A 72,089-nucleotide genomic window follows, 5' to 3' on the forward strand; every position below is an offset into this window, starting at 1 on the left:
TTAGGGATGAAGATCATCAGAAAAGAAAATGAAATAATATTGTCTCAGTCTCATTATGTAGAGAGCATTCTATGGAAATTTGGACAATATGATAGTTCACCTGCAAAGACACCTTTAGATTGTCAGGTACACCTAAAGAAAAACAAAGGTGAGATGGTATCCCAAAAGGAATACTCAAGTATTATAGGTTCAGTGTTATATTTGATGAACTGTACTAGACCTGACATTGCTCTAGCAGTTGGAAAACTTAGTCAACACACTCATAGACCAGGACATGAACACTGGCAGGCTTTGACTAGGTTGTTAAGGTACCTAAAGGGTACAATAAACTTTGGACTGCATTTTAAGGGGTATCCTGCTGTCTTAGAAGGCTATAGTGATGCGAATTGGATCTCTGATTCAAGAGATTCAGTGTCTACCAGTGGATATGTATTCACCCTTGGTGGTGGTGCGATTTCTTGGAAATCGGTTAAACAAACTTGTAGTACAAGTTCCACTATGGAAGCGGAATTTATAGCCTTAGCCCTAGCAGGAGCTGAAGCCGAATGGCTCAGGAATTTTATGGCAGATGTGCCTTTATGGCCAAGGCCGGTTCCCTCAGTGTCTTTACACTGTGATAGTCAAGCTGCTTTAGCCAAGGCCAAAAGTAAGACCTATAATGGCAAAAGAAGGCATATACGCCTGAGGCATAATTTGGTAAAGTAATACTTGAGTGAGGGAACAATAGCACTCGACTTTGTAAGGTCGGAGAGGAATCTGGCAGATCCTCTGACAAAGCCACAAATAAACAAGGTGGTTTATGAGACATCGCAAGGAATGGGGTTAAAGCTCGTGGCATGAACCATTAGTGATGGACACCCAACCAATGTGAAAGGAGATCCCTGGAATTTGGTTCAATGGGTACTAACAAGTCACCGGATGGTTTGTTAACACTATCACCCCTTACTCCTAGATGCAAAATGATGAAAGATAGTGTTCACTGCAAATGAGAGAGGATGAGTTATAGACTCTTAATCAGATCATAACCCGTATTTGGTGGTATGTTACTTGCAGTGCATACTTGATGACTGACCTAAGTGAATGTGGAGGTAAGGCTGCTTCCTATGAGAATTTAACGAGTAATTCTCTAGAACATTCATGAGAACCAAGAGGGGAACAAGGCCAAAATGTTCCAAAACTGTGAATGAATCACCAAGGAATCGAATGTAGAGTGTGGATAACAGGTTAGTCAGTTACACCCACGAGGAAAGGTTGAAGGAGTCTAACTCTACCCGTACTCGGTAACGTAATCTGTTTATCCTAAATATCGGTTGAAGTCCAAAAGACACCGGTATGAATCCACTCTATTTTCTAATGTGCTCAGATACTTCCGTTTTCAATTTTCAACTGTATTTTGAATCTTGTGGGAGATTGTTAGAATTTTTAAACAAAATAATAAAAAGATTTGAAAAGTCAAAGATGTTTTTTCCTTTTGTTTAAAAAATTTGGAGGGAAGATTCAAATTATGTTTCGCTCTCTTGTTTTAAAGCAAAAGACTTTTGCATATGTGGGGACTTGAACCCAAGACCTTGGTGAGTGTGCTTGTGGTGTGTTTTCAAAACCAAAACCGTTTTTGTCTTTTAATGGTAATTAAGAGAGAAACGTTTATGTCTTTTAATGGTAATTAAGAGAGAAACGTTTTTGTCTTTTAATGGTGATTAAAAGAGACATTTTTGTCTTTTAATGGTAATTAAGAGAGAAACGTTTTTGTCTTTTAATGGTGATTAAAAGAGAAACGTTTTTTGTCTTTTAATGGTGATTAAGAGAGAAACGTTTTTTGTCTTTTAATGGTGATTAAAAGAGAAACGTTTTGGTCTTTTAATGGTGATTAATTATCCTCCAACAATCATATTCTCATCTATAAAAAGAAGAGAACAGCACCATTGGAGATATAGTTTTTTACAGAAAAAACATCAAAGTTTCTGCTTGTCTTCTTCCTTTCCTCCGTTCTGATCTCAGCACAGTTCTACGGTGATTCTGGGTGGACCAGTCAGCGAGTGCACGTGGACTGGAGCCAACTTTGGCTGTTTTATCTTGGAGCATCGGTTCGCGGATCCCGGTTTGCACCGGTAGGGGGCGGATACGATTCATAAGGAGAGTGACCAGTGGCACGACTCAGCCTTCTTCTTCTCGATCTGTTTTACAGAAACGTTTTCTACAAAAGCTAAGTACTGATTTATTTACATTTCTAATTTCTGGATTCAATCAAGCCATATATCAGACCCTACTGGACAACATCTAATTTGTCCAACAAGGGCTTCTATTCTTCTACCTGTCAAAAACCATCACACAATTCAATCTCCAAAATGAAACCAAAGAAACTCTGGAAGAGAGTCCACCCAAAATCTCCAATTTTCACTTCACCCGGTCGAGAAAAATCCAATTATAAAAGTATGTGAAATCATTTAACTGAAAGAGAAAAAAGGCACATGAGCAAATCAGACATACCTACATCCTGATCATGTTGAAATTAATGTGGGCATCATCGACTACCTTGAAATTGACCAGAGATTGAACCTAAACCATGCATCAAAAGTGAAATAAATTTTAAAAATCACTCCATCAATTTTAAGAATCGCTCCATCATTAGAAAATTTAATTGAACACCAAAACAAAAGTTGGGTCTGCTGTAAAAAAGAATCATACCTAGATGCAGAATGAGCAGTATCAAATCACCCTAACATGAGTAGTATCAAAACACCTTTTACTGGAGGATAGATTTATGAAAGAAGCCAGGAAGCCTCTAATAAAAACATGTAAAGATAGCACCATAAATAAACAAAGGACACATATTTTCGAACCACCAGAATATAGATTATGAAAGTTTCTATGATGAAACAGGAACCATAAACAAAACTAAACCTTATGCCAAAGCCAAAAATAAAGAAGTTAGTATCAGACAAAGACCTAGATTGTTAATATGTGTTTTATCTGCGAATGTGTAAAAAAATAAGATGGAAGAAGGATAACTCTCACCTTGAAAAAGAGAAAAGAGAATGTGTTTCTTGAAGAAGAGAGAATGGAAGATAAATAGGAAGAGATGAGGAAATAAATAGAAATAAATAATAGTGTTTTTAAGATACATGTAAAAGACGAGAAGAGAGAATCTGTGACGTTTGGCATTTCCAAGATTTATCTGCTTATTTTAATTTGGAATTAAAATGGAAAGAGATATATGCTGGACAGAGAGTTTTAGTAGGAGTTTTTTTTTTTTGTTCAGGAAATTGCGGTAGAAGAAATCCGTTTTAATATTCTGAAAAAGAGTTAAAGAAGCACCCTGACATATCGAGAGAGAGGATTTTATGGGATTTAAAGCCTAAATTAAAGGAATATAGAGAGTTTTTTTAGATTTAACTACAGTCATTATGTTATTTACACGTTTTTTTTAAACCGGGTAGAGAGAGGAACTAATATACGATATCATATGGGAAAGAAAGTTTGAAACGATTTAGACTATTGGAATTCTGACCTTCCTAATTCAGAAAATTTGCCAAAACGTGATAAATAGGGCTTTTTAAAACAGCGGGATAGAGGAGGGGCTAACACGTGGCACCAGCACAGCTTAGAGGAAAGCAAAGTATTAATCACAGCAAACGACGGTGGAGATATTTTAGTTTTAGTAGATAGAAAGAGATGCTAGGATGATTTGTAGGTATTTTGAAAACGAGTGAGTGATTTTTATTATTAGGAAACGTGTTAAAATTGGAAACGATTCGTGAGGAGGCGTCGTGAATAGGAAACGGCAGATATAAAGGCAGGTTTGTCAACGACTCTTTATTATATAAATTTTAGAACATTTAAATAGGAAACGTGGATTTTCTATATAAAGACTCTTAATTTACATTCTAGTCGTTGGAATAAAACGTTTGTGACGTTTTGGAATAAAACGTTTTGGATTTGTGATATGTTTGTGCTGTTTGAAATCGGTAACCGAATAAAATGGTTATTAGAAACTTGGTTGAATGGGTAAAAAAAAAAGGGCTGAATGTGGTTGCAAATGAATAGATGCGTCAAAAACAAAAAAGGCTATATGCGGTTTGCAGAGGTGGTGCCATGTGGCAGACCCTCAGTGTACCACATCCAGCGTTATATAGATAGTATAGATTTGTGATATGTTTGTGCCGTTTGAAATCGGTAACCGAATAAAACGGTTATTAGAAACTAGGTTGAATGCGTCAAAAAAAGAAAGAAAGGCTGAATGCGATTGCAAATGAATAGATGCGTCAAAAACAAAAAAGGCTGAATGCGGTTTGTAGAGGGGGTGCCACGTGGCATACCCTCAGTGTAACACATCCAGCTTTATATAGATAGTATAGATAACCAGAGGGAAAACCGGAATTTTTTCTTTTTTCCTCAGAATTGCACATAGGCGTTACCCTTTTACCGTCAACCCCTTTGCTGCTATTCTAACATCTATATCTATGAGAAATTATACGAGGGTAAAATCATCAATTTAATGACCTTATCTCTATTAGACGTCCCCTCAAGGCTCTCTGTTTTACGCATCTCACCCTCTCTCTCTCTCTCTTCCATGTGCCCTTTCTCGAGATTAGTTGACCCTCCCCTTCCAAACCCCCCATGTGTTGGTCTTGACTTTTTCCCTTCCGCATCCCTCTTCCACATGTCCCGTTTCCTCTCCCTCTTCTCCACAAGTCCTCTCTCTATCTCTCTCTCTTGGCTGTTCTAACCGGAAAAACCATCGCTGCAATCCGAGATCTTCCTCTTCTGAAGTCTAATCACAAGGTGAGAGGACATTTCTTTTCCCGTTAATGTAAGAGGAGAGTGAAGATGAAGTTTATCCAGCTAGGGATATTTTGATCTGTGTTTTTCTCTTCTTCTTTTTTCCTCATTTGTTTCTTTTCCTTTTTTAATCTTTTAAAATGATGGATTTTCATTTTTATATCTGGATAGGGTTATTTTGATCTTTGTTTTTTTCTTCTTTTTTTCCTCTTTTGTTTGTTTTCCATTTTTATTCTTTTAAAGTGATGGGTTTTCATTTTTATATCTTGATAGGGTTATTTTGATCTTTCGTTTTCTTCTTCTTTTCCCTTAAAGTGATGGGTTTTCATATTTATTGGGTATTCTTCAAAAAATGGATTTATGCTGATGGATTCTCATGGGGTATTCTTCAAAAAGGGATCCTGGGTTTTTTTAGGGGATTTCTTTATTATTATTATCATTATTTTTGAATTTTGGTTGCATGTTTTATTCTTCAAAGAGTGGATCTTGATTTTTCATTTATTTCTCGCTTTCTCCTTCGAGAGATTTTGTCTCTGCATGTTCTTTCTTTTCATTTTTTTAAATGGTGATGGATTTTCATGGATATTCTTCAATTGGGTTTTCCTTTGTTCCTTTGTCTTTTTTAGACTCTCCAATTTTTCATTGTTTACTTACCATCTTCCTTAGGCATGCATGTATTATTATGAGACATAGATACCTATAAACATCTGGATTTATGTGCTTTGTTCAATTTCAGTTTGGAAAATGGGTAAATTGTCTTCTTCCATGTAATTTGTTTCTTTATATTATCTGTATTTTTTTTTGGTTTCTGATGCCTTGGTTTTGCACATTTTTTCATAATGGTTTTATATTATCTGTAATTTGTTTTGCACATTTATTCCAATCAGATGAATCTTTGTGGTGATAAACATGTTTTTAGCAGGTATAAAACTGTATGTTTTTTACAAATCTAAGTGTATTTCTAAAAGTTTGTTCTTTTTTTTTAGAGTGGGGTGTTCTGTTTTTGGGAATTCCATGGTGTTTAAATCGAACTTTGCTTATGTTAGATTTTTATCTAAAAGTTTGTTCTTTTTTTAAGAGTGGGGTGTTCTGTTTTTGGGAATTCCATGGTGTTTAAATCGAACTTTGCTTATGTTAGATTTTTAGGTCATATGGGTTTTCATTTGTATGTTTTGTATTAATTAATTTTATCTTCATGATTGGTTTTTAGGTCACTGGTGGTGCTTCCGCTTGGAAAACATTCTGGGGCTTCATAAGTTACTGACATAATCTCCTCAATTAATTTTATATATACATATCTCCATTGCATTCCCAATGATATTAGCTTGAAAACAATTCCAAGGGCATTTCTATTGCATCTTTATATTAGATTATGTATTATGCTATTAATTATTTTGATCTTCATGATTGGTTCTTAGGTTGGTTCTTCATTACTGAGGTTTTCTTAATAAGCCACATAAAGTCATCGGTGATAGGGTACAATTCATCTCTCCTTTATGTTTGCACTTCGTGATTGAAGATGATTGCATTGGTATGACGTTGGAGTCTCAGGCTTCAAACCATATGCGATTAGAATGCGATGTTTTGGAAAGCTTCCGCCAAGGACACTAAATGCCAGCTATTATTTATTCCCTGTTTATACGACTTTAAATTTTTACAAAGATACAAATTTTAGGCCACTTTGGAAACATTTAAAATTATTGGCATATAATCTTAAATGCAAATGCTTCCATGAAAAATATTACTATTTGTATGTAATAAACATAGAAATTTTATAGATGCTATAAGTAATGGCTTCCAAGGACGCCTTAATGTCACCTACAAAAAGAAATGAGCTCTTAATGTCCCATTTGCTATTTAAAGCAACTTCCTCTTTCAAGATGATCACCGGGCTCTTGGCATTATAGGGGCCTTTTCAGCTTGGTGTGGATTCATATTTCTGAAACCTTCTTGGATGGACAAAGGCTGAAACTAAGGGTATAATTCATATTTCGTACAAAAACTACTTTGATTTTTATTAAATTGAATAACCTGCAGTATGGATCTTCCTTCATACATCTTATTTATGACGATTGTGAAAATTAGAAATTACCCATATCCAAAGATCCATTATTATAATTCTCCAAATCCGGATCAAACCGGGGCCTAATGACTATATTTAGTCCTTGAGCATTTTGGAATTCGGGAATTGATTTTAATTGCAAAACTGATTATTGTATTCGAATAGGCTGATGTTATTTTTACTTAAACAGGAAAAGATTGTTGCGTGTAACTAATTAAAACTTCTTCAGACAGAATCAGAAAATGGATTTATCAATAGTAGTCCAAGGAAAAATGTTCTGAAAGCTGGCATTTAAGCTAGCATCGAAAATGCAGCAGGTTGTGTGTACACCACTTGTTTTCTGTGGACCACATGCGCAATGGGTTTGATTTAGACTACCTCTGCAGTCTGGCTCACATGGAGGCGCTCAAGTACAGGCCTTCCTTATCTAGCGTACATACTGTGACAATCTCAAATCATTTTTTTCAGCCATTATTTTCTTAGCTTGGTGGTAGATATCTGTTCACAAGCTCATCCCTATCGCTTGAATCTGATAGAGCTTAGCAACTCTTTCCTTATTCAATTTATACTTCTTCGTTTTTTTCCATTATAACATAACCTCGCCAACTTCTCATTTCTTTAAATAAATGTATAGTCACCTAAACAGATCTTATCCATGACAAAGACCAAGGTTAGGTAAGTAGCCAGGAATGATTTTGTGATTGTCCTTAACTTTGCCATTTATAATTCTTATCAGCAAACATTTATAATTCTTATCACCAAAACATATAATCACCTAAACATATCTTATCCATGACCAAGACCAAGGTTAGGTAAGTAGCCATGAATGATTTTGTGATTGTCCTTATCTCTGTCATTTATAATTCATTTCAGCGATTCAATTTTGCTTAATTGTTTATATTTTATAGGTTATAGCCTCATGGACTTTTCTGTTGCTTTACCAACATGATCCACTTTCTACATCCATGGTTTATACATGAGCACATGAGCTCTTATGGTCCACTTTCTACATCTTGTTTTTCTATTTATTGTTGAATCATGTTTTTGGATTTTATACTATCTTTTACCCTTATTGATTGTTAAATTTACAAACATTTATTATCCTTTGTGAAAAGCAATTTGTGTATTTCTGGTGCTTTTGTTTCAAATCAATTTAATTTTTAATCTGGTGAGGATGATTTGTTTAGACGTTTCAGACCTTATCCCAAAAATGATGTCTTGAATCTTGATAATATTAGGATTTCATCACTTTGTGGCTGCTTTTTGAAGGTTATTGTATCTTCCATTATCATCTTTCTCCAACAAGTTCTGATTTTTCCTTTATGTGTACACATTATAGCCCTCTTCACTATATCACCCACTTTCACATTAATGATAAAGATGAAGTACATCCTTTTATACTGCATAGCCAATAAACTTATATCCAATAAACTTAAAATAGATTTTCAATTATATGAGCTCTTTGCAATACTTTATCATGCAGAAGTTCTGTGCCAAATTTGTCAAATGTTTGTTGTGTGATCTTAGTCATTTTCAATATTCACTCTTCTACATATGTGCGTATGGAAAGTTATTTTCGTATACTGATTAACATCACTGATGTGAATAGACCAATATTTCATCAGCTCGACTGAATTAGGAATGCGAGGTCAGAGCATTAATTGAAAGTGTTGTGCCCACTTTTGTATGCGAAGTTCCTGCTAGTGATCATGACCTGAAGACATTATCACTTCTGATCTCAAAGTTGTGTTGTTGTGTCTTACGTCGTTGGGTTTGTTTGTGTTTCTTCTTAAAATTTTTGAATAGCTGTTTATGTTCACATGTAGATAGTCTTACAACTTTTGCACTGCTGTTTATTTCTTGAATTGGTTATGTTTACATGTTACATGTAGATAGAATGATGTGGAAAGCTTTTAGATTTTCTTCAGAACCTAGTGAAGTGCGGTAGTATGATGCATGTGGGTTTTTTTTTTGTAGTGATAATGTTGGATTACCTTCTACATATGCTTCAGAGACATGAACAAACCTGTGTAATGAACTTTTTCATCTCATCTATCATTGACTAAACAATTATTAACATCTATAACTATTTACAGATTTGGAAGATGAATGTTAGTTTCATTGGCATAGATCTAGGCCTCATAGGCTGCATTTTCAACTTGCATTTTTTTTGTGAATATATCTTTTAAAAAATTTGAGTTTTAAATCGTATTTTTTGTAGTCCCGTGCATCGCACGGGGTATTTTACTAGTGAATGTTAATATCTATCTACTTTAATAAAGCAGCTGGGTTCAGTTCTTTTTCACTTTTCTCCAAACGAGCCGCTCTCAAAATCTCAAAATTCCGTCTTTGTCTTCAGCTCTTTCTCTCTCTCCTCCCAACTTCACGTCTACACATGCTTTTTCAACTCGCCACGTGTCCAATCAGTTTTTTTTCTGTGTCCAATCAGATTTTGTCCGGACTCACTAAAAGTTGAAAAAAACCATAGCTAAAAAGAATTAAATAGAGGGAGCTAGATATGTGGAAAACCATAAAATCTTATCTTCTCTTACCTAGAATAGATTCCAGATCTAGCCGTTGGATGATTTGATTGGGTTATCAGATTAAATGAGAGAAAGGGATGGAGAGAGGAGACAGATTATAGCTAACTTATCTTAGATATATAACTCAGAGAGAAATATATGTAATTTTCTTTTTATCTAGAAGTTATGACAATCTCATTTCTCAAGGGAAACCTGGTAGATACCACAAAAATCGTTCCTTAATTATGTCCACAAATATTTGTCAGCCATTATTCACATTGAAAATTACATGCAAATCACCCAAAAATCACACGTACTATGAGCAAACATTACTCATGCAAACAGGGGCGGAGCCAGGAATTTACACTTGGGGGCCCGGACTAATTTACCCTTGAATGCATTGGTCGGGGGGGGGGGGGGGGCATGGCCCCCTTGATGCTATATGTGCCTCCGCCCCTGCATGCAAAAATTATGTGCTTTTATGACTGCATTTGTATGAGATACAAATATAACTTAGGTGTACATATTAGAGAATAAAATTATATTAAGATCAAATCTTCTCTGATTTGATTTGATTGGGCTATATTGAGTTATGGGATTAGATTAGGCAAGTGAATTAGATTAGGTTTATCTCTTTCCCTTCTTATCATGATCTCTTTCTATGTTTATCCCTATCGGTGTTTTATATAAACACACATTAGGGCTCTTTGTAAAGCATCTAAGAAATCTGAGAATAGTAGAAATCTTAAATTCTTCCTGGTATCAGAGCCACCGATCTTGTTGGCCTGAGCAAAGCCCTTCAAGCTCCGTTCTCCGGTGGACGGGCTGTCCTCCCGGCCATGCCTTGCTCCCACCTTTCCAACATTTTTGTCTCATAGTTTATAGTAAATCTACCCCGCCTCCTGCACTACGCATTCCAAACCAGTTCTGAATTGTTCTTCTCTCTAGCCGCACTCCACTTTATTTTGCCATGCATTAGATAACAGATCCATCATCAATTACAAGCCCATTTTTCATCTTGCAGGTTACAATACTTATGCTACATAAATATTTGGGGTCAACAGCCATATTTCCCTAGTCCAATCATTCCACAACCTCTTGCTTCACCGGGATATTTTCCATCACAAGGTAAAATGGATTAGAGGTAATGCCGATGCACTTGTGGACTTGCGGATAGTGGACTCTGTCTTGCAATGTTGCCCATGAAAGAGTTGTTTACAGATAGTGGACTTTGTCAGTTCGGTTCTCATGAACACATAGATAGAAAAGGGTAATTAATAATAGATGCCCCTCATTTTGATCTCTACCAGCCGATTTTTACTCTCATTTGGAAAATATTTTCCTTAATTGATAGTTGCACCCTTAGCCATTTCTGTTTTTTTCCTATATATATTCCATGCATTTTTCAAAGTGCCTATTTTCTTGCAAATACCCCATGCCATCTTCCTCTGTTAATGACCCCCAAATTTGACATTTTCATCCCCTTAAAAAAAATCTTGCATTCTTCAAATTCATGAAATCGTACTCTTTTTAGTCATAGTTTTCCTGCTGATATTTGTTGCTACAACCCGCTATTTGTCACCACTCTACATATTTTCTCAACTTTTCTCTATCCTTCAATTCCACCATTTTTTTGTCTTTTATTTCAGTTGAGGTACCTCTTTAAGGTGAGTGCCTGAAATAAATCGCTCTACTCAGTTGAGGGGCCTCAATTCTTTGAGGTGAGGGTGTAAACGGATCGAATTCGAAGCGGATATGGCTATATCCGAATTCGATTACAGTATACACTATCCGAATTTGGATTTGGATTCGAATTCGACGAATATTTAATATCTATTTCCGAATTCGATTCCGGCGGATATTGTTCGAATACAGATATTATCCATATCCATGTATCCGATAAATTCGAACATTTTATTGCAACACTTTATCTTTCTTCTCTTCTTACTCCTCGAATGAATTTTTCAAACCCTAAAATGAAACCTCTACCTTCTCTTCTCAAAATTAACTCTCAAACCCTAAAATATATGAGATCCTCTTCTTCCTTTTAAAATAAAGGCACACACACACACAAAGGCGGTGGGATGGATGATGGTGCTGGTAGTGGTCTTTGGGTTTTTTCTCTTTTTTTGTGTGTATATGATGGAATGGGTTTGGGCTATTTTGAACATGGAAAGTGGGAGTGCTTGTGGACCCCGATCCGAGGACGGTGCCGAGGGACGCGAGATCCCTCCTGCAATCCTCTAAGATCTCCACAACGTGAAGGAGAGCTCTACCAAGGAACTCTCGAAACTGTTGCCACCCTCACAGCATAGCATGAGTGGCGATATAAAAAGAAAGAGATACATCCTGATCCGGAGCCAGGGCTCAAAACCAAGATATATCTGAAAATAACTCAGAGTTGCCATCCATGGACACGCCATGGAACCAAAAACAAATGCTCTGTTTACAATGGATAACCAGAGATACAAAAGGTCCGTGCCTGATGACGAATGGAGAAGGTCCGAAGAGCGCCCCCAATTCGCCCGAGTGCGAACACTTGGTCTCTTATGCCATTTATTTATTAACTTCGAAGAATTTTGGGTAAAAATCATGTGAAATGGGAACAAAATATTCCTGAGTGAACGTCTACCTAATCATGCATGACTCGGGGATGAAATAATAAACACACATAAAGTAAGATAAAAGATGTCACCTAATGACAACTAGGTTATGAGTGACATGCCTAACTGGTGTCTAAGTTCTGGTGAACAAGCACATGCATGCTACAGCTAAAGGTATAGGTCTGCACAAGAAAGTAAGAAGACATAGCAAAACACACAACATAGCAAAACAACAAATCCTAAGACTCTAAACGATTTAGCCCGAGTCCTCGGATGGTCTGGTATTCATCCAAAGAAGCCTACGTATCCCCGCCTCCACGAGAATCAAGGCAACGTAGTTCTTCGCACGTATTCTAAACTATGATGCCTAAGATACCTAGACCTCTATCTTAGACTCGATCTAAAAGACCGGACTAGTTCTTAAAGCTTCTTGTACAATTATTTAAATTCCAGTGAATTGTAGATTTTAGGACACCCTATATGCCCTAACTAATTGCAGGTTAGCCCTAAGCTAATGCAGGTGGTTCCTACAACCTGTGTGTAACTAGGCTGTGCGTCCTAAGGAAAACAATGGGATCACTAACGCATCTTAGACCTAGTCATCAGTCGGCGATGTGAATCGCCAACTGACCGGACGGAGGCGCTCCTATAACTCTAGGACAGACTCCTAACTCTAACACAAGCACACAATAACCACAACAAATCAAAGACAAACCCCCTAACTCTAAAAGAAACTCTTTATCTAGGAGAAAACTCCTAACTCTAAAGGAAGAGCTTTTTGAAAACACGGTTTTAAAGAAAAAAAAGATTAAAATATATTTATCTACAAAGTTTGGCTGGACCTGAGATAAGAATCTCAAGCTGCACTACGTACCTCGTGGAAGAGGATCAAGCCAACGTAGTTCGAAACAGATTTCCTAACTACTCCTAATGACTCAAGATTTTTGAGATTTTTGGTTTTTCAGATATTTTTGAGTGTTTTTGAAATATTTTTATTGTTTTCAAGTATTTTTGAAATGTTTTTGTTGTTTTTGACACCAGAGAATAGAATCCTATCATCATAAGGGTAGGGTAGAGTTCTGGAATCCCGCAAAGGTCGGACAGCATCCTATGCTTTGCGGGGGAAAAAGACAGAAACACAACTCTGCAAGGGTTGGACAGTATCCTATACCTTGCAAGAGCGGATAGAAGAACATGATCTGATGAAAGGTTGGATAAAATCCTAACCCCTATGATGATAGAATTTGATTCCTGAACAAGAGGACTGACTCTCTAGACTAAGGACGGATTCCTATGCTAGTGGACTATCAAACAAAAATAAAGACCCTGTGCATATTTGGCAAAGGAAAAACACCCAGCCGGGCCGGACAGCTACCTAGCCCTAGGGTGCAACAAATGTGCAACCCAATACTCATAAGGGTAGGGGTATGTTGCCAAGCCGAGTAAGGTGTTCTCCCAAAACCAAATGACGCACAAAGAGGAGGTTTAGCAAGAGAATGAGACTGGGTAAGTCTCTTAGACACAGAGGTAGGATAGAGAAAAATGCTAGCAAGACTGGGCAAGTCTCCTAAGCACAAGGATGGGCTCCAAGTAACCTTATCATTGCCTAAACAATGATAAGAAAAATGAGATAACTGACAGACCAAGTTGGTCTTCGACTAGAAGAGGGTTTAAGACTTGTGAGACTAGAGGTAGTCTCCTAGAGGTTGACTCAGGTTGATTCATTAATGAGACAATGCCTGTCTCCAAAGATTTGGATCTAAAAGACTAGGCAAGTCTTTTGAGAAAATGGAATGCTATTTGGACTGTGCAAGTCCCCCTAGAGATGGGCTTGAAATGACGAAAGAAACCTGAAAGACTTAAACAGTCTCATAAAATGAAGAAAAGATTAGAAGGGAAAACATTACTAGGACTATGTGAGTCCTCTAAAAATAATGGGCTCGGGATGACTCCTTCATAGCCCTTGCAATGAGAGGGGATTCTAGTATCTAAAGAAAATTAACAGAAATCTATAAGACTGTGTTAGTCTATCAAAGAGAGAAGAAAAGGCTACCAGATAATCGCAAATTCCATTCTATTCTTATAAAAATAAATCAAGTGCTAAGCAAAGAAGAATTTTCAATAAAAAAAATCTATAGCAATCATAAAATGATAAACAACATTAATTAGTCCAGACCAGCCGCTGGATAGCCTAATAAAGTAAAAGAAAACAATATCAAACACTTCTAAGCCCAACCACAAACACCACCCCAATATGGGGATGAAATCAGATGATGCTAAAGTAATCATCTGATATCATATACACATGATAATATTTCTATATCCCGCCTTGAAATTAGACAGTACTCATGTCGATAATATCGAATAGAGTAGTCATCTGATCTCCTTCTTCCTATTAAACAATTTATTTAAATAAAAAGGAATGAGTATAATAAGCTTTGAGATAATCTCACCTGAACAATCCATTTATTACCTATTCAAGAAAGAACAAATCCTAAAATAACATACAAGCAAAACATATAAAAGAAAGCAATAATTTCAAAAGGTATTAATATATGCAACACTATAATAATTATTCCTTACCCATTTTGTCTCATCCTTTTAACTTATCATAACCATTTAATAAGAATTTAAAATAATCTTAATTAATCATGGAAATGGCCAAAGAGATAAACCTAGCTTATAGCATGAACAAAAATAAAGGACATATCCATGACTTAGTGAAAGACGTCCAGCTATAGGCCCAATAATTCAAGACTGTTTCTAACAAAATATTTCTCAAGACAATTATTGACCTACTTTAGAGACCCATATCCAATACATATTATCCCCAGCAAGACAGGAGCAATATCAAAATAGAGATATAAATTGTCTTAATAACATTTTACGCATAGTAATGAAGGATACTCCAGTTTATAATTTTATCAAATCACTTTATACTAAGCAATGTAGAACCTAAACCTTGTGTTAAATATCACTATAGTGTATAAATAAGAGAGAACACATACACATGTATTCTGTGATCAAAGTGAAACTTCACAAAAGAACTCATTCCTTATTTAAGCATAAAGTTATATTTTTTCTTTATATGTGACCTAATAAAATTACTTGTACTTGAATTGAATTCAACAGGTGAAAGATTAATTTTATACAAATGACCTCCATTTCAGAATATCTAAATAACAAGCAAATGATACAGAACCTTGCAGTTTAAGTATAACCCCATTAATATGCTTGAAAATTCTATCCTAAAGTTATATAAAAAAAAATGCTATTACCAAACCAGGAAGTGCCAATGAGGAAGTGGAATCAGCACAACCACTGTTAGGTGTTTTCTATAACACAAATTATTTTTTTATTCATCTGAAGCATGTAGGGCTGAAATGTAAGGACTGGACTGATTTTATAAATACAAAAACAAAAAAACATGGGCTAAATCATAGATTAAACTGTGCATAAACAGGGCTGAAATGAGGAACTTTTATGGCTGAAATGAAGGCGGACTCAAACAGGGGTTCATACAAAGGTTAATACAAACAAGTTATTTCTATTTGAAAAATGACATCATTATAGCCCTCCCAAAATTGTTCAAATTCAAATCTGTCATATGGTATCCAACAGAATTACCAAATGACTCTCATCATTAAAAAAAAAAATTCTCAAAATACACTCAGAATGAGTAGACATAAAACCCAATTTACAAGCCAAATTTAAAATAAAACAGGGTGGGGCTATACATTTATCAAAATATGGCTGAACTACAATCATTTCCCAATGACTAATAAGTACATTAAAAAAAATGCATATGACCAGCCATGATTGTGCTGGCATCAATGTCTAATAGCTGAAATTTACATCATAATTATTTACTCATTTAGATTAGGTACCAGCTGGTTCAGATTTTTGTGCTCATTAACTCTAAGATATGAACTAACAGGTTTTAGATTTTTGAGGTAGCTGATTGCATGTTATGTAGTAGAGTTACAAGAACACATAACTATGGATCATTGAGGAGAAACCTACACTAGCATTCTTAGACTATGTGATATTCAATAATACATGGCAAGGTGAATAACCACCACTTTATCACAATTTCATACCCTCATACAATTGTAACAGACCTTATTTGACCAACCATATTGATCAAGCCTATATACTTAAACAGAGTAACACTACAGCGTAAAAATGTATTCACAGAAATCAAAAGGAATATCTCCAATTTCAAAGCTTTTAAGATCAAATAATTCTACCCAAGCTTTAAACTTACATGACTAGGAATTTAATAAATCAGTACCGCATGGAGAAATTCTTAAAGCATTATAAAGATGATGACTATGACATTTGTCAAGCAAGAATTGAGTGCAGAAACTTCATTCAAATGCATAGACTACTAAATTGCATATTTATATGATCATTCCATGGTATTAACACTCTCACAATAAATTCCACTTCTTAAATCTAATCAACCTGTAGCTGGAATATTAGCTCTAGATTCAACATGCAAGACAAAATTTCTAAACCTTATGATGATTAAACATGATTCCACACATATCAATAAATTCTTCATATATATTCCATCAAAAGCTTCTTATCAGAACCTCTAATCAATTAGTTAAAAGAAATTTTTTTCATTTATCTGAATAGGAAATCACAAACAAATCACCACATCACTTTTCACACAGCCATGGCTAGGCAAATAAAAGCAAGGATTCACCAAAACTTTTCTCAGATACAGAACTTTATATCTGTCCATTTTCAATCTTTATTTTCTCAGTTGAGTTACACTTATACTTGTCATATTCATTAAAGAATATAAAACAATTCACGAATTCTTAGAGGTACAATCACCTCAAATACTTTTGACACCAGACAACTAAAAAAAAAATTATCTAATTTTCCAAAATCACGCCACAAATCATCTAATAATAAGAATAATTCATAGATTATCTGACTATTAACCAAAGTATTGTGTAAAATACCTTAAAATCTCAACAAATAGGTAGCTTTTCCTTCTTTCAGTTCAATCACCTCTGTTGAGAATCTAACTACTCCTTTTTGCAGAAAATGCTTGGATTTAATCTGATCTTCTCTATTTTTCTGATTCTTCTGAAATTCCTTCTTTTAAACCTCCGATTTTCTTAATCCTTTCTCACTTCCTCAAATCAATGATAAAGATCAGAGGTGAAACATATCTAGGGTTTAAAGGTGCAAGTTTAAAGCAAGAGGATCTAAAATCAAGAAACCTAGATCTACCGGAAATAGACAACAGACTTCTAATTAAAAAGAAATGAGTTCGGCCGGAGAAGAAGAAGATAATCAGAGTTAAGATTTAGGGGAAAATGAGTTAGAGTTTTGGCTCAGATCTGCTATTTGGACGCTTTGATTGATAGAAGGATGAAAAGAAATAAAGAGAAAACAGATTTGAAACGAAGCAAAGCAAGAGAGAAAGAAAATGAGGTCAGAATTCCGATCTACTCACCGGAGAAGACGATCGGAAGATGGGGGTTAGGGTTAGGGTTTGGAAAAACCTAGATCCGTTTTCTCTCTCTTATTCTCTCACTCTTTCTCTCTCTAAGTTTGCAACAAAAAAATTCTCGATCTGGAAAATGAGGGTTAGATTCACATTTTATAGTTTTTTTTTTTTTTTTGGAATTTTGATATTGGCACCCTATTTTGATGAGCGCACAAACGCGCGAATCTGCCCGGATAATGCACCCCTCATTTTTGATATCTGCACAAACTTGCCTTGTTCGTAGTGCAATTTTTCATCAGAAATTTTTGAAATTTTGCAGAGAGATTCTTGGGGTCCTAATCCGCCCTAGGGACGAATTTGGGTCACCAGATCATATATTTTCTTGGGTTTTAATCAAATCAAGTGCAAGAGGGGGTTCGGTCAAAATGGGGTGTCTACAGATGCCCCTCTTTGGTAGAGTGTGTTTGTCACACGAATGCCAAAGCCGAACAGATAACACATTTTGAACGACCCAAAATAACAAAAAGTAAAGCAAATTTTTGGGTTTTTGTTTTAAAATGGTATTCACAAAGATAAAACAGCAAAATGACTTTGTAATAAAGCTCAAAATTTACAAACATTGGGAGATAGTCTCTCACCAACTCTTGACATCTAAAATGAGATATCCTCTCTCTAATACTTGAACTCAACAGACTATATCGATCAACAAAGACCTTTTTGAAAACAAACAAGCACAAAACACTCTCTTTTTTTTATATTGGAAACCAAAACTTTAACTAAATATGAAATGAAACACTTAAAGAATAAAATTGTACTTCAAACACACAATTGTATCGATGAATAAGGGTTTTTGCGGACAATCAGACTAAATATTGCTCAGTCAATTGCCAAAAATGATATCATTAAAAGGGATGAACAAGTCTAAACGATCAGACCAAATACTGCTTGGTCAGTCGTCAAAACTAGCTCAAAACAAAAGGGCGATAACTACACAGACCATTGCTGAAAATCCATCTGTTTAGCCATCCAGATGATCCTGATTCCTCTCTTTCAAGGTAGCGGATCATCCAAGATTGATATGGTCCTGCGAAAAGGGTTCCATATAAATCCACACAGATATACCTGACTCCCAATCTCAGTAGGTAGCGGTACATTGCGAAGTGACAATTAGACAGGCCAAAATTTGGCATTTCACTGCTAAATGTCACAGGCGAAGAAGAAAAGACCAGACTCCAAACACACGGAGCTCAATTTCACTGGTAGTTTCTTACTTCTAAAAACTCTTCATGATTAAAGAAAAGCCCAGACTCCAAACATTCGGAGCTGCTTCACTGGAAATTCCTTTAAGAAGAAATCATTTTCAAATGATGAGAGAAAATGCTAAACTCCAAAACACAGAGCCATTGGCGATTTCTTTTGAAACTTTCTCAAATGGCGAGGGAAAAGGATCAAACTCCAAATCACGGAGCCATTGGCAGGAATATATTTTTTATTTTTATTATTTTTTTAAAATCTTTCAAATGGTAAAAGAAAAGACCAAACTCCAAATTAAGGAGCCATTGGCGAAAATAATTTTTAAATCTTTCAAATGGTGAAAGAAAAGACCAATCTTCAAATTACAGAGCCATTGGCGAAAACATTTTTTTACAAAATGATGAAAGAAAAATACCATACTCCAAATCACAGAGCCAATGGCAAACATTTATAAGATGATAAAAGAAAAATGCCAAACTCCAAATCACAGAGCTAATGGCGAAAATAAAATTCATTGAAATGATTGAAGAAATGATCAACTTTGATCGATTTCATCAGATAAATAAATCATTCCTGCCTGAGAATGATTGAAAATGCATGATCTTCGCTGAAGACAAAACTCAAGCAAGGAGGAAGAAATCTTCGGGTATTGACCCTTAAAAATAATTGAAAAGAAATCTGCTGGAATTTGAAAATTGCAGAAGTGAATTCTAGACTCCGCTGGGAGTAAAGATTTTCTAAAAACTTGACTCAGAAAGAAAACAATTTGATTGAAGAGCTTGAACCAGAAGAGTGTATTCAAGTTCCTCTATTCTCTGTTTGATGAGAATTGCTATCTCAAATATCATTGTTTGATTGACATCTTTTATGACATAAGTCATAAAAGATGCCCCTAGTATGATTACTTCCATGACAAAATTCATCGGAGAGCAATAATAGAGGGATCAAAAGGATAAGCAGAAAGCTTTCATTAACGAACTCTTGAGGTTACAAAGTTTTTCTCAAGAACACATGGGTTTACAAAATTTTCTCATGTACAAGAAATTGGTTCTACTCAGAAATTCTCTTCATCTCTCCCAGCATCTGATACTTCAAATGGTTTCAAGAGCTTGCCACGTTCTGAACTTTGCTCTGCTTTGCATTATAAACAAGAGGCACGGATTCTCTTCTTTCCCTCCATTTTACCACCCCGGCTTTGGGAGGACATTGACTAAACAAGACCTCAAAACATGAGCTCGACTCTACAAAATAAAGACTTTGACAAGCGACAAACGAGGACTTTGACAAAAACACAAGACACGAACACTAAGAGAGACCGAATCTGCTTCTTAGCCTGATAAAATATTTTAAGATGGTAAAAGTCTACCACTCTTAGATTCTTTTGGTTACCATGTTTAAAGGTGTTTCATTCCTTTTTTTTCGGTATTTCTGTCATGGTTATTATCCCTTTAGATTGCTTAGTTTCAACCTCCTTAACTCAAAGAATACCAGAGAAAGCTTTGCTGGCGCTTACTCAAACATTGGAGTGATGCCAAAGAAAAATGAAATTCTAGCTGGCTCTTTGAAGCTCCGTCCTCTCCGCATGAAGTCACTGCCATGACCAAATCGCCTTTCTAGGTTTTCGATTTGGCGGACCGTATACCTTATATTTTGCATGGACTGTCTGCCCTTGCAGATTTTCCATCCCGCAGGCTCAGCACCCTGATTTTTGCCTAAGCCGCCCTTTCGGGTTGTCAGCTTAGCGGGTGAATGACCTTAACTTTTGCCTAGACTGCCCTTGCGGGTTTTCAGTCTAGTGGGTCTAAGACTCCATCATTTTTCTTTCTTTCTGTTTCTCTACAAACCTGGGCCTAAAATACACCAGAAAGACTTTAAGGTAGACTTAGGTTCAAGCAGGATAAACTTTGGTTCGATTGCATGTATTTTAAACCGAATCTGGACCCTCCAGACTGCCTACGTATCCCTGAAGAAATGGGAATCGGGTTTGCGTAGTTCGCTCATTTGGGTTTCAAGAATTATTATTTTCAAAATGTTACGAAAGATATGACCGAACCTGAATTAATCAGGCTACCTACGTACCCTTAAAAGGGATCAGGTCATAACGTAGTTCAGGTTCAATATCTTTTATGACGCAAGTCATAAAAGATGCCCTTGGTTTGAGTTTGTCAAAGAAATGGAATATTATTATTATTTTTTATTGGCCCAAAGGGTTTGCAAATGGTTTTAAACATATAGGTTGTTGGCTCAAAGCTCAAATCGATCAAAGATGGCTTTCTGGTGTACTCAAGCGTAATACTTCTTTAATTGATCCAGGTTTGTAGGTTCATTTAATTTTTCTCCACTTTCATCGAGGAGTCTTACGGCTTTTCCAGGCAGGACTTCATCAACGATGTAAGGACCAGACCAATTTGGCCTGAATTTCCCTCGAGGATCAAATTCCGGTGCCCTATAGGACTTTAAAACAATATCTCCAGGCTTCAAATCTCGAACCTTGACCTTCTTGTTAAAGGCTCTTTCGATTCTTCTTTGATACCCTTGGATGTGATACAAGGCTCTCAGCCTCTTTTCGTCTATCATTTGCAGCTCATGGTATCTGGCTTTTGCCCATTCAGACTCCGGCAAGTCAGCTTCCACCATCACTCTTAAGGATGGGATTCTCAACTCAACAGGGAGGACTGCTTCCATTCCGTACACTAAAGAATACGGAGTTACACCTGTTGAAGACCTGATCGATGTCCGATAAGCCCACAAAGCATGTGGTAGCTTATTCGACCAATCTTTATATGTCTCAGTCATCTTACTGATAATGACTTTGATATTTTTGTTCGCTGCCTCTACAGCACCATTTGTTTGAGGTCTGTAAGGAGATGACTTGTGATGTCTTATCTTGAATTCTTCACATAGGTGTAACACCTCTTTCTTGAATTGCGACCCATTATCTGAAATCAACTCGTGAGGTACTCCATATCTGCAAATAATGTTGGTGAGGATAAACTTCCCAACTGTGTTCGAAGTGATGGAAGCATACGAAGCGGCTTCAATCCATTTCGTAAAATAGTCAATTGCGACCAGAATGTACTCATGCCCTCTTGAAGACCTCGGATAAACTTTTCCAATGATATCAATCCCCCATACTGAAAATGGCCATGGTGAAGTCAAAGAATGTAACTCCGACGGAGGAACATGAATGAGATTCGCATAAACTTGGCACTTATGACATTTCTTCACAAAGGCAAAGCAATTTGTTTCCATTGTGGGCCAATAAAATCCAAGTCTTAAAATCTTTCTAGATAACATCTTGCCATTCATATGCGGTCCACAAACTCCCTCATGAGTCTGCTCAATAAGCTCCACAGCTTTGTCTTCATCAACACATAAAAGTTGAATTCCGTCAAAAGATCGCCTATACAGCTCTTCACCACAAATGATGAAGTTGGTAGCTAGTCTCTGAAGAGTTTTCCTCTCTTTGCTTGAAGCTTCAGGAGGATGACCTTTGCCAGAAATGAAGTTCTTGATATCCGTATACCATGGTTTCCCATCCGGACATCTCGCCAATATTTCTATCGCATTCACATGCGCAGGAGTCCACTGCAATCTGACAGCTAACGGCTGAACCTCCATAGTTGCAGAGATGTCTAGCATCGAAGCCAAAGTTGCCAAAGCATCAGCAAAATGGTTTCTGGTTCTAGACAAGTGAGTAAAAGTGATATTCTTGAATTTTTTAACCAGAGATTCCAAATATGCGTTATAAGGGATCAATTTATCCTCCCGAGTTTTCCATTGCCCGTTAGTTTGACAAATAATGAGCATTGAGTCCCCAAACACATCTATGTCTTGAACTTGAAGAGCTAAAGCTGCCTCGAGTCCTGCTATACAAGCTTCATATTCTACCATGTTGTTCGTGCATTCAAACTGTAACTTAATGGATATAGGGATATACTCTTTCTTTGGAGATATCAACATTGCACCCACTCCTCGACCTTGGTTATTGACTGCTTCGTCAAAATACATCAACCATTTGGTACTTGGAGTTTCTTCTTCAATATCCATTATCTCTTCATCAGGAAACTCAGTTTTCAGGAAAACATTCTCCTCTGTAGGAGAATCAGCCAGCTGCTCAGCTATAACCCTTCCTTTGATGGACTTCTGAGTGACATGAATGATGTCAAACTCAGATAACAATAACAACCACCTTGCGGTTCTTCCAGTAAGGGCGGGTTTCTCAAACAAGTACTTCAACGGATCCATCCGTGAAAGTAAAAGAACCTTGTTTGACAACAGATAGTGTCTAAGCCTTTGAGTAGCCCAAACCAATGCTAGACAAGTTTTCTCCAAAACGGAGTACTTTATCTCATATTCCAGCATCTTCTTACTGATATAATAGATAGGCTTTTCCCGCTTAGACTCTGGATCTTTCTGAGCAAGCATACAGCCCATTGCAGTGTTTGTAATCGACAAATACATCAACAAGGGTTGGCCCTGAATGACGGGTGATAAGACAGGAGGCAAAGATAAACATTGCTTAACTTTTTCAAACGCTTCCTGACATTCATCATTCCACTTCTTTGAGGAATTCTTCTTTAAAAGCTTGAAAATTGGTTCACATGTCATAGTTAAATGAGATATGAACCTTCTCAAGTATTGAATTTTCCCAAGAAAACCTCTGATCTGCTTTTCTGTCTTAGGTGGTTCTATTTCCTGGATTGCCTTGATCTTTTGAGGATCCACCTCAATTCCCCTTTCACTGACCATAAATCCAAGGAGTTTTCCTGATGTAACTCCAAATACACACTTGTTTGGATTCAGGCGAAGCTGATATTTCCTGATTCTTTCAAAGAATTTTCTCAAGGCAACTGTATGCTCTGGTCTAGTCTTTGCTTTAACGATCATGTCATCTACATAGACTTCGACTTCTTTGTGAATCATATCATGAAGAAGAGTAGTTGCAGCCCTCTGGTAAGTGGCACCAGCATTCTTTAAACCAAACGGCATTACTCTGTAGCAGTATGTACCCCACTGAGTAATGAATGCTGTTTTCATCATGTCCTCAGGTGCCATCTTGATCTGGTTATATCCCGAGAACCCATCCATAAAGGATAACAGAGCATGTCCAGCAGTATTATCTACCAAGAGATCAATGTTTGGCAACGGGAAATCATCTTTTGGACTTGCTTTGTTCAGGTCCCGAAAATCAACACACATTCGAACCTTCCCATCCTTTTTGGGCACTGGTACTACATTAGCGAGCCATTCAGGGTATTCGACCACTTGAATGAATTTCACCTCTAGAAGTTTCTTGACTTCTTCATAAACTTTCAACTCCCATTCTGTCTTGAGTTTTCGGAGTTTCTGCTTCTTCGGCTTGATGCCAGGGATTAAAGGTAATCGATGCTGAACAATCTCCTCATTCAATCCCGGCATGTCATCGTAAGACCAAGCGAAAACCTCCTTGAACTCTTTAAGTAAGGCGATTAATTCTTCGCGCTCTTCAGGAGATAAAGTTTTGCCAATCTTTATTTCCCGAATCAAAGTTTCATCACCTATATTAACGGTTTCAACTTCCTCTTCGAGTGGTTTTGCTCGGCGACTCCCCTCCTGTTGAATCAGATGTTTGATTTCAGGGGGAGGTTCGTCAGCATCCTCATCAGAGGGGGAGTCTTGATTATTATTATTATCAGATTTTAAAGCAGATTCAGTAGAAGAAATAGAAACAGGAAAGTACAATGAAGAGTCTTTTATTTCATTGAAAGTTGAATTGAATACATCAGATGATGAATAGCCCACATCAGGCTTTACAGACTCTGGAATTGTATTTACAAACTTAGAAATAGACATGTTGACATCAGTGTCAACATACTCAGAAATATGTACATGAGAAACATCAAGTACATCAGTAGAAATATCTTCAAACTCGACCTCACTAGCAGGAGACACACCACCGACTCCAAGGGTTGACTTGACCTCTACAGTACCTGCATCAAAAGAAGAGTTAGAAATGACAGACTTTGTATCTAACTTGGAAACAGACTCATACTTAGACACAACTGACTCTTTTAGAGAAGTATGACTATACTGAAAGGTAACCTGAGGTAGGGCCTGAGAGGTCCAGTTAGTCAAAGGTCCCTCTGCCGGGGTGATAAGATGTGTCGGATTCAGAATTATTGTGCTCTTGTCAATAACAGCTACAATCTGTGACCCGTCCTCAAAAAGTGAGTTCATAAATTCTGGCACCATATAGTCAGCCCAATCTGTCTCTGACTCTATCTCTGCGATCTGTACACTTACTAACTCATTTTTTGGTAGCTCGAGGTCAAAGAAAATTTCAAACCCTGGCAACCTTTGCCCAGTCGACTCATCAACCCAAGCCTCAGCGAAACCGCAGAATGGAACATCTGCTCCCTCCTTGCAAAAATGACCATTCATTGTCAAATTCAGAGGTCCCATAGGCAAGTCTAAGCCACGGCGACGACACTCGGCCCACTTCAGCATATAACGCTTCATCTCTATGATCTCTTTCTTGGTGGGTTCGTATCCTAGCCCGAACAGGCCATTGAAGGTCTTGAGCATTGGGAACTCAATCATCCCTTGATGATATTTGCCCAACCCGGCCCCTGGCATATATCCTTGTTTGCGAATTATCTTGACAACTTTGGAATTGGTACTACTTAGGAAGAAGATCTCTTCATTCATCGCCTCCTCCATAGTGATAGCAGTCACCTCCAGTGAAAAGCCGGTTAAGCTTATATCGTCTGTTTTGTCAACAACCAACTCTTGGGAAATTTGACCTATTTCCAAATCAGGGTCGCCTTTCACAGTGACCACCCTGTTATTACGAACAAACTTCAACTTTTGATGCAGCGTGGATGGTATGACCCCAACCCTGTGCAACCATGGGCGACCAAGTAGCAACAAGAAAGATGCCTTGATATCGAGGACTTGGAATTCTATTTCAAATTCCTCACCCCCTATTTGGATTTCGGTGACCAAAGTCCCGATGACATCACGACGGGTTCCATCGTATGCTAGAATGCCTTGCTCAGAGGGGACAAAATTCTCTGGCCCGAATCTAAGGGTAGTTGCTGTGCTCAATGGGCAAACATTCAGAGCAGACCCATTGTCTACTAATACCTCTGGAATTTTCTTCTTATTGCAAATTAAAGTGATTTTGAGAGATTTAGTATGGTCTCTACCCTCGGGAGGAAGGTCTTCATCTGTGAAAGACAAAACCTTAGATGTTCTGGCCGGAGTGACCAGGCTCACCAACTCATCAGGTGTAACATCAACAGATACTTGTGCAGCATTTAACTCCTTGAGTATTACTTTCCTGTGTTTGGAAGAAGACATGAGCAGACCCCATATGGAAATATTGGCTTGGGTTTTCTTTAACTGTTTCAACAAATTATCATCCTCCTCCTCCACAATGGGCTTATTCAGCCTCTGATTTCCTGCAGCCCTTGCTATTTCTGCTGGATTCTCTGCACTCAACTCTGGAGGCTTGAATACACGACCACCCCTTGTGACGTGTTGAAGTTCATCACACTGGTCATCGAGGAACAACAAATCATCATCCTCGATTCTTAAAACATATGGTTTTTTGTTCATCTGCTCTTCTTTAACATCTTCACAATGAAGTATATAAGATCGAGAAGAAGACTCTGCAAAATCACCATCAGCCAGGGAAAGGACATAAGGCTTTTCCCTCATCAATTCTTCGATCTCCTCATCATCCAACCTCAGCACATAGGGTTTATCGGATGTTATAGCACAAATGAGAGTTGACGGGTCAAGAAGAGGTTCATTGACAAAAATAGCATTGGTGACAGGCGGAGGAATAGCACGATGATTTGGGAGGGGGTTTTGAGTAGTACTTGGCCTCTCCACTTCCAAATCTTTATTATCTATCATTATCTGAATAGCATATTTCAGAGCCAGGCATCTTTCTGTCAAATGACCTGAATTTCGATGATATTCGCAGTATTGGTCTAATCTCCAATACTTAGGCAATGGATCTCGTACGGGTCTGATATCAGGAAGCTTTATCTTCTTATCCCTAATCAATTTTTTCAAAATAACAGGGTAGGAATAAGGAAGCGGATCAAATTGCTTAGGTGCCTGCCTCTCTGCCGGTCTTGACACCTCAGTTACTGCTCTTGCCACTGGTCTGACATAGTTCACACTATTCACCTCTTTCTGTATAACCATTGGCCGCTTGCCCTCTCTGACTTCGGATGACGATGGTCTAGCCCTTAGACCTTTGCCGATGGCATCCTCAGTTTGTGTTCCCGTCTGAATCAAATGATCGAAATTAGGATAATGCTGGGGCGCCATGAAATGGAAATATTGAGTGGACAAACTCTTGACCACCAACTTTATCTTATCCTTTTTCGATAACCTCTGATTTAACTGGGCAGATTTGCGCCTCCAGCGCCTGATAAATGAGGTAAAGGTCTCTTGAGGACCTTGCTTCAACTGCTTGAGGTCTCTCTTTGTAACCTCTATCCCTTCTTCCATTGAAAATTGCTCAATAAGTTGGTCAGAGATGTCTTCCATGGTTCTGACCTCATCCGGTTTCAGTCTTAGGAACCATTTCTTTGCTATCTCTACCAGAGAAATAGGAAATAGCTGGGCCATCTGCTCATGATTCAGGCCATATTGTTGTGAGAGGATGATAAACCACCTTATATGGTTCCGAGGACATCCGGTCCCGTCATACTTATCGTAATCTGGGACTTTGAAGTTATCTGGTCCCATCATCAACTCAGAGACATCAAATTTCTTCGGGCCTTGAACTTTCATGTGTTCCATCTCTTGAGCTAATTTCCCAAACTTCTTAGACATTTCTCTCTCAAATTTCTCATACATTTCTTTCTCCTTATTGATCCTAGGGATACAGTAATCTTCAGCGTATTGTTCATCATCCATGTCAACTTCTAATGGCGAGATAGTGGGTCTATTCAACTCTAGAGATGCAACACGAGGAGGTTGATGAAACGTTGGTCCTCCTCTTGAAGCAGAAGCCTTATCACTAATCTGGGTCTTCATGTGAGTCATTTCTTCCTTCATACTCGCCATGTCACGAGTAAGGCCTATTAACATCTCCTGGATAGCTATCATAGGATCAGTGGGATCTGCCATTGAGACCGGGGTGGGTTGGATGGGTGAGCGTATTTCTTGAAAATGAGACACAGATAACGCTGGAGAAGTAAATGAAACAGGCGACAAAGATTGTCTACTCAGCCTGAAATCAGAAGACTGACGGGACCAGGTTGGTTTTGGAAAGGTAATTTTCTTTGGAGCAATGGTTGCTCAGTCAAGAATCCTGGAAATGGAAGTATAAACACTAGATTAAAACGAATGATAAATGAGATAAAATATTCCGATCAAATAGTGATAAGAGAAACAGAAACCCACTTTCATTTAATGAAATTCAAATTGTGATTACAATTGACGAAAATAGTAATCTCTAATTACAACCGGATAAGCAAACTGACAATAATAAGAAATACAGAAATCAAGATAACAAAATGATATAGATTCTCAAGGTCCTTCAATTCGAGCTCTCCTGCTTGCGGGCTCTTCCAATATTTCTCCACTACGGATTTTAGATACCAAGGAAAATCTTCTCCCTATATTTTTGTTTCCCCAAGCAGCCACAATAGATCTAATGAGATCAGGAGTGAGGTTTTCGCAAAGAGGAGGGACTATGGTTCCAGGAGGACATGGAATTCCCGTAATCTGATGGAGAAATCGCATGGGTGCATAAAAGGAAGATTTCTCAGTACCCATGAGGTAAACAAATGTATGCGGGTGGGTGCTAGTGAAAACTTGGAAGCATGAATGACTCACCCAACGAAACTGGTTCCCATCTACATGCTGTAACCAATTGCGCCATTCATCAATGGACTGAGGTTGATTGGCTATTGGTGACCTCTTTTGTAAACTATTCAAAAATGAAACTGTGGATGCTCTGCCGTGTCTAACGGATACGTGCGTGAAAGTTCAAGACCTGATTAAGCTTTTTTCTAAAAACATCGATCCTACCAATTCCCGTTTTCAAAATTGTCGACGTAGTGCTTTAATCTTTATGGTCTTCGCACGACACGTTCTTCGCAGAAACTCCCATGTTGCATCTATGACCCTACTGGGAGTAGTAGATCAGATCAATGAAGGAAGGAATCCAATCCCCACCATGTTAGCAGAGACCTTCTTGGGACTGGACCTTATTGCTTCCCAAGAGGTCAAAAACAATTTCTATGGGTGTGTCAAATTGTTATATGTCTGGCTTAGTGAAAAACTTCAAATTCTTCAGCGACAAAACCAAAATCCGTATACCCTGAAGAATTTCCATACATGGAACTATTCATAGTATCCAAAAAGTTACTGTCTGTACCTTAGTTTAACTCACAAATTCCCTATTAATTTGACTTTTCTCCTTGAGTTCTTGTGCTGTATTTGTGTATGGGGAAGCTTACTGTCAAAGTAGTGACTACATAAGCTAGCTTTCAGTTCCTAGTGGAAGAAAACGGTCACCCGAAGAACAATCCTTTTTTGCACTTGACAAGAGAGAGAGAGAGAGGAGGAAGAATGGTAAGAGGGTACCCGTGAAACCCTAGAAATAAATCAGTTTTGTTTACTTCAACTCTTAAAAGATTAACATCGATATGCAAAACCTGATAAAAAGAAGTCCCCAAATCATCCATCAGATAGCTTATTTTATTTTTATATCTGAGGTATCCCTCAGATAGCTTATTTGAGCTAGCGACTAGAAATAGGGCATCAACCCATCTTGTTTGAGTCATCCAACTCTAAACCCGGACCGTTAACAAAAGACATCAATTTTTTTTTTCTTAAAAAAAACTCAATTAAAAGCTTACTAAAGAGTCTAACAAGAGGATTTGACATAATAACCAAAAATAAAAACAAACTAAGAATAAGATGAAAAGCCGCCAAGGCCACACGGCCACACCAATTACTCTATCTTCGCTCTTGCACACCCCTTTTAATTCTCGATTTCCTCATTAGCATTTATCTCAATGTCATCAATTGTAGCAAAACCTGTGGGGAATTTTTGGTGTTAGTTCAAAGAACTATATAGATTCATTCAGTAATAAACATACACACTTAAACAACTTTTGAATTTAAAGCATACAACTGAATTCATTAGGTGTGCACGTAACAACAATTATCTCTAATGAAAGCCTGAAACATTAACAGGGATCATGCTATGGCATTTAAACAATGTGAAACAATTATTCCAGCAAGGCAAACAACGTTTTACAAGTAAGAAACTTATGTTTGTTATTATTATTTGTGATGCATGAGACGACTCATCCAAGACAATCAAGCTCCCTTAGCTTACTGTCCCGTCCCTAATACGTTCCACTACCCTCGTCTACAGGTAGTGGGCATGAGGGACTTTTTACGACGTGCTTAATAGCCACTTCGGCTCCTGACATCATGGTCTAAGAGGATGCATTTACCGCGAAGGGGGTGCGCTAAAACCCAAGGCCGGTACGGAATTTCATTATTCCTGGACGACTCATACCTCCGCCCAATCCACCAAATCATATTTCTCAATGCCATTTATTTCATTTATTTATTACCAGTTTTTCTGGTATGTCATACATTTCCAATATCCTTAAGATATTCATTAACAATTTTCTTGCTTTCAAAGTATTTTCCTTTAACAAGGAATCATAGCATTCCATCATTTGTGAACATCTCATTATTTATGGGCATAGCATCATTATTAAATTGATTGCATGCTACTAATATGGAAAAACATGAGAGGAAAATATATATCATTTAACAACAATTATGTATACAAGTCATTATCAGTTTTTCTGGTATGTCATACATTTCCAATATCCTTAAGATATTCATTAACAATTTTCTTGCTTTCAAAGTATTTTCCTTTAACAAGGAATCATAGCATTCCATCATTTGTGAACATCTCATTATTTATGGGCATAGCATCATTATTAAATTGATTGCATGCTACTAATATGGAAAAACATGAGAGGAAAATATATATCATTTAACAACAGTTATGTATACAAGTCATTATCATGAACCACTAAGAATCTTCATTGCATACGATTAAATTAATCATTGTCCAAGAGTGTGAGTTTAGAGTATCGTCACCTACCTATTATTTGTGATGTGAGAGAGTGAGAAATCCTTAATGTCAGAGTCAAATGTGCTACCAAATCTGAAACAAAAATCATATACGCACAATAAGTTTCCAGTTAAATTATACTTTAACTCGACCCTAGGATAGTTGGAGAGTCATAACTTTTTAGGTTTTGTTCTTTAAATTCTATTCCCAAAGATTTCCGTGTCATACATCTAAAAGATACACTCATGGGTATTAATACCTATGCGTAATTCATATACTGATCAGATTCTAAATTATTTGTATCATATATATATATATATATATATATATATGTATATATATGTTTGTATGTATATATGTACTTGGGCAAAGATCATGTCTGGGGTCGTTTTTAACAAAAAGACAAGTACGAACAATTTATACAAACAATAGGTCTTTCTTTGAAAGAAAAATAATTATATGATTTATCAAGCATATCTCCTACAGGCTGATTTTTGAAGGACATGATTTTTACATCAAATAAATCACACTGTTTGGAAGAAAAACAGTTGCTATTTCATATTCAAGTCACACACACACTTTGATATATACTTAACCCAACTCAACAAAGCCTTTGTCCCAAGCTATTTGGGGTCGGCTAAATGAATCTTTTAGAAAAAATTCACGAAGAGGATCTACCCGGCTCTAATCCTGGTTCTAGTTGGGTTCTTCTACGTGGATCATTTTCTTCCATTCTATCCTATCCAAGGTTCTGTTCTTTCCTCACTGTTTCTACTCATGTTATTTTCGGTCTTTCCTCATTTTCTTCCATTGTTTCCTACATACTTTGATATATGTAGGAAACAATTCTTTAGTATATATATATATATATATATATATATATATATATATATATATATATATAGCATGCGAATGAAGAAATTTGTGGAAAACCAAAGCTTCTATTATATTTATATCATATGTATATAGTAATGCAAGTAGGGACCCCTGGTCCCCAATGTAATTTTCATAGTATCAATGAAATTGTCAATTTTCAAAAAAAATATCATAAGTATATATATATATATATATATATATATATATATATAAATCTGATTTTAAAAGAACATCTTTACTACACGATACTCATTATAGGCATGCTGATTTTATGGGAAAACAGCTATGGCTTAATATAGGACACACATGATTTGATTTTTATAAAAAAAATCATATATATATATATATATTTATATATATATATATATATATATATACACACACACACACACACACACTATGGATCATGCGCATGAATTGTGTTCCAAGAAAATCATCTTTTACATATAAAGATCATAAGAAAATCTTGATTTGAAGGAAAAACAGCTTTGAACCCTAATTCGAAAGAGATTTAACGAAATAAAAAATCAAACACCATAAATCACAAGCAAAAACACATAGAGAAAGATTTTAGGCACTAAGATCAATCCCTATTCTCCTTTTCCTTTTCTTTTCTTCTTTTTTCTCTCTTCTTTCTCTCTCCCTGTCTCGGTTTTTTTGACGTGCACAAGTACGGTTGCAAAATCCCATGTTTTGGGTTTTTAATAGCTAATGAGTTTTGTGCTTAAAGTGGGTTTCCCAATTAGATTTAATGTTAAAGGTTAGTTTCTTAATCCAAGTCTTCTACAATTAGCAAGAGTCCATCTTTATTAAACTCTCTATGGGTGTACTTATCAAATTTAACAAGTAAACTAAAGTTTTTAAATAAAAATAAAACCCAAAAGTTGCCTAATAAGACAAAACTCGTAACTATGCCTAACCCTGGCAGAAAAAGGGTTATAACTTGCTCAAATCACGTCCGAATCACTGAATCTTGAAGCTTCAAGAGAATGATTCGGAGTTCTTGCGTAGTAGAACCATGCAGTACTAGACACAAGATAGATCCAAAGAACAAGGCTTTTTTCGAATAAGCCAATTCATTTGGGCCCGTTAGATAGGTATTCGAAAATACCCATCTACTGGGACCAAAATCATGTCGAACGGACAAGATTTGATGTCCCAAAAATTGGTTATACTAAAAAAAATGAAAATACACTGTGATTTTTTGTCTGGGGATCTCCGGTCCAGATTTAATTAAGGTTATTAACCTTTTAGGCCCGTGTGGGGCCGGGTCTTTACAATTCCATAGGACCTAACATGGATAGGGTGTTCCTAAAAAATAGATAGGATCATCCTAACCATTCGCTTTGTAGAGGCACAAAATGGACTATTTTATATCTGTCCCGTTTAAACCTCCACAAATCAAGGGTTAGCGTCATCCTGTGGACATTATTTTTTAGGAAGACCCTATCTATGTTAGGTCCTATGGAATCAATACCTAGCATCACCCAAACGACATAGGCACCTACCCTATTTCCGAGCGTAGCTCAAATAAGCTATCTGAGGGATACATCAGATAATTTTATCTAATATTATATATATATATATATATATATTTAAATTTTTTATTTTATTTAATAAAAATTACCGAATCCACGGATCTTACTTTTTGGGGTTTGCCGAATCTGACACCTCGAATCCGTGTCGGATCCCAACATGCGAATCTGAATCCATGCAACATATATTGTAAGCATCATCAATCAACTTTTCTAGCACTTCACAAGGAAAATGGTACTTTATGGTGATCTTGTTGATGACTCAGCTTTCAAAGCACACCCTTCATGTGCTGTGACTACCGTCCTTCTTGGGTACGGTACCAACAAAGTAGGCACGACACACTCACACAAATTGATGCTTTCATCAATATACTCCTTGTCAATCAAATCTTCTACTTGCCTCCACCATTCTTCATCTTCTTTAGGCGACATCTGGTATTATTGCTTGTCTGGAAACAAGACATCGAGATTGAGATCCATTTTATGCTATATATCTCACCGTAGGTAAACCCAATTGCAATCCATTTGGAAATACACCTGAAAACTCTTCCACGATGGGCTTAGCATACTCCGAAACACTAGAAACGCCATCACCACTTTTTGATTGCGTTTAATCACTAGAGCAAATACAACATCATTGCCTTTCAGGGATTGTTCGAACTCAAGGCGAGACAAAGCACCATACTTAAGGCACTTTCTAGTCACCTTTAAATGGCACTTATATGAACTTCTTTTGATATATTAGAATAAAGGATTCAATGATGATTTCTTAATTTGGAACAGCATTATAATTTGTTTGAACGTCTTTCATTGCCAAGATATTCCATCAATTTTCTTAGTATCCGAAATACCTTTTTAGATTGTTGCAAGTGGTTCTTCCGGGCAATTCCACTAGTTGATAAGCCCCTCTTGTTTGGGTTGCTCCTGTTACTTCGAGATGTCAATATAATTGATTGAACTTGACTGACTCACTGGGTCTACTACTTTCAGAACTGGAGCTGTTTGTGCTAGAGATTGTCAGCCATTTTTTTGTGATTTCATTGTACTCTCTTTTTCAAAATATGGCGTATAGTTGAGAGATCAATCACTGTTCACTTATTGGCAGTTCCAATGAGGATGTGAGTTTAGTGTGTGGCACATCCTTGGAGGTTTTCTGCTAAATGATCTGGGGAAAATAAAGACATGAATATTGCACTGAAGGGGGCATTTATGAAACTTAAACAGTTATGAAAAACATGTTTTTAAATGAAAAAAATCAAGTGACATGGAATTTATGGTCTATTTTTATCTAATTTTGATGTGCAAAGTTGGTGGATGTTAAAAGTTCTGAAATGGATGCTGGTGGACGTTAAAGGACACTACTATTTTTATCTATTTCGAGAAGCTTGATATCTTGCTATGGAAGAACAAAGAAACTTATAAAGATTATACCCATTTCTGAACTAGTTTTACACTTTTGCTGGATATAGCCTATACTCTGTAGCAAATTTCATCAGAATCCATTTCAGAAGCTTTTTGAGAAACAAAGGAATTCATAAAATTAATAGCATTTTCGTTTTAGTTCAATTAATTGAAGAAGAAAATGTTTTTTCTTGGAAATGCAAGAAGTGTTTGAAGGTTTCATATGGTACTTGAATTGAAAAAAAAATGATAATACACAAACATGTTGTATCTTAAACTGTGATTCTGATTTTGAAATCTAAATATCTTGGTAAGAAACGGATGAATTTATGCCAGTCTTCTACTATTTTATCTGTCATAGAATTCCAAATTTGAGCCTTCTGAATAGGCCACCCTTCCATTGTCTTATACTTAAACTTCTACCATGATTTAGCCAATGCACTTTGCTCACATTGAAGAACACAACTACTATATTATGACATGTGCATTTAATAGAAACGGGTTCAACCTGATAAACAGAGATGTTCTATCATGGATGTAAAATATATAAGCTGTTCTCCATTGTTGGAAGAGAAAATCCACAAAATTCAAATACTAAAACTCTCCTTTTAAAGAGGGTGAAAGTGTGTACCATTTGGATCATAGTTTTAAATCTACACGGTCATTTTCGACTGCCCAGTCGACTCTCTATTTCTATGACCGTGTTCTTGTTCGAGTCAATCTTTTGCCCTACAAATTAAATTAAAACTTCTTTCAGTCTCTCGAGTTATGACCAGGTCAATCAGTGCATCAACTGGGTACTCGACTGCTTGACTAGATTTACTTTGGCAATGTTTTGACTCTCATGTGCATTTTAAAACACTGGTTTGAATTGTTCTTAGCAAAGATATTGTTTCCCTTTATCGATTTCCTTGTGTAACTGATGTGGACTATGTCCCCGATCAAAGTGATTGGGTATTGGTAGCATAGGTAGTGATAGTACTTTTTGTTATAGCGGGGGCATTCTTGTAATTTTGTTAATAATAGTGTAGCAATTAGGGGCTACTATGGTAATTATAGAGAATAATCGAGGGGAAATTGTAGTGACATTTTATTATAATATGGAATAGGAAAGAAGTGAATTGTACAAAGAAGAGGACCACAAAGGAAAGGCACATACTCTTCAAGCATGACACAAGCCCACTTGGGGACCACTTGTGTAACTAACCACCCATGTGATTGGGTGATAAGTGTCGTTGGGACCACTTACAAGTGGCAACCAAGGAGGATATAATCTCTCTCATTATGCCAAGTGTCCTAGGGACCACAAGAAAGAAGAGGACAAGTTTCAACACTTATTTGGCTACTAGTCCAACCCTCTCCCCATAAGGGTCTACTTTCCCACTCTATTTTACTAGTAGGTCGAAGTAGTTAGTTGATCTTTCTTTGAATTCTCCTAGTAAAGCTTAGGTAATCAACTAACAAATATCGAATAGGTTATTCTCAGAAATGCTAAGCTGGAAATTCCCGTGTGGATACCTCGTAGATTATAGATCCAACTAGATCTTAGATCTGGCTAGATCTGCAGTCAATATAAGTTTTCTGCCACTGTTGCATTCAAGAGTGACTCCACTCAATAAGTTCCCCACTGGGAAACTGGTTAGCTTCTAGAATTATAGCAAAACCTATTGATCATTTCGCTTCAACAGTTCATCTCTGTAAACTAGTTAAAGCCAAAGATCTCAGCCACTGAAGTACCTTAATTCACTGATCCAGAGACTGAAGATAGATGATCTGTTTTCTTTAACAAGTTACTGTAACTTCCATCAGCTTCATCATTAAGCGTTGTTCAAAATCTGACAAAACTCGTCTACAACTTTTCTCCTTTCTGTTAGTTTGATTTTCGTGTGCCTCTAGCCTACCAGGATCAGTGTCAAGAAGAATTGAATCTTTTGAAACCTGCAACAACCTTACTATTTGAACTTCAAATAGTTTGTGAATCCTTAATCTGATCTGGTTGAGATCTGTTGGAAACCTGTGTTGATCCTGGTGTCATCGGTTGATCTAGAGTTTTCACCGATAACTTCTCAACTATCCTTCCTTGAGTTGCTTGCTTGTTCCTTTCCTACCTGAACCACATCAGCCAAGACCTTGTGTCAGTTATAGAAGCAACAAGTCTGGCTCAAGCATCTTCTATTCCTACATCTGAAGTTGATATCACATATGTAGAGACTGATGGTGAGGACCCACTTAAGGATGCGTTGACAGAGCATATAGAGGATCCTATTTATGTTAAGGGCCGAAGAGAGGTTGAGGCGTCTACTAAAAACAGGGATTCATTTGAGGCACCAATAGAGGAGCCTATTGATATAATGATTCTTTGGATATTCATGATGAGCAGGAAGAGTCCGTTAATCCGGACGAGCGTGAGACAGGGATCGCAGTGGATGATTATGGCGAGGCAGTGGACAGATTTTCACCAACAGGAGGTACCTTGGACTTCGCCTTGGTAGAGTTGGACCAGTTTATTGAGCTGAGCTTATGGTAGATGGGCAAAATACATATCGATGGAAACAGATAGGCAAAATACACATCTACGAAGACAGATAGGAACCATCGCCATTTAGATTGAGATGGTGGTGGATCCTTGCACAGAGATGTCTCCTCGCAAAGACAAATGGGCCGTTGGTGAAGGGCCTTGCCTTGGCTACTTACATCTTTGACCCCGGCATCGTAGTTATGTTGCCTTTGGCTTGTTAGTGAAAGACAGTATCCTTGCCTGCCCATGACTTGAGCCTACACCTCCAATAGAGGAGTTAAGCTTCAGGACAAGCTCTTTTTAAAAGGGGGGGAGGGGAAGTTTGATATAGACCAAGTCCCTAGTTAGAGCTTATGGGGCGGGGCCTCTTTGATAGAGTAGGGGTAATTAGTTTGCAGTTTGCTTGTATTGATTAGGGGTATTTTATAATAATTGTGAGATGAGGGGAATATGTGTAGTGAGGATGTTAACTAACCAACTTCTCCAAAAGCTTAAGCTGTTGGAGAAAGGCGTTATTTATCTTTATACTTTAACACTCCCCCGCACGTGTGGTCCACTTGGCAAACACGTGGCACATGTGGTCCCACTTTGGGCCGACCATCGCATGTGGATTTTTGCTATGTGGGAGGTTTGAACTCGAGACCTTTGGCTCTGATACCATGTTAACTAACCAACTTCTCCAAAAGCTTAAGCTGTTGGAGAAAGGCATTATTTATCTTTATACTTTAACAGAGGACAAGATTGTAATTAGAGAGAGAAGTGTGGGAGATTCTGTAGTGAGGGAATGTTTGTAAATTAGAAGAATAGAAGAGGTAAAGGATGTGGGGATGAGGTCTGTATTAGAAGCACGAAGCGGGTGCGAGAACGTGTGTGAGGAAGCATAGGGGCCAAGAAGAGTTTAGGGTTGGGAGTACCGTGGGAGCGTTTATGTAATATTTTCTTTATATGATTTTCAAAATTCAAGTAAATAAAAAAAATAGTAATTTCTAACTCTCTTCACATATATCTTTCAAATTTTAAGTATGTCTAAAATTAATAATTTCTAACCATCTTCATTTTGTGCCATCTTTCCTCGTGCCTTCTGAAGATGCCTTTGGGCTTGCTCCAATGAAGTACTTTGAAGAGTTAGAGGAGTTTGATACACGGAAGTTGGTGATAGTGGACTGATGGTTAATAGGAGTAGGTTGGGAGCACCATGGAAGTGGTTCCCGTCTCTTCGGGAGCGTCATGGGAGCGGCACCCATGAGAAAGGTTCTTGCTTCTAAGGGATGGGACCACACCTTTGTCACTCGGAGAGCACCCATGCTTGCACAAGACAGAGACCACTCAAGGAAATTTCATGTGCCGCCACTTGTCAGCTGATCCACAAAATTAGGGGGGGGGGGGCGCTGCAACAAACAAGTCATTTGAAGACACATGGCAGCGAATGCGACAAGTGGCCTCTACGATTGCCAATTGTCCTCAGGACCAGTGGAACATGGGACACATGCAACATCTATATTCATCTTTTTTCCTTGGTTGACAAGTGTCTATGAGGAAACAAGACACTTGTCAAGTTATCAGCCCATCAAGGACCTCAACCCTCTACTATAATTTGGGGTGAAGTCCTTGCCATCCAAAAAATAAGTGCTCTCATTTCAGTAGTTTTGAAGATGAAAATTTGAAATGGTTTTGGAAATTTGGAGGAAGGCTTGGACAAATTCCAGCCCCCCTTTTCTTGTAGTTTGTTTGTTTTCCTATGGACTTACTTTTGAATTTGCAAGGAGTCCTCTCGGCTTGTAAGAGTCCTTTCCCATCCCTCTACTTGTACTTCAAAGGATTATAATGGTGAGTGTTGAGTGTAAAATCCGGCCTTCAGCTGTAGCCAGCCAACCTGAGCTACCCAGAGTGGCCTCTTTTAGAGATGAAAAGCTTTTGGCTTTAATTGTGTTATCAATGACTTTCATTGTGAATGGTATTGATGTCCTCTTTTATTCAATTGGGATTTTAGCTTGGTAATTTTTACTTACTTGGCTCTGAGATGATAGCTAAGATTTCAATATAGTATAGCAATGGGAATCTTCTATAGTCCAGATGATATTAAGACAGAGTAAGATCATTCTGTAGGAACATATTTTTTTCAATGATATTGAAAGATTTGATTTAATAAGCGCAAACACATCTTCTCATATCTGAGAAAGATGATACATCGAGTTTATATTTTATTGAAGGGAAAGTATACCCTGATGGAAAGTGACCAAAATAACCTTAATTCTGATACATATGACTATATGAGCATAAATAGACCCAAGAGCTCATAGATGCATAGTTTGCTTTTTATTCTATGTGAAATCGATGGGCTGAACTCTGTTTTAGGTTACCCATCCATATATGCCGGCTATGTTTCCTCCCTAGAAGAACTGTGCCATCATAAACACTTACATGAATTATCCATTCAATTTAGAGGTACTGTTCCCCAAGATGGCTTCAGAGGTTTCTTTTGTGGGACTGGTGCAACACTTTGCCGTGAAGTTTCTTTCTATGTTGCTGGAATGAGACTATGCAGAAGCCAAAAGTATGAAGATTATCTTGCATGTAAGTGTTGTACATTAGCTTGTTTTGTGTGCAAGATGGCTTGTCTTCTTTAATCATTCAATCTAAATTACCAGATTTTCCATTCCATTTGTTGAAGTGTGGCTAGTTTTGTGTTGGAATTATGAACAATCTTGGGTTCTGAGTCAATCAACCAACTACAACCTAGATTTCATTGCCCCAAATATTTGTTGCCTAAAAAGATTACAAGAATTTATTTGTCTAAGCTTTTCACTCGTGGTGGTCGTGTTTCTCAGGTTTCTTGCAACTTTCTATTGCATTTTAGTAGAAAATGAGAAGCATGCCTTCTTGGACAGATCCCAAGTCACAATAGTACCCTTGAGTTGTTATATGTGCTGGTTAGTTAAGACATTACAAGGCATACAAAGTACCTCCTAGATGGCCTAAAACAGGTGCAAAATGCTTCTAAAGCCTCATAATCATGGATGAGTGATTCATCATTGTATAGAAATAACAAAAACCCTCTTCACTCTCCTAAAACATAGAAATCTTCTTACTGGATTAGATCTATGGAGCCCTCCTAACACAAAAAACCTCCTCAATCTCCCCTAACATTGTTGAATTTCTTTTGTGAGAATACTCAGTAAGTGAGAAAGCTCTCATCTTTCTTGAATTATAATTTCTCGAGTAGCTGCATCTGGGTAGCTCAAATTTCATGTTTTGCTTATCTTATTTGCCATGCCGAGTGTTTGAATGCTTATTTGTTCTTGTACGCCGATGCCTCGAGACATGTGATTCTGGTAAACTACACACTTAATCACCAATAAGCTAAACTATGCTCTCAGGGTATGCAAACAGATCCTTCAATTATAAGGTCAAATCTTACCTTTAACATGACATTGAGTTATGCTTAATAGTAGCGATTGTGTTCATGTTCTAACGATTTTCGTATGTTCTGTTGAATTTGATATATGTGCTACATCAACCCCACGATCGGAGCAGGTTAATTCTCGCATCAACCTATAGCTCAATTGGATGGAGGTGAATGCCTCTCCTTTGAGGTCAAAAAAGGAAAAAATTCCTCCATTTGCCAAATGAGTTGCAAGTTTTGTAGGACTTATGCCACTTCATTTCTAGGACTTCAAATAACCATGTGAACAAATGACTAGATGTCATTAGTGAATATTTGTTTTGGGAACAATGTTTTCTAAAGGCCACAAAATAGGAAGGTCAAGTCTCAATTCTGGAGACCATTATACTGAAATTAATTTGGGGAGTAGGCAAGTATCTATGGTTGGGCTAGAATCTCTACCTCATCTTCTTGCTATTTCACCACATAAGTTTTTTGCACTATGCCTGTGTAGCATCATCGTTTTACAATCTCAATTTTGCATGCTCTCTGTCCTATGCTTTTTCATTTACCTATGTATAGCATCATGATTTTTCATCTCCAATTTTGAGTGTTTTCTTTGTGTGCTATTTCAGTTATATATCACAAATTCAGTTAGATGATACGGCAGTTCATTTCTTGAAGCTAACATAGTCCATCCTGTTCTGCTTCTCATTTCTTCAAGTGTGAGAATCACAAGATTTTATGTTATTGATAGTGAATGCGCCATCATTTCTGTAAAATATACTTAATGGTCCACAACCAATGGATTTCCTGTTTGTGGATAACTCCACTCTTTTCTGTAAGGAATTCTTCATCGCTTGACCCAGCTAGTAATTGTTGTTATTATTGGTTGCACAACCAATGGATTTGTTGTTTGTGGATTGTTTACAGGTAATTCATTGTATCCCAATTTTGTATTTACCTATCTTCTAATTGTATTTTTTTTCCAAAAACTGAATTGCCAGACCGCCCCTAATTTATTTTTATTTTTTTTTATAATTTTCATTTACTTTAGCCGCCATTCAAGACCCTTGGCAGTGTAAAATATAGGCGCCATGACCGTCGTCTGCGTTCAGGAACGTCGAATGCCGCCTAATTGTTTTTTTTTTCTTTTCTTTTTTTGTTGTGCGCTGGTAATCCTCAGGGAAAACATTAGCCGACAGTTCTAATGATGCCGGTGTTGATGACTACCGGACAAAAGCTAAGTTGGTGTAGTGTTGTTCGGTCAACCTCCCAAACGGTAAGTACCAAAAAATGAGGGTAAAATAACTATAAATAAATACATAATTCACAAATTACAACATGTGAAGAAGGGGAAACAATAAGAGGATTATCAAGAATTTAAAAGTTTCTACCGCTGATATATTAGAAAGATATTTGGAAATAGATAAGCTAAAGGAGGGGGAAAAAACCAAATCATGGAGCAAATGTTCTTTGAAAGTACCACGACCAAGTAACACGTGTTTATAGTCACAAAGTTAAATTGCCCATTGTAACTTACAGATATGGGTGCCTGTGACGTACAAGAACCACAAATTAGCGTCAGTTTCTCTTTGGCAGAATGGATGATAGGGGTGCAGCTTGGGTCGGGTCGGTTGAGCTTTTGCTAAAAAATGAATCGGAATCAACCTGAACCCAACCCGATTTTAAGGTAAAAGCTTAACTCGAATTCCGAAAATCGACCTGAGTTGCACCCTTAATGGATGAGCTCGGCCCACAACCCAAAAGTGGGGCATATGCTAACCAGCAGAACAAAAACATATGTGATCCAAGTAGTACACAGGTTCTTTAAATTGAAGGATGACAAAGGAATATGAAGCAAAAGGGGGAGAACTCTCAATAATCAAACTCAGTGTAAGAACATGTTATCATTCCTGTATGTGTACCGATGAACTTGAAACAGTTGTAAGAACATAAGAATGAAAATCATAAAAAGAGAAGTCTCTCACAGTTAAGAGCCATACATTCAGAATGATAGAATTAAAGAGAAAGGAAACTGTGACAAATAAATGATGCAACAGCCAGAATACATTGGGAAATGTACAAAGGCTTTATAAGGTTTAGGACTAGGAAATCTTATTCAAGCTCATTATAAACTAATTCAGTCCCAGTTCAATCTGCAAAATCAGCAATTTGATATATTTCTGATGGATTCAATAGGAAAAATGCGTAAATTAGCCACCCAACTTCATCGGTTTGGAACAATTTTTGTAAACTCCAACTTAGACCAAGTATGGTAAAAGATACGGTTGAGCCAATGATTGATGCAGCAAGTTTCTTATAAACATGTAAGAGAAGTTTTCTATTGACTTAATATGGCCAAAACCAAGTCGACTCGGTGAGTCAATAACTGACTTAAAATTTTCTAACAGTGGTGCAGAATTCGGTGTGGGTTGAATGGGTGAAGACTTGTAGTGCATTTAATAGTGGAAGTGATATGAGACCCCCATAATATGGTAGGTGGTCTCATCACTTCCACCAATAAGGAAGCGCATGTTATTGAAGGGAATATTAGGCCTAGCTTTTAGAACTGCAACTTTGACAAAGATCAATAGCAAAGGCCATACCTTAAGATGTGAGTATACACTGGAAAATATGCTTGAAATTTCAAAAATAAAATACAAGTTGGGAAATGTTATCAGCACTACGGTATTTTGATGAGGGCACTCCTCACTTTATTAAAAGTACGGTATGGCCCGCACCATAGGATGATCCAAACCGTCCATTAGATGGGCCACAGCCTAAATAGGTTGTGCCCTAAGAAATATTTCCATAGGTTGATCCTAACTCTCAGATCTATAGAGGGTTAGGATCAACCCTCTAACATTCAGATCGGAGGGTTAGGATCAACCTATGGAAATGATTTTTGGGGCACAACCTATTTAGGTTGTGGCCCATCTAATGGACGGTTTGGATCATCCTATGGTGAGGGCCATACCGTACTTCTAATAAAGTGAGGAGTGCCCTCATCAAAATACAGTAGTGCGGATAACATTTCCCTACAAGTTTCATCAAATAATGCACAGTAGAATTTCAGCCAAAAAATGCACCAAGATACAAAAATGAAACAAATAGAGAAACATATATATGTTGTAGTGCTCATTGCCGCTCACCCGCACCCAACCCCACCGCTGTGTGCATTTACCTGCATAGCACAAAATATCCACAATAATCTAATAGAAATATAAATAAACCATAATTATTCCAAATGAACAAGTCTCCACGATTCACGAACAACAACTGTCTGCCATAAACAATAATTGTATCAGTAAAACCTGCTTCCATACACGCATTAGGGTGACTTATCTCGGTCACTGGTGTAGTGGACCCTAAGTAGATAGAATGGGTACGATGAATGACTCATGCATTGAACGGATCACTTTATAGAATAGCATGTGGACGAAGATATGGATAAGGTTATTCCGTCAGTCAGGACCCTTTATATGTCCTTAAACCGGAGATGTCCTTTTAGTCTATGGGCGAGCCTTATAGCTTTGGTCTATCTAAGAGTGGTTCCTGGTTTAGGATCACTTACGGGCAATGCTACGTCATCAGGTAACCCATGATATTAATAGTGATGCCCAACAAGGAGTCCTCCAACCCAACAAGGAGTCCTCCAACTGTCTTGTAGAGGAAAGTCATTTACAGTTATGATCTTAGTAAAGGCCTTCAATAATGGATGGCTAGCTAGTTTTGATAATTTTTTATCAAATGGTTTTCGTAAAACAATGGTGGTCTTCAAAAGGTATTTGGATATGCATTTGCGGGTTCGAGCTGATAGATTGAATGATATACCATTGGGTGTGCGCAAGGGGTAATTGATGTCCATCCTCCGTTGGACCCAAACTGGAAAATGAGAATGAGCGGAAGAATGTACACATTGGATGTGATTATGGGTATGTTGATCTGATGGTCTTCTTTAGGGAAATGTCCTAGTGGGGGTTACTTGCCTAATGCGATCGTAACTAGATTACTTGCATGAGATCGCAGTGGGGCCTTTCGTGGGTTTTGCAGGGTCAGCCATCGAATCCCTGCATCAATCCCACACATGACTCCCTTGACCCATATGGATCGTTGGATGATCTTGGTACCGGATTTGATCGTTTGCATGGATGGATATGATCCACTGTATGAGATACAGGGAGGAGGTACACTATACATATAGTGTGCACAAGTTATTAGAAAGGAGTACTTATGGTGGGTGCATATTTATTAACATATGCTAAATTGATACTTAAATCCTATTGGTTGGAGGTTAGGTGAAATCCTATTGGCTAGTTTTTATCTTGATTCCTATTGGATAAAATAAAAGGGAGAGAGAGAAATTTAATTAAAAAAGGTTTCTAATTTTCATGTTGCCAAATAAAGGGAGTTTTATTTGAAAAAAAACATTTTGGCCATACCTAATTGTTTTGTGTTTATCAACAAATTAAATAAAAGTTGTTTTATTCTAAAGAAAAAATGATGGATGGGGGACATACTTTTTGCTGAATTTTCACCGGGTCCCATCAATTGAAAAGCTTAGTGACGGGGGACAATTTACTGTTTCTGACAGAAAAATGATCACAATGTCCTGTTACAAAAGAAACATGTTATACATGTTCCCGCCCCTTTTTCTCTTCCCATTTCACCATTCTTCCTTGCTTTTTCACCTTCGTCCCTCCGGGAATATGACTTTGCTGGCATATGCTACCTCCCGGGAAGTTTTTCAGTCGAAAGGTTACCGTCCTCCTCACAGGAACTCTATTATGTCAGTTTTTTTTTGTTTGTTTTTTAGAGTTTTGCTCTCTTTTTTTTATAGCTTTTTTTTTAGCTTTTTCTTAGTTTTTTTTACCTTTTTTTTTAGTTTTTAGTTTTTTAGAGGGAGGGCATGAGGGTTTGGCAGTTAGGGTTTAGGGAAGAGCAAGGGCGAGATTAGGATTTTGGGACAGTGCATTGTCAAGGTATTTAAAAAATTAAACAAACTCTTGGATAGTGGACTATCAATTGACAGTGCATTGTTCAGGAATTTTAAAGCAACCATAAACTCCCGGACAATGGACTATTAATCATGATGCACTGTCCAGTTATTCGACCCAAAACACATTAGGGCAAAATGAGGGGCTGTCAAGTCAAAATTTGAGGTTATCAAATTACCTAAAAGGGATCATAAATTTCGGGTTATCAGTTATCTAAAGGAGGGTTATGATGGGATTACAAGTATGTGAATGTGGTTATTAATTCCTAAAATAGGGTTATCAATTATCTAAATGGGTTAAGAATGTACTTATCTAAGATGGGGATTCCAACAATGTAAAATGGGGTTATCAAATGAATTAATGGGGATTATCAAGTATTTTAATGGGGTTATCAACCCATGCAGATACCTATATAAGCACATTACTAGGCATCTTCATGGGGTTATCAAGTCCTAAAATGGGGTTTTCATCCATCTAGAAGGGGTTTCCAAATGTCTTCAGGGGGTTATCAAATACAAATGCTATGTTTACAAATTGCTTAACAATGTGCTTATCTAAATTGGGGGTTTCAACTATGTATATAGGGTGAAATTCCACTTAGCAACCCAAGAGGGGGTGAATTGGGTTTCTTTTCAAATTTTAAGGATTTTGAAAACTTAGATTGCACTAGTTTTAGATTGAATAGGAAATCAAAAATAGTATTTAAAGCAATAGTAAAAAGCTTACCACAAGAGAAGAGGTGAAGAGACAAAGAAGCTTTGACACAAGGATTTTTATAGTGATTCGGTCTTAGCTCAAGACCTACTCCACTCTTCTCAAGTTACTCTCCTTGAGGATTCCACTATCTTCTCCTAGGAACTTAAATACGGCGTTCCTTCCGCCTTGTACAAATCGAGCTTCAAGCTCCAAGGGTCTACTACGGCGCCCTTTGTGCCAAATACAAAGAAGATGAAAGGTTTTAGCTTGCTTGCCTCTAGATAGGCTAATTTAAAGTAAAGCTCACTCACTCTCACAAGAACAAGATGAACAAATGAAAGTCCTAAAGTCTCTCAAGAATAATCTAAGGTAAATGGCACAAGAGAGAGATGGAGAGTGAAGATCTTGAGGAGAAGGAGAATGAATGCCTTTTAGTGCTCTTAAAATATTTGTAAACTCCTTAGATGATTCCCCAAGAGTCCCAAGGTTCATATATATAGAGGGGAGAAAAATACACAATTTTTAAGCTCCCCAACGGTCTTCTCGGACTCCGGGCTCGGAGCTCCGAGACCTTCTTTTTTTTTAACCTGAAACAATTCTCGGAGCTCCGAGAATTTTCTCGGAGTTCTGAGCTCGGAGCTCCGAGAAGCCTATAATCAGCAGGATTTCCTGTTTTTATTGCTGATTTTATTTGGGCTTTTGGAACTCAATCTAAACATGATAAATGGAATGTTATGTGGGTCCAAATATGTTGGGACACCACCATGAACATTCACTAACCAATTAAATTCTATCTAGGTTGATTTTAACTCTCTTTTGTGCCATAGACCTAGACTATACATAAAGGACCATTTATATTCTAAATTTACTTGGTCTTCAATCTTGTTGGCACCTTGTAGAGGCTTTGACATGTCTTCACTCAGGTCCATTGATGCTTGAGCAAAGCTTGAACTTTTGAGTTGATTACCATTCTTGTTAGGCTAGAGTTCAATCTTGTCTTTGAATACCTTTGAGATGGTGATGCCTTCTTCATACCTTTGATATCACTTTGAGCTTGAATGATTTGCCATTTGTCATGCACTCTTGAGGATGCTACGCTATGAACACCATAACTTTGCCAATGGAAATCATTAGTGTATAAAACCTTTATTTTATAACAAATTGAGTTTGTTAATCATCAAAACATTTCAATGGGAGTACTTGTTGAACCCTTGGGCTAACAGATAGGTTTTGAAAACCTGGGACCCCCACCGTTCAAAATTCTAGTGAAAGTTTGTCCCCCATTTGTTCATTTTCCCTATTCTAAAAGAATAGGAATTCAAGTGGGAAACGATTTCTCACCATGAAATCCTGTAAAATGGAAAGAGTGGGTTGGATATGCAATTGTATTGCTCTTAGACGTCCATCCTCCTCTACTAGATACACAATTCCCATTTCCCCTCTCTCTCTCTCTCTCACTTCTAGTTTTGAGAAAAACAAAAAGGGCGAAAGGATTTCAACATACACTTGGGATTGGATCTCAAGATCGGTTCTCAATATCTTCATCCTTCAATTCGTGCAACTCAAGGAGCCACTACTACTACTTCTAAAGAGTTTGTGTTTCAGAAACACCAAACACCAAGCGGTGAGTGGATCAAGTAGTGCTTATATTTTCGATAATCTTGGGGTAAAGTTCTCTTAAACTTCTGAATTTCAATTTGTCTGGGAAGAAAAAAATTTGTTTTATGTGATCGAAAGATTCTGCCGTGCGTAATTCTTCCCATGCCACCTTCCACCCTCTGCATTGTAGTGAAGAAAAATCAGACAATTTATTATCAGAAAGTAATACAATTCCAAATGATAAATGAAGTTCAATGAGAATTGTTGTACTGATAGATTTCTTAGCATAGATAGCTTTCAAAATTTTAATGGCAACTCTCCTATCAATGCATTCGAGGAAAGATGATTGCAAAGAAGTATATCAAACTATAAGATAGATATAGAGAAGAGAATAGAAGAAATAAAAGTAAAAAAGGTAGGTCAGTTGCATCTTACTGTCTTTGAGGAGGGCTTTTACAAATGCAAAATTTCACGTCTAGGTTCATTTCTCTTGTTGGCACCAAGTTTCTCTAAAAAGGAAGCTCAGCTACATCTTACTGGTTTTGAGGAGGGCTTTTACAAATACAAAATTTCACCTCTTGGTTCATTTCTCTTCTTGGCACCAAGTCTTTCTTCATTGCACTTGTTGGCCCAAATTCCTCAAGCATAAGTACTTCCAAAATAGGTATATGAATGTAAACCAAAACTGAAAAACTAAAATCCACACTAATATAGAGCCAATATTCCTTAAAACACATGAAGAATTCACAATTCAAATATATTAAACCACCAAAAAATCATCTTATACATATTTTAACAAAAAAAAGCTAAACACAAACACCAAAACAATTGATAGTCAAAGCCAATCAAACACCACACTCAAAACCAAAATCAAAACTCAAAAAATAAAAAAGTCCGACTCAACTACTTGGATTACATTGAACCTGCGAACAAAATAAACCAAAAAAAAAAAATATCGATAAATAATTATTCATGTCAATAAAGGCTCATCTTGCATCAATAAGTAAATGAACATTACTTAAAAATGCAAAAACCCAAGCGACATTTGCTCCAACGACATCTCTTATGGTTTTGAACCTTCCAAACAGTCTTACTTCATCATGAACCAAGGGTACTTTAATAGTGACTACACAGAATATGTGTCCGAATGGTGTCCCCCCAACTTCTGCCATTGGATCTTCTGTCTAAAGAAAATATTGTGTGCCACTTCCACATCATGTCGTGTGAGGCCCATCACAACAACCTGAGCAATTGAGGGTATATGATGATACTTATTTAAGATAATTAATCATACTTGTCAAGTATTGACATTATTCTAGGTAAAAATATCAACATATATATCTCGATAGGGGAGGGAACTGCATGACTTGCAGAAGAGAGTGGTTCATCTAACCATCGAGTAGCAGCGTTCGGAACTTACCATATAATAAGATGGGATTTCCTAAGGACAATCGCATATGGCATTTCATGGACCGGGTGTTGCATGAGAGAGCGGCCACTTAGGATGAATTAAATGAATAAGAAGAAAATAGAGCCTATGTGGTTGCTCTCTCATGCAACCGCCAGTCCTCGAAATGCCTTTTGTGATGGCCCCTAGCAAATTCCTAATAAGATAGATGCATTAATCAATATGTAAAATAACAAATTTTAAACTTAATCATACTAAACATAATTAAAATATTAACTGATTGTTACCGCTAAAATTCAACAGAATGTTTGCCCATTGTTCTTGCATCAATGTGCGCTGCTATTCTATCTCATTTGTCTTTTGAGCTTCTGCTGTCTTTCTCTATCACTCTATAGGGCTCCATACTCGGCCATGTCTCTCCTCTCCCATAACCTGAGAGAATACATCATCTCTTGTAGCTGCTCGTCGAATAGGCGGGATGATGAGTCTGGTAGTCCATGAACTAAGACTGAAAATGAAGAAACTAGATGTCAAATTTGTCTAGATAAACAAATTAGTGTATGAAACTTAAAATGTATATAGTTTTACTTGCGGGCTCACATGATAGTATAATAGGGCTTTACTTGTGAGTCTATATGATTGTATTAGTGGATTCTAATTGTGAACAGTGAAATGAGATGGTGAATTAGGCTTACTTGTAAAGGTTACATGAAAGTAAACTAGGGTCAATATGTGAAACCTATTGTAAGTAGAAGTGCATCTCAAATATATAATACACTTTTTTATCGTTTGTAAATCTCAAATACATAAGTTGAAGGGTCTGATATAAATGCAATATATTAGATTGACAATGATATGTGTAACGACATATTTTTTAACACCTTCATCAATATATCCATATCAAAGGTACGTCGTTGCATATATATGTCAATGCATCAATTGACACACCCCGATTTATAAACTGTGAGGGGCCTACTCTGGATGGGATCTGGCCCTTGTTATGGCTAGGCCATGCAACAAAATCAACTCTCATCGTGATTCTAACCTTCCCATGTGAGAACCTAATTCGTTGCTTCTTTGTTTTTTCACTGCCCACTAACAACCCCATTGGAGTATGAGAATTTTTTGGCGTGAGTAGATTTTGATACATGCTCCATCGTAACTAGGCCTAACAAATAAATTATTTGGATCATTGAACGGGTTCCACTTCACCTGCTCATAATTTTTCTTTAAATGGTTTGTCTATGCATCATATAGAAACTCTCCAATGTACAGTTTGCAAGTTGTCTCAGGGAAAAAAATGCAAAGAAACCTTAAAATGTGATATTTTACGTGTAGATTTTTTTCAAGGAAAAACACCGGCAGCAAAGGTATATTAAAAGTGGGTGGTCCAACCATTCGGTGATCAAAACAATCTATCTATTGGTGTCGGTTGATGCTGAAATCTGGACTTGAGCCTAAGTTGAGCGTTGTAGATGAGCTTCGCTGTTTAGGATGACTTGCGATCACTGAGAATTCATTAAAGGGCCTGGTGTTTGGACACAGGAGCACGCTCTGATGCTCATGTCAGAATGGAATACCAAACAGTTTAAATTAAATGCTAAAGGCAGGGAGAGCTTGAAGAGAAACAAATGGTGTGGTTGTGTGATGCATACTTAGGAGTTTGGTCCCCCTTTGAGAGACTAGTCCCTGGTAGTTTGGAAAAATTAGCTTTAATGGAGTCCTTGTGATTGATCGACTTGCCTAAGAAGTCGGTTTCCATACATATCCTCGCCGCGAGCTAGGTTTCCTATTAGGGCACGGGTTCTATGATTTTTTTCTGGAAGAGGTGCAAAATGACTCTTGTGCCCTCGGTTGCCACTATGTGAACCTGAACAATATGTCTAGTTGACCGCATACGCGGTCCTAGCCTCATGCTGAACAAACATCCCAATCAACAATTTTTTAGTAGGTCGGATCAATGGATCCTATCATATGAACATTGCACATTAAAAAAGAGCCTAAGAGACACCGTCTAGCAATTTCTTTCTCTTAACTCTAGGTTTGCAAACTACACATCTTGTCCATAAGATTAAAGCCTATGAAATCAATAGTTTAGGCATCTTTTGTTTTGGATTTTGAGAATTGACTGAGTCCAAAATTAATTATCGAAGTAAAATTTTAACTCCATTCTGAGTCCAATAATCTGTTTTCGGACTCAACCAATTCTCAAAATCCGAAACAAACAGTCTAAATGAGGCCCAATAAAACGAAGAGCCTAAAGTTATTTGATCAAGGTGGGGTCGGATTGACGGATCCTATCACATGAACACATGTGGTGCTCACTTGGAACCTCCATTGATGAATATATCTTCATCCTCATCAATATTTCTAAATACTTCGAAGGGCGATGATAATTTTGCACCCCTCTTGGATAATTCACACCCCTTTAACGGGAATCAATGTCAAAAGCCATTAAAGTCCTGCACATAACCTTCCTTTTTACGCTTTTTGATGTCAATTCATAGTAAAGGGGTGCGAATTATCCTAGAGGGGGTATGAATTTATCATCTCCCTACTTTGAATCTTATACTCTAGTTGAATTAATTAGTTGTTGCAGATTTTGCATCTCTCATTACATTTCTATTGTCAACTTCACGGTTATCTTATGCCCTGTTTGTGTTGGATTTTGAGTACTGATTGTGGGTCCAAAACTGATTAATGGACTAAAAATTAAACATAAATTTGAGTCCAATAATCAGATTTGGACTCACAATCGGTTCTCAAAATACAAAATTGAGCCTTAGAGTTCTAATCTTGTTTTGGAGCTTCTCGATTGATCTATACTTTTTTCCAATGTGTGGTGCCTCGGTGGCTAGAACACGTTAATCAGGAAGAATAATTATCGCTTCTTTGTCTTTTATGTAGTGTGGGCACAATCAAGCGTGCTTTTCATTAAGTCTGCTACTTTAGTGTGATGCTCCTTGTCGGCCATGACCGTAAGTACACACCACTTTTCAAGTCTACACAAGAAGGGCTCTGTTTGGTTGCAAGCAATTACCTGGAACTTACCTTGTGGAATATTGGTAGGTAGTTTTTGCTTGTCAACCAAGTAGAGTACTGGTAGGAGGCATCATTACCAATATATAGATAGAGAAAAAAGTAAGAGAGAGAGAGAGAGAACATCATTCCCAAAAAAATCCAAGCAAAAAAATCACATTTTTGCAGTCCTTTGCTTGTATTTTGTTAGTAGAAGACATGGGTGACATGTCACTGCACAAGGAGGATTCATTCGTCTAATGCCAACCAAACATAGCATATTGATGATGTGGCACCCAAAACTCAAGTAAAACTGGTGGCTACAAAAGCCAGGCTTTTGCGCAACCAAATAGAGACTTCTTTCCTATTTTACAAGGAGATCACTTGACCACTACTCTACCAAGACACAGGTAATTAAAAAAAAAACTAAATGGGTTCGTGAGAAAATAGCATTTGATTGATTCTACGTTGAAACATGACACCTGGATGGTCACATGTGATCATCATAGCCTAGAAAACTAAGCTAAGTTAATTGGGCGTGATCGACTAGTCACAATGGGGCCCCCTTCCCGTCCTGTTGTGCCACAATCCTTCTCGATTGTACCCTCGAAAAAAGTTCTCTAAAGACTGGCTAACTCTTTTTCCATAACTTTATTTTGCAAATTTGAATATTTCTTTGTTTTTGAGGAAAATTTAGAACTTGTTTGGTAAGCATGGAAAATTGTTCCTTGGATTGGTTTATTGTTTTTCTTTTATGATATTTATGAGCTTTTCCGTATGTCCAAACTGCCCTTGCAGACTTTGGATACATAAACTATCAAGATCAATCTTCTCATCAAAATCAGGTCACATATCCCAGTTTTGGCCTTCGTTGAAACTGAAATTTCTGCCGAACTTCGGCAAAAAAAATAAATTAATTAATCGTTTAGGAAATTCGACCGAAATTTCATTATAATATTATTTTTATAATATATCCGATTGTTGGTCATTATTTCTTAGTTTTCTAATCTTCTGACCATGATAAGAACGTGTAGGCGATGTAGCTAGATTTTCTTTCCTTTGTGTGGTGCTCCTTGCTTGCCACATAAATCTCAAATATGAATTATTGCATCTTTTTCTCCTTACTTTTCTTCCTGTGTAAAATTTGTTTTACTCATAAAAAAAAAAATTGTTTTACACCCATTTTACGTCAAAAGAATGATCCATTACTTGTTTTTCCCCACTGCAAGAGGCTCTCTGTGCTAAAAAAAACAGAGGCGTTTTGAGTTCATAGTGATCTAATCTTGCTTTTTCTGAAGCACAATTTGTTAGATCGTTGCTGCTTTCTTTGGTTTTTATCTTCAATACAGGAAGAAGGTATGGCAGATCTATTACTGTCTCCTCTTGTTAAAACAATCGTTGGCAAATTGATGGATTCAGTCATACAAGAGATTACATTACTATGGGGTGTTGATGAAGAGGTCGAAAACCTATCCAGCACATTATCTGCAATTCAAGCTGTGCTTCAAGACGCTGAAGAACAGGAAGTAAGCAGTAATGCAGTGAAAAATTGGCTTCGGGAGCTTAAGGATGTTGCTTACGATGCAGATGATGTAGTGGACGAGTTTACAACTGAAGTGCTCCGATCAAAATTGGAAGGAAATATCCAAACCAGTAACAGGAAGCAGGTGCGCAGCTTATGCTTCTCTTGTTTTACTTCCAACCCAGTTAAGTGTCGACATGAGATAGGACATAAGATAAAAGAAATTCGGGAGAGATTGGATAAGATTGGACAGGATAGGCATCACTTTCATCTGAAACAAGGAGATGCAGGGAGGCGGCGTGAAACAAAAAGGCCACCACAGATGAGCTCGGTAGTAGATGAATCAAAAATATGCGGCCGGGTTAACGATAAAGAGGAGATAGTAAAATTGTTGTTGGATGAATTTGCATCATCATCATCAGCGTCGTCATCGTTGTCATCCAAGGATATCTCTGTTGTTCCGCTTGTCGGCATTGGGGGCCTCGGAAAGACAACTCTCGCCCAGTTTATTTACAACGATAAACAGGTGCGAGATCATTTTCCAGTTCGAGGATGGGTTTGTGTCTCTGAAGATTTTGATTTGTGTAGAATAACAAAAGCAATCATTGAATCAGTGACAAAGAAATCTTGTGATCTTAACGAAATCGACCCACTTCAAGTTAGGCTCAAGGAAGAATTGAGTGGCAAGAGATTTCTACTCGTCCTAGATGATGTATGGCATGACAATCCTAATGACTGGCAGAGGCTACAGTCCCCATTCAATTTTGGGGCAAAAGGGAGCAGAATTCTAGTTACTACGCGGAGTTCTAGAGTTTCTAGAATCATGGGCACAATCCCCGCCTATAATTTGGGTTGTTTAGACGAGGACGACGGCTGGTCCTTGTTTACACAATGGGCATTCATAGTGGGAAGCTCAGATGTATCTTTGAACTTAGTAGGAATTGGAAAAGAGATTGTGAAAAAGTGCAATGGCTTGCCTTTGGCAATAGAAGCTCTTGGAGGTCTCTTACGTTCAAATACTGATGAGAACAAGTGGAAGAATATCCTTGAAAGTGATATGTGGGAAATATCAGAGATGAAAGATGATATTATTCCAATATTAAAGGTTAGCTATGATCACTTACCTGCATGTCTGAAACAATGCTTTGTGTATTGCTCGTTGTTTCAAAAGGATTATGAATTTGCCAAGGACACTCTAATCCAACTATGGGTTGCAGAAGGATTTATCCAACCTGAAGGAAGGAAGCGATTGGAAGACATAGGTTCTGATTATCTTGATGACTTGACATGGAGGTCGTTCTTTAAATATTCTCGAGGGTCTTACAAGATGCATGACTTAATTCATGACCTTGCACGATCCATTTCTGGTGATGAATACTTCAGAATAAAAAGTAGCGTCGACTCTTGGAATATCGCTGCAAAGGTTCGTCGTGCATCAATATGGCAATGCAATGAACACTCACGAATTTTCGAGTCCTTTCATGAATCTGAGAGGCTGCGCACATTTCTGCTACCGCCAAGGTACGAAACACTCACTAAGCAAGTTGCTCATGATTTCTTCCTAAAATTGAGATGCTTACGGGTGTTAGATTTGAGTCATATCTGTGTAAGAGATTTGCCGGATTCTATTGGAGAATCAAAATATTTGAGGTACCTTGATCTCTCTTTTACGACTATTGCAACCTTGCCTGAATCAATAGGTAGCCTCTATAATCTGCAAACACTGAAACTTTGCTATTGCAAGCAACTTGCTGAGCTACCAAAGTCCACCAGCAACCTAATTAACTTACGGCATCTCGCTTTGGAGGGTTGTAAGATTTCTACGCCGCCGGAACTTGGGAAATTAATAACTCTTCAAACACTGACTATATTTGTTGTGGGCAAAGAAAGTGGATGTGGAATAAGGGAGTTAAAGAACTTGACAAAGTTGAGGGGAACTATTCACATTTCAAATTTAGAGAATGTGATAGATGAGAACGAATGCAAGGAAGCCAATTTGAAGAAGAAAGAGTACCTTGATAAGTTGACGTTGGAATGGGGAAATAATAATCCACGAGGTGTTGCAGTTGATGAGGAGGTACTTGAAGCCCTCGAACCTCACTCCAACCTCAAAACCCTAAAGATTTTATCATATGGTGGTGTTAGTTTCCCCAGGTGGATGATGAGCGGTAATTTGATGAATCTGAACACTGTTAGTCTCATTCAATGTTTGAATTGCCAACAGCTTCCACCCCTTGGGCAGCTACCTTTCCTCAAGAAGCTCAAGATTAATGGAATGGATGGATTGAAACATATTGAAGGTGAGTTTATTGGTGGGTCCAATAAGGTTATTAAGGGTTTTCCATCATTGGAGGAGTTAGAGCTGGTAAACATGCCGAATTTGGAGGAATGGTGTGGAGCAAGGGAAGGGGACATGCCATGCCTTGGTACACTAAAAATATCAAATTGTCCTAAGCTGCAGAGATTTCCCCACCTCCCATCCATTAATAATTTGGAAATAGGAGACTGCAACGAGAGGAGATGGTATTGGCCCCTGGATTTCTTCAACCCTTAACCGCACTTGAGAAATTGGAGGTCACTTACTGTAATGAGTTGGTGTCTTGGCCAAAGGAGGTCGGGTTGCATAACCTTCCTTCTCTCCAAGATTTAAATATTCAGTGGTGTCGTAAACTCGAGTCATTGGGAGACAACGAGGAGGGCCTTCCCATCACGCTTAGATCCCTCCAGATATCCAACGGTTGTGGTAGCCTCAAGTGTATGCCTACAAGGGGGCTAGGGAAACTGAGTTCCCTCCAACATCTGGACTTGGTTACTCAATGCTCATTCTTGCCAGAGGAGGAACTGCCCATCACTCTTCAATCCCTTATGATATTGTCATGTTCTAATCTCAAATCCATGGCCAAGGGGATTTTCAGCAACCTTACGTCCCTCAAAGTCTTGGAAATTAAAAATTGTCCGCAATTGGAGTCATTGGTAGGCGAGGAGGAGCTACCCACCGCGCTTACATCTCTCAGGATCGTCGACTGTCCTAATCTCAAATCCCTATCCAAGGGGATGCGTAATAACCTCACCTCCCTCAAAGCATTATATATTTATAACTGTCCACAACGAGAGACATTGCCAAACATCATAGGCCTCCGTAGAATGATAATTATAAAGTGCCCTCTAATGCAGCAGTTTCCAGAGGGAATGCTCGACATGCTTACATATCTCTTTGTTGATAATGTTGAGATCTTTTCTAAAAACCTTACATCCTTCCAAACCTTGTATATTTCTCAATGTTCACAACTCGAATTCTCTCCAAGCATGCTACTGCCCCCTACGCTAAAAACCCTCGGTATCAATTCGTGTGATAATCTGAAATCCCTGCCCAAGGGGATGTTGAAGAACCTCACCTCCCTCAAAACATTCAGGATTGGTCGGTGTCCTCAACTCCTTTCCTTGCCGGAGGAAGGGCTGCCCACTACGCTTCAGGAATTACATATTGCTGGCTGTCCGGAAGTAGAGAAACAATGTCAAAAGGACGGAGGCCAATATTGGCCCAATATCTCACACATCCCCAAAATAGAGATAAATGGCTCGAGGGTTTGAAGACTACTCTGGAGAAGGTACACGACTGTCTCTCCTCTTGGCTTTTGTTTTATTTATTTTTGGTATGTAAGATGGGATTGAACCTCCGACCTCCAGGTTGATGAAAAAGCCTTAACCATTGAGCTAGAGGTTCAATCCCAAATTAGGGCTCTTGGATTTTATTAATCATATGAATAGATTTCAATCCATTATTTATTTTAAAGAATAGTAAACCTCAATTTCTCTCTATCTCTTTTCATTTCCTCATTTTCTCTTTTCAAAACAAAACAAAGGAAACAGTTAATTTTACTGGAATTCCAGGCTCATAAAGAGATTTTTTTTTCAGGTTCTTTAATTATTCATTATATCTCAAAATTTCTTGTCTTAGTCTTGCCATACAGTAGATTATGACTTGTTTAAGACAAAAGGAACCCTAACTAGGGTGAATTTACCTTATATGATTCATTGAATTCATGCTCTGTTTTGAACTCTTTGGTATCATTCATATTAATTGATCTTGTAGCAACTCTTCAAATCTTCTTCCTTTTTTATTTGGTGTTGGTTTGCTTTAAATGTTATTTGATTGATGATTTCTTTTGCAATTGATTACATTCCCTAAACTTCTTCTAGAATTGAGCATCAAAACTCTGTTAATTTTTCATCTTGCATCTACCCCTCACACACAGACATTTATTGGAATTTCAAGTTCATAAAGAAAGTGCACTTATCCATGAAAAATGAAAACGAGAAGACAAAGCAGGTTTAAATGCTTGCTTTGTTGGTATGTCTAGGGTGAGATATTTTAATCTAAAATCAAATTCAAAATTAGTTGATGTGATGCTAGTAGAGCTCTTTGTTCTAGTTCTATGGATTAGGATGGAACACCATGATACTACACCATGATACTGGAAAAGACATCTACTCAAACAAATTATAGATGCCCAAACAAAATTCTGTCTTACATGGTTCGAAGTAGGTTAAATGTTTTTCTTTGTTGTATGTCTGGATTGAATTTTTCTTCTCTAAAATCAAATCTGACATTAGTTGATATGATGATAGTAGAGTGGGTTTTACATTTTTCTTCATTTATTTTCAAATTTAGTTACCTAGTAGTATACAATAAATTGTTACCTTTTTTTTGAAACAAAAAGAATCCCAACTGGGATGAATTTCCAGCGTACACATTGTTGAATTTAAGCACTGTTCAGGCTGCTTTGGTTCTTATGTGATTTCTTTTTCTTTTCCTTTAGTCGCTTTGTGCCTTGGTGTAGTTTTTTGTTTTATTTTTCTCTGTTCTCCTTTTCCAATTAGTTTCAGCTTATCTAAAAGAAAAGAAGTGTCTATATTAAGAATTTGATCAATGTGTGTAACTATGGTCCATGCACAGTTAACTTTAACAAAGTCAAACAAGCCAACATGGATTTGTATTGAGCTTTCTACTCATTGGTTGTTCCTTGTCATCATTCATTGTATAAGAAGATGGAGTGGTGTCTAAAGGATTTTCTTTTGCATTTATTACAAGGATTCTCTTTTCAATTTATTACACCAACTTTTATTAGAAATTAGCATCAACATTGAAATAATTTTCCAATTTGCTTGTACCTCTGTTTCTATCTCTCCCTCTTTCTCTCTCACACACATATTGAATTTTTTTTCTAAATAAGAAAAATTAAAAACACAGACATGCAAACACACTGGCATATTTACTTCTTTTTTGTTAAACACACACCCACACACACACAGGTTAACTTAAAATGCTTCATTGGATCTTTCTTAGTTGCAAGTTATTATCGCCCTAAACTTTCTCCAATTTATTTCAAAATCTCGTCTACTCTTTTAGTTTGGGCCTTTCAAATAAAGAATCATAAAGAGGTTGAAGGTTATATCCTAGCTTACCTACCCAAAAAGAAAAAAGAATGATCCCTACCTATTTCCATTTGTTTTCACTTCTCCATCATTTTTGGATGCCTTTATCCATTCACCGAGGTTAGTCAAAAGTCTCAGTTGGGACCAAATGTAATTCGAAAGACTGTATCTATCCTCAGTGGACTCGGGGAGGAATCCAAAATGTTTGTAATCTCAGTAACCACTTGACTCCTCATTCCATCTTTCTCTGAGTTACGACCATTATAGGCTTTCGTATGAAGCGTCATTCTTCTCTCCGATCTCTGGGCAAAGTCAATCTGTCGGAGCGGTTTCGAATGTTCAATCAGCGATTTCTTGTGCAAAAAGAATAAATGTGGGACTGTGGTTTTCGGATTCAGAATCAATACAATACAGTAGACAACAAAATGTTAAGCTTTTACCTCTTCATTGTAAAGAATTTCCTTTTGGGGGCCCATTTATGAAATAATATTATGCTAGAATAAGCTTATTATTTCCTTTCATCTAAACTCAAACCTATATTAGATAGTTTCTACAGACTGAACATGTTTCAAGTCAATTTTGTTGGGAAAAGTTTATTTCATCTTGGCATTCATATCGGTTCTATATTTGGATTTCAATCCAATGACCAATTTACTTTTGCCAAATCGCAAGCTTGTTTTGGATTTTGCTTGAGTCTAAACTATCATCCACCCTATCCGGTAATATCAACTCATCTTGCAACATAGGAGGAATATTGTTGTTCTTCTCATAGTTCTTTCATATTCAGTCTAGATAAAATTTCCTTGAAGCTGTGATAACAAACTTTTCATAAAGAAGGAAGTATTCCTTTACTCAAACCTTCAAATTCCAAGACCGTCTTATCATTTTTGGTTCACGACGATGACTTTCTATCTTACTCAACAATGATATCCTTGTTGCATTTTGATATTTCGTATACTATTAGAATCAGAATCTTGGGTTTTAACTCTCTAGTTTTCCTTTTGGAAGGAGGATTATAGCATGATCCCTACATATTCAAAAATGAATTTATCTAACATAACAACACATAAAATTAAGCTTCATTGCAAGGGACCAATCGTTCTTTTTCCACATTTGTCTACTGATCTCAGCTTTAGTGTAGATACTTGATAGGTCGATGTATTTGTTTCATCTACTCCATTTCTCAGTCCTTTTTGTTTTTTTCTTCTTCTTGTTTCATGGAAAGACTCTGGCCTAAACACCTCTTAGCAGCATTGCTTCTCATACTTTTTTAGTATCAGATTCCAACTCATCTTCCCTCTTTCTTTAGTAGCTCTTTCCTCAAATTATTTCCTCCATAAAAAGATTGAGTTCAGCTTCTTACTGATCAAGAGCCCTCTAGTTGACGAATCGGTTTAGAATATGGGTCTTCCAACACTTCTCAGTTTCCTCCTTGACTTCCTTTTGAGGTAGATAAGGTTCCCTTTTATCTTTCTTGGCACATATCATACTTTTATAAATCCCATTTGAAATAGTCAATCCTTAAGAGCCCAACATGAGAACAGGATTGCTGCAACTTCAAATAGCTAATAGGAACCTGCCTATCTAGAACTCAAGATTGATGTAAAACTGATGCAAATCAGAAGTAAACACAACATCAATTGGAACAATGAAGTAGAGAGATTGAAAATCTTAGAAAGTTTTTTAGAAATTGCCCACTAAATAAAAAATTCCAAAATCATGAACTTTTTTTTTTCATGGAAGCACTAAAGAAGATCCACTAAAATTAGTAATCATGAATTGTTCGTATGTAAAAGGTTCCAAAATAATTAACTTCTTTCCCATAGCAGTAATAGAACTGGTCCATCAAAAAGAGTAATTATGAACTTTCTACTGAAACCTTACAATGAAGTACGTAGATAGTACTTGTACAAAAAGCATCTTCTAATTTCTAAAGCATAACTTTCTAGTCCCAGACTGATAGTCCTTTCTAAATAAACCCAAAAAAATCTCCTTTGTACTCTATATCTGTTGAAACATAAGTAATTAATAATATTCTTTACCTAGAAAAACTCAAAAAAGAAAAAAGAAATTGCTAAAATAAAAAAAACTACTAAATTTTGATTTACCGACTTTCGGGAAACAATTGATGACTATTTCTCCTATTACAAGTTCGACACAAATTCAAAGCTATCCGAATACGAATCGCTACAACATTGGTAGAAAACACAAAGTAGGATGTGAAGGCGATAAATTTAATAACAATGTTAATGGTAAAATAGCATTTAACACTACCCAAAAGTTGAAGGGAAGATAGGCTTGTCTTCCATTCTATATTTCTCAAAATTACCAGTTTTGAAGCTTATAAATATAAAATGTCATATCAATCAAAAGTTCCTTGCATGAACCAACTACCTTATCTTATACATGCTAGAATTAAAGACTTCGAACAACTTACAAAGCATAGCAAAATATGAAACGTAAGGTTATGCAACCTAGGAACAACCTGCAATGCGTGGAAAATTCAAATATTGACCGCATTCAACCAAGAAACAATCTACAATGCATAGAGAATTCAATGTAGTCAACTTTTGGAAAATGCAACTATCATAACTACCCATTTAGGCCCCCAATATGTTATCGAAGAAGATTGACCATTATTCTTTTCTCTATTAAAAATGCCTCCGTTTTATGTTAACTTCCTCTCTTTCTTTCATTCTTTTCAATTTTGTCCTCTTTTATCATGGTAAATGGAAAATATGTCCCCCTGTGAACCATATGACTTCTATTCTTTGGATGACATCACCCCGCAGTTGGAAAGAAATTCGCTCTTGATAATTCATTCCACTCACCACCATGGAACTCCATGCAAGTGAACAACTTCCCAAAAAACAAAAGTAGCTTGCATCACAAGCCATCCAATGAGACTATTTTTTGCCTTGAATGTCTCCTTCCATTCATCACCCGACTTGATTTGGATTTGATCTAGCCACTTCGTAGTTTGATTTTGTAGAACATTGTGCACTAGTGAGCATTTCAAACATGTCATCTAACTATGTCTCTACATGCTTTTTTATTACCCTTTAGTGGAATATTTTAGTTTTTTGGTAATTTCTACTGTAGAAAATACATTGTCATGCTCATTAATAGAACAAAGAAAAATAGATTATTCTCCCCTCTACATGATTTCTCTCCTCTCCTCTCCACCCCACCCCCTCCCCACCCACCCCCTCTCACTCTCTTACATGATTAAAGAAGAAATTACACCATACCAAAGCTTAGGGATCAAGATCCCTTAATAAGGGATTGAGTTTAAATTCCTACTAGATATACATATTTCCTTTCTTCTTACACCCATCGAAGCCATTGTTTCTTCTACCTGTCCTATATAGTTCTCAATTCTATCTTCTTTTCAAAAGCCCAATCCCTCTCAGTCTCCAAAAATGGCACACAAACACTACTCTCCTCTTTAAAAATTTTACTCAAAAGTTTTGTTGTTGTCTAACAGTAGACTTTGCCAATAAATCATTACTATGAGTACAAGGTCATTCAATTCTTTATTATTTAGTTCCTTTTTTTGAATGCCCATTATTGTTTGAATTATTTACTTGTTTAGATATTGCTTCAATTGAACATGACAGTGAAGAATTTTCAACTTATAGTTTTTTACAACTTTACCTTCCATGACTTTATTTCTCTGGATTTTTATGTTTATGTACTCAAGCTAAGAAATAAATCTAAGATGTTCCTAATTGACCTAAACTTCAAGTAATATAAATGCCAACTTACATGCTAATCTTTTCATTTCAGGTTAAGCGAAATTGGTGGGCACCATTCTCTCATTGTAAAATCAAAAGGCAGAATATCTATATTTGCAGCCTTGAACGGATATTGAACATCAAGAAGTCCAGAATGTAATATCCAATAGGTACCTTCACACAAACATACCTATGGTTGGTTAGTATGCAAATCATGATTGCACTTGTTTCAACAACAAAGATAATGTTATATTGGTTTTAAGATTCGGAACTCCCTAAAGGAGTCTCATCGACTGACCTATGACTGAATATATGAAATGAAAGCATATGTGGTTCCTTTTTTAGCACAGAAACAAGTCTAGAGAGTTGGATTACAATATTCTTAATAGCGGCCATAAATTCAAAGAGCCAACAATGAAATCGTTAGCAATTCTATTTAGAATGCCTCTAGATGTACAACCCGAGCTGATTTTTGAACCTCCATCTTTGTTAATATTTTTTCTTTTTCTTCGCTAGAGTGCATTGTGGGTAACTTTCTACTATAGCTTCCATGCTAGTAACTATATTAATCTTTTTCTTTCTTCTGGGTAAGTGTGGGCAACTTTCTACTATAGCTTGCATGCTAGTAAGTATTTCTTCTGGGTCAGTGGGCAGGGATTGCAGTGCAAGGTCACTGGATCAATCCTTAAGTCTTAAAATCATTGAAAGACTGATGCTTCAGATGAAACAAAGCAACTGTAGCAACTTTTCAACACTAAAACCATGTTTTTTTCCTGTCTTAGCAATCTTACTGCCTGGGCCCTTTGTACTATTCGTCTGTTGACACTACCGCTGATTTATCCTCTATTGTACGTATTACATGCTATGAATTTAACAGCTTGCATCATTTGATTGGGAGGCTCCCCCCTCCCCCCTCAATGATTACTCGGTGTAGAAATCTGACGAACCTAATTCGATGTTACGTCCAAAAGTAACATTAAAACAAGTATAATGATAACACTAGTGTTTTATGTGGTTTGAAAATGGTGCCTACATCCATGGGAGAGACCACGATGTTCTATTATGTGAGAAACAGATAAACAAAGATTACAATAGATTAATGAAGTAGATTGGGAGGCAAAGAAAAAGGATGGGCTTCGTAGGCTGGAGGATTGGATTCTAAGAGAAGAGGCCTCGGAAAAATCAAACTTGAATGAAGAAGACCAAGCTGTCAATGAGAGACCGTGGAGTGCTTATCTACACTTATTCTATCTATAACAAATTCATTTCAACATCCTTCAACCACATTTGTACATTTACTAAAGATATTGCAAATAGGCATAAAAAGAGAGACCGTGGAGTGCTCTTCACTGAGCATTGAGAACACCCTCCACTTCCAGTAGTTTGTGGGAAATTTCAGGGGGGATGTTTTTTCTATTCCCATCCGCTACATCTATCAAAGTAGTGAAAGCTTTAGCCATTCTGTGCTGTTGTGACACTTCAAGCACTACTTTCCTGATGGCAGATTTTTCGAGATTTAGTTTTTTCTTAGGTCCTGTTCGTTTTAGATTGCGACAACCGATTGTGAACCTCAAGCCTATTATTGGACTCAAAATCAAATTTAATTTTGAGTCCAAGAATCGGTTTGGGGTTCACAGTCGGTTTTCGCAATCTAAAACGAACAGGGACTTAGGCATAGTGAATTATAGAGTGGTTAATACTATGTAGTCATCTTCTTTGTGGATGGGAAGCTTTTTCTGTTACCGTCTTTCCTGGGACATCTTGTTCCATTTTGCTATAACTCAAGGTTTTATGTTCAGATGCTATCTTGTTATCTTTAAAAAGAATAATGCAGTGTAGGCAGATGGTTGCATTCAGAAAGATTTCCAGGTATGAGTCGTGATCTTGAGTTGAGTTGACATGGCTAGTCACCCTACTGAATACAATGGTTACAACACATTCTTAAGTATTGGATAAAACTAATTTTGCGTAAAATAGGACAATAAATTAGATACTAGAAATTATTTTTTGAAGTTAGTTTGGAAACTTGAGGGCTAGTAACTCCATGTTCTCCAAATCAAACAAGGATCGGTCTAGGACAACTGTCAAAGGTGTTAGGACCACTCTTCACAACTTTATTAGGCAATATGGATCCCAATTGTTCCAATACTCGGGCATATGGGTGTTTGGCACTATGGGTGAATGGAGCTGGCTTTCACTTTGTAATTTCTAATATTCGATATTGACTTTACTTTCAAGGAAACATTACTGTAAATAAAACTTTTCTGCATTAATACTAACAGAAACAGAGAATCTGTATGAATATACTAAAACAAAATGCATAATAGTGAGAGGCTGCAAATTTAGAAAATACCAGAATAATTTAGTGACATTCATATTATTGTTAACCTACCACTGAATAACATCATAAGTAGCGAAACACTTTGATTATATTGCCTGCAATGTAACACTGAAATGTATTGACAATGTCATATTCTTGTATATGAGTGCAGAGCAATATATTAAAATGTTGTCCATGATTACTTATATTATTAGGCTGCATCAGTAAACAGAATTTGAAATTCCAAAAGTTGAGAATTTGCTAATTACTGCCTCTACATATTGCCCATACCAATGTCCTACTGACAAGTAGAAAACCAAAGAAATCCAGATGCCAAACATGCAATCCACAAACCAGAGAGTTGCGAAGAAAATGTTTGCATAACTTATTAAATGTCTTGCTCCTAATGATAGTAATTTCAGTACCCAATAGCTTAAGTGTTGCTGCTTCAGGCATCTCTCAGCTGGTGTGTTCTGTTAAAGCATAAGTTTGAACTTGAAGAGGACCCTATTGGGTTGTTGTACCCTGAAAATTGCTTGGTTTACGATTTGAGGTGGACTCTTAAGTAATAATATAAGGGACATGACAATACTTTGTTGTACCCTGAAAATCGCTTAATTTACGATTTGAAATGGGAGTACTTGGTCTCTACCTCTTCTTATAAGTTAGGCATTTCTCTTAACTCTATCCAAATTCTTGAGTCACGGGATTAGCTAAATTAAGATATGATCATCGTTTATGATCCACGGCTCACTCAATTAGAGCCCTAACTACTTCAATGGAATAAGCTCCAAAGACGCTTTTAATCGTTGTGCTGGGACAATCTAGTCGATGGTTCTCCAGTCATCTTGATGAGGAATTTAGCTATGACACCCACTGACCTTACATTATGAGTACTGCTGTATCGAAGCCAATGGGAAGATCAGTCCCAGGGCTCAATCTAAGTTGCTAGCCAGGTTCAAGATGGCTGAAGGGGTTGTCATGAAGATTTGTAAGGAATTGTAGGATCCATAGCTGGAAATAGTGCTGGGAACCCGGAAAAAATGGGAAGATAGTTGCAAGGAAATCAGATTCCATAGCTAAGAGAACAAAATCTCTTGCACATGATGAAACTCTTTTTTCCTGACAACCCCAACCGCCACGCCCCACCCCCAACCCACGCACCCACACACACATAGATAGTGATCCATTCTCGTACTCCGTTTCAAGAAATTCAATATAGATGAAGGACTGTTAAAAAATCTAGACAAGTTGTATCCATATGGCCTTTCTGAAAAAGTTGTGAATCTTGAAGTCATATACCATTAGCTGCCCAATTTCAATTTGAAGGACTTCTGTTCATTTTTTCTATCTCTCCACCTTGTTTGGACCCCTCAAGTTACAATCTTATGAAACTACCAGTTACTCCAAATGCTTAAGCTGTTGGAGGAGGCAGTATTTAATCTTTTTATACTTTAGCACTCCCCCTCACGTGTGGCCCCTGTTTTAGGGTTGGCCCACACGTGGCACATGTGGCCCCTCTTTTGGGTATTGCCATTGCATGTGGATTTTGCTATCCAGGAGGTTTGAACCCACCCAGGCATTTGCTATGTTATCATGTGAAACTACCAGTTACTCCAAAAGCTTATGTTGTTGGAGAAGGCAATATTTAATTTTTTTATACTTTAACAAATTTGATGGCTTGAGCCAAGTATTTCATCTTTGGATGCAAAGTTATATTATGGAAGGATTTGCTCCACATCCTTTGAGTTGTGGAAGGAGAGGTATACGAGAAGGTTCAAAAAATGTTGCAAGTTATGTCTGATCAAACTTATTAAAAATGATGTCTCGGAAATGTCTACAAATACTAAGAAAACTGATGATTTTCTAGGTGTTTGTCTTCCGTAGAAAAAACCACACATTCAGAATTTAGTTCTTTCCTTGTCTGAGACTGGAAAAAATGAACAATCTTGCAAAATTTGCATCTATCTTTGGGAGATTAAATCTCTCAGAAATGTGCATGTCCATGGCGATTGAACAGTACGTCCACCGGATTCAAAATATTCTGTCCTTTTATTATAATTCTCAATATTCCAAGAAAATACGTCATCTTGCTTATACACTAGCCAAAGTCTAATATCTAGTTGGATATATTTGCTCAGCCTTTTTGCTAGATATTATCAAGGACATCAAGAAAAAGTAAAGAAGGCCATATATCGTTTTAATCTTTGCTAATTAATAGTGGGGCTAAATAATTTTCTTATCAGGTGCTTAACTGCCTCTTAGTGTACTAATGCAAAACTTATTTTGAATAGAGCTTGGTGGTGATTAAATTCATTTTAATGTCTTTATTGGGTACTTTCTTAAATACAGATAGGTTTACCTTAAATACTCATTATTGTTTGAATGTGTTGTTTAGATGTTGCTTCAGTGGAACATGACTGCATAAAGATTTGTCGTACTGTAGTTTTTTCTCCAAATTTATATTCCATGAGGTTATTCCTCTGGAAATTCTATGTTCATGTAATATATCTATGGAGCAAATCAGGGATGTATCAATTTGAGCTAAAATTCAACAAATATAAATTCAACTTACATGTTAATCTTTCGATTTCAGGTTAAAGAATTTAGTGGGCACCTATGTTGCATGGATTCAGATTCACGTGTCGAGATCTGACATGGATTCGAGGTTTGGATTCGGCAAATCCCAAAAAGTCGGAGTCGAGATCCATCCAAGTGCAACTGTTGCTTGACTTCTTCACCAATCTCTATTCAAGGGAGATAGGTAATGGGGCCCACCTCTTGGTTATTGCTGTTGGAGATATTGTGATGAACTGCTTTGGGTGTTTAATAAAATAGAAGCTGTGTTTCCAAAGCTTGGAAAGTTGTCCTTGTGTTCTGTTCGTTGGAGTAATTGACAGGTATTTTCAAAGGAAACTGAATGGTACTCTTTTTTTTCAATAATAACATTCCTCCCATCATTTTGTAATTCTCCCATTGAGCTTAAGGGTGCAACTTGGGTTGAGTCGAGTTGAAGTTTTGCTAAAAAAATGAATTGGAATCAAGTGAATGGGTGAAAGAGGTGAAGTGGTATGTCAACTTGGAAGGACTTGTGTTGCTCTCTCAAGTGAATGAACTTTTTTGCAGCTGAATATTGTGTCTCACTCTTCTTTTACAGTCATTGGAGACGCCAAGTCCAAGAAGGTGTTGGTCTTGCAGCAGAATGGAATGCTAAATTCTCAGAAAATGAGAAGAAGTATAAAGAGGAGGCGGCAGAGTTGAAGTCACTCATTTGGTGAATTGCCTGCTGGATGGGAGAAGGTCCTGCCGGTGAGGAGTTGGGATTGATTGTTCTTTAACACGCATTTTCAGGCCCCTAATAATTGAAATTTCTGTTATGAACTTATGTAAATACATTGTTTTCTCATCAGCCATTGGCTTTACTTGTTTGCAGACGTACACTCCTAGAGTCCTGCTGATGCTACTAGAAATATGTCTCATCCTGTGAGAGTGCCCAACAGAGAAATGCATCCCCGTGGGAAGGTCTCTTTATTCAAGCTTTATGGGAGGGATCAATGATATTGGTGAAGGTGCAGTTGGCCTTAGAGGGTTCTTTTAGAGCCTTAAACCAACCCAATAGGGCCGAACGCTCAACGTTGATTTCACTGTGAAAGGTTTACATGAGTATTGGCATAATCCTCAATCTGCAGAAATGCTGTGACTTCCTGTGAGACTTTCTCAGAGGAAAACCAGAGATTTGGTTGTAGAAGAAAAGAAAGAAATGGAAAGGGCCTTGAAGAATATTAGAGTTTTCGTCTGCCACGGAGACACTGAGCAGAGATACAGAGTTGAAGGTCAGGACAGTTTACGATCTGTTCTATTTGTTTGATTAGATATTTAATTTGCTTTAGCTCATTGATCAATTGTTTATCCAAGCAAGTTTGTTGCTGTAAGTGACTTGCCCCCAAGGAGGAAGAGAAGAAAGAAAACCTGCGGAGACTCAGATGATGATATTAGTTTCAGTTTGTTTGATTAGATTTCATTTGATTTTTAGGGCTGCTTGTTTGATGAATTTGAGTTCAAAATTGATATGAACGTGGCAGCAGCAGGAATATTTTTAGCAGTTTTTTATCCTATATGCAGCAAGAGTATTTTTACAGTTTTCTTTTCTATATTTAGTTGGAACTTATTTAGTAGCTTCTTATTTGAATTCTATGTTCGGTAGGAGAATAGAGTGCAGTAGGAAAGTCCCTTTGATAGAAAATAAGTTGTAACCTTCATTTTTGGGCATGAACTAAATCAGAGAATGTTGCATCTCCTGGTTTATTGCAGCCCCTACCTATTCCAGAGCGAGTGTGGACAGATATTTCGATGGATTTTATTGAGGGCCTTCCGGAGTCGCAAGGGAAGCAAGTTATACTTGTAGTGGTAGATCGCCTCAGTAAGTACGGTCATTTCCAGGCTCTTTCTCACCCTATACAGCTCTCGACGTCGCTCAGGTGTTCATGGATAACATCTTTCGTCTACATGGGATGCCATCGACAATTGTTAGTGACCGTGATCCAATTTTCACAAGTGCTTTTTGGAAGGAACTCTTCAAGTTGCATGGTACTAAGTTGTGCTTCAGTTCTGCATATCACCCCCAAACGGACTGCCAGACCGAGGTTTTAAATCGTACTTTAGAAACTTATCTGCGATGTATGACAGGTGATCGGCCACGACAATGGGTCAAGTGGTTACAGCTTGCAGAATGGTGGTACAACACGACCTTTCACTCGGCTACTAAGGTTACTCCTTATGAGGTAATATATGGCCAACCCCCTCCTACATATATCCCTTAAGTACCAGGTGATGCAGTGGTTGCCGCTACTGATACATCCCTTCGTGATCATGATGCCCTCATACGCCTATTGAGGCATAATTTGCAGTCAGCTCAAAACCGCATGAAGAAGTTCGCAGATGCACATAGAACTGAGCGCGAATTTGAAGTTGGGGACTGGGTGTACTTACGTCTTCAACCTTTTCGCCAAACAACGGTGGCAGTACGACAGAATATGAAGCTAGCTTCACGCTATTATGGTCCTTTCAGGGTCTTGCAACGAGTTGGCATGGTGGCTTACAGGTTGGAGGTGCCGGAAGGGTCATGCATTCATTCCGTCTTTCATGTTTCGCTCATGAAAAAGAAGTTAGGAAGCCATTCAGTGGCTCTGGTTGATCTGCCCCATGTGGATAACGAAGGTAGGGTACGATTGGAGCCGGTGGCTATCTTGGATCGGAAGATGGTTATGCGGGGAAATCGTGCAGTGACTCAAGTCCTTGTTTAGTGGTCAAACACTTATCCAGAGGACGCCACATGGGAATACTTGCGTGACTTGCAACAACAATTTCTAGATTTTAGACCTTGAGGACAAGGTCGTTTTGAAGGGGAAGGGAATGATATGAACGTGGCAGCAGCAGGAAAATTTTTAGCAGTTTTTTTATCCTATATGCAGCAAGAGTATTTTTACAGTTTTATTTTCTATATTTAGCTGGAACTTATTTAGTAGCTTTCTTATTTGAATTCTATGTTCGATAGGAGAATAGAGTGCAGTAGTATTTTTGGGCATGAATGAAAACAACTATTTTCTTCTATTCTTCTTGTTCTTGAGGAAATCTCCCCGGACATGAGATTAATTAAGTCTCTTTTCCAAGTGCCATATTAAAAATTTTAATCACTTGATAATCAAATTTCTTTGTTGATTGGGTGGATTTATGATCCCGAAAGAATGATTGTCTGCTTTCTGTTTATTGCATGTAAGAAGTGCGCTTGTGAAAATAGTCATCCTTTAATAAATGCATTGTAAAATAACCAAATTATTACGTATTGAAGGGTATTTAGCCATTTAACAATACAGTAAGTGTATCATGATCACTTATGAAATGATGATGAAGTCACTTTTGTTGCAACTTATTATGTTGATAATTGATGCTTGGCATAATCGGTTGCCATAATCACCATCACTTGTTGTATAATCTGAAACAAACAGGGCCTAGAGAGTTTTTATTTTCTTCCCCATCACTCTGTTATGTTTAATATATATTTTTTGGGAATTGCTGGCGTCCATCGCAGAAGGCATTTCGCGGATGGTCTGTCACATGTCAGACACCCACCTCGTCAATGGAGACAAAAGTTGTTGTCTTTATTCATGAGTTGGCTGGTCTGATATGCGACAGACCAGCCGCTAAATGCCTTTTGCGATGGACCCTAGCAAATCCCATATTTTTTTGAATGGTAAAGTTATGTTTAATATTATTTTATCTTTATTTTGGGGTTTACTCTGACATTCTTGGTACCTAGGTTTTTCCCTTCCCTTTTCTGTTTAAAAAAAATGGAACAATTACCAATGGGGGACAAACATTAGGTGAAATTATCAACAGGACCCATGCTTTACAAAAATTATCAACGAGGGACAAAAGAGGTCTTGTCAGTAAAAGCTAGACGAAAATGCCCTTTGGCATTTACTACACGTTTTGACCTTATTTTTTTCTTCTTCCCTCTTCTTTTACTTTTCCATTATCACCCTTTTGATTTTTACCCTACTAGTCATCTTCCTCCTTGTTCAGCCACCATTGTTGCTGGCAAATCTTGAAAACTTGAATGTTGAGTTCTTACCATCTATCTCTTTGTATCTAGGTTTTGTTTTTCTTTTCTTTTTTTAGGGTTTTGCACTATTTTTCATTCCTCTATTTCTGATTTATCTTTGTTTAGGGTTTAAGCGGTTTGTATTTGAGGATGTGTTCCGGAGATAATGCATGGATGGCTTCACTCACTTTTTTGGAAGACAACTGGTTGTATAAGAAAAAGTTAATGT

The 72,089-nt window shown here is 37.3% G+C and overlaps 1 protein-coding gene, 1 long non-coding RNA gene and 1 pseudogene across 9 annotated transcripts; all 3 read left to right on the forward strand.

The window, feature by feature from the left end:
• The first annotated feature begins 4,646 nt into the window (after positions 1-4,646).
• On the forward strand, positions 4,647-8,890 carry LOC143851746 (uncharacterized). Its single transcript, XR_013236491.1, has 3 exons — positions 4,647-4,782; positions 5,990-6,035; positions 8,451-8,890. It is a non-coding gene; the product is annotated as an uncharacterized LOC143851746 (long non-coding RNA).
• A 44,351-nt stretch (positions 8,891-53,241) lies between these two features.
• LOC143849697 (putative disease resistance protein RGA3 pseudogene) lies at positions 53,242-70,869 on the forward strand (annotated as a pseudogene). Of its 7 annotated transcripts, XR_013235774.1 has the most exons (7): positions 53,242-57,374; positions 62,992-63,109; positions 67,856-68,159; positions 68,417-68,568; positions 68,693-69,092; positions 69,571-69,846; positions 69,946-70,869. The product of XR_013235774.1 is annotated as a putative disease resistance protein RGA3 pseudogene, transcript variant X4 (transcript). The 7 variants fall into 7 exon arrangements; XR_013235772.1 differs by having other exon boundaries at positions 67,856-68,328; positions 69,571-70,869; XR_013235773.1 differs by having other exon boundaries at positions 68,386-68,568; positions 69,571-70,869.
• Positions 56,524-57,357, forward strand: LOC143850572 (uncharacterized). Its single transcript, XM_077359805.1, has one exon. The coding sequence runs from the start codon at positions 56,524-56,526 to the stop codon at positions 57,355-57,357; it is 834 nt and encodes a 277-aa protein (XP_077215920.1).
• Positions 70,870-72,089: the final 1,220 nt, after the last annotated feature.

The sequence above is a fragment of the Tasmannia lanceolata genome, unplaced genomic scaffold (assembly GCF_043159265.1).
Source record: "Tasmannia lanceolata isolate RefF3 unplaced genomic scaffold, GAP_Taslan_0.1 ptg000018l, whole genome shotgun sequence".
NCBI classification, from domain to species: domain Eukaryota; kingdom Viridiplantae; phylum Streptophyta; class Magnoliopsida; order Canellales; family Winteraceae; genus Tasmannia; species Tasmannia lanceolata.

What these genes read in the sequence shown, in the direction of transcription:
- LOC143850572 (XM_077359805.1), top strand. Translation starts at nt 56,524, where the DNA reads ATGCCTACAAGGGGGCTAGGGAAACTGAGTTCCCTCCAACATCTGGAC.